The sequence below is a fragment of the Heloderma suspectum genome, chromosome 2, assembly GCF_057233095.1.
Source record: "Heloderma suspectum isolate Gila_16-S chromosome 2, 16-S_ref, whole genome shotgun sequence".
Classification (NCBI taxonomy): Eukaryota; Metazoa; Chordata; class Lepidosauria; order Squamata; family Helodermatidae; genus Heloderma; species Heloderma suspectum.
This window is the reverse complement of record NC_139459.1, coordinates 137,794,831-137,866,012: the sequence shown is the minus strand read 5'-3', so window position 1 is coordinate 137,866,012 and position 71,182 is coordinate 137,794,831. Positions and strand designations below refer to the sequence as shown.

The following is a 71,182-nucleotide window of genomic DNA, read 5'->3' as shown; positions in this document are numbered from 1 at the left end:
GAACCTTGGATAGCTCCTTTAGAGTTCTGGCTGGTTCTGACTGAAACCCGGAGCGGAATTACTGCCCACTGACATTGCAGCCACCAGCCTCCACTGGTATTCATTCTATTTCTATTTTGTAACTTTCTTCCTTAGATTTACATTCAAACATTGCTATTGGTTACCAAGGAAGCTGACAACAAAAGAATAAACAGATAAAACATAAGCCCCCAACAATAAAGCAATTCCTCCCTGAGACCATTTTACAAACCAGCGTGAGAAGTGAGGAAGGCCATATCAATATTGCCCACTAGATGGCGCGCAGTACCCAGGCAAGTGGATGTAGGTTTGGGTCTGGTCATTCACTCTACAGTGAGCGACCTCTTGTATGCCCTTACTTACTCTGGGGTCAAGGGAGGGCAACGCACTTTTCAGAAGTGCACAATACTGTCTGTCCACATCTTCATCCAAGGCAGTCAGTGTAGCGAGTATAGCATAAACAGAGCTCCAAAACACACTACAGCAACTGCCTCAATGGAAATCGCCAAATACGGAGTGGAGGAATGCAACAGCCAATTACTCTGCTATGGTTGATGTTCAGCATCATCGTCTACAAAGAAATACACACAGAGGACCAAGGAAGACGGCGACAACTTTAAAAAGTAACTTTTTTTTTCTATGCAAACCATGAAAAGGCAAAAACAATGTGATTTTCGATCATAGTGTTCCATCCCTCTTGGGTCGGTCTACCTTCCCCTGGACTGTTTTGCTCGTACATGTGGGGGAGGCCGAGGCATAGTCTGAAAGTGAAAGGGAAGGGAAGTGAATATAGTCTCCTCAGGGAACCTGCAACCTTTTCTCCTGGGAGTAAGTCCCCACCCCCCGTCTCTGAAGTGTTTTAGGTTATACTTAATTATTTCATGTTGTCATGTGCGCCCCACATCCCTGAGCAGTGAGGAATTCCAGGGTCATGGTGCTTACCTAGGCTTGGTTTCCTTTGGAAGGAGGTCACCAGGGTCTTAAAGCATTTTGTGGTCACATTTCAGTTTATTTACAAATATACAGGTTTGAAGAGAGGTGGAGGTCCAGCTTAAACTAAGGGTGCAGAACCTCTTTCAGCTGAAGGCCAAATTCCATTTCAGAGAAGGTCTCGGGGGCTGCATTCCAGGGTGGGCGGGGCTAAAGGCAAAAGGGGCAGAGCCAAAAATACCAGCATATTTTAGCTTGAAGTTTTTCCTGCCAGTAACAAAGCCCTAGGAGAGGCATTTCACCCTTTTAGAATGGGGAAAAAACAGCACAAAGGCCAAGAAACCACCAAATGACTGGTGGTTGGGGGAAAGAGGTTGGGGCCAAGGGAAGGGGCGTGGCCATCTAGGGAACCCCAGGTGGGCCAGATTTGGCCCCCGGGGCAAGAGGTTCTACACCCCTGGTTTAAATACTCCAACACAGCAAGTTCACTTGATCCCCCATCAGCTCTCCGGAGAGAGGCATCCCTTCCTCCCCAGATATGGATTGCTTAAAACAGTCTTCCCCAACCAGGTGCCCTCCAAATGTCTTGGATTTCAACTCCCATGAGCCCCAGCCAGCATAGCCAATGTCAGGAATCCTAGGCATTGTAGTCCAAAACATCTGGAGGACCCCAGTTTGGGGAAGGCTGGCTGCCAGAGACCCAGCATTCAGCTAAGCCTTCTCTCTGTGTCTCTCCCAGTCTGTCTCAGGCCCCCAGCTCAAAACTGCTGCTGCTGCTATTTCTTTTCACACTGAAATCTAAATTCCATCATCCTTCACTGGGGCAGGGGTGGGGGGAGATGGAGACCTGTTTTCCTGTTCAGAACATTCCAAAGTGGTCCTTGTATCAAGAAGCCACCCTAAAAACTTAAAGAACAATCACTCCCATTGAGCTAATTTTCATGACACGGAAACTGTCTCAAGCTATTAACATTCCTTTTTTAAATGCCCAAGTGTTGTCTTGAGGCAAACCCACAGTGACCGGCCTGATCACAATAGCCAGATGGCACAGCCATAGCAATATTTTACCTTTGTATTCGCTTTTTACTGTTTTATGTAAGCTGCCTCGGATCTCATTCGACAGAAAGATGGGATAGAAATCTGTCAGATAATTGATAAATGAATAATAGGAGAGGTTTCCCCTGCTTTTGCCTTTTTGACAGCAGCAGCTTTATTATGGCAGTCTCCATCCTTAGAGCTCAAACCCAAGGTGCTGTGGCAAACAGATCTGTGTTAAAGGTGGGGACTGATGAAATAGCAGATGATGTCACAAAGGCCCTGATGATGTCAAAAAGGCTCTACATTTTTCCTAGACAGCAAAAGCCATTGCACCAATCCCTGCCTTTAACTCATTCCATGCCTAGCAAGCAGCTCAGGGAAAGGGCTGATATGGATGGAGATTGGTGGAACAGCTGCTGATGTCACAAAGGCACTGCTTCCCCCCACACACATGAACATGGGGAAACAGCTGGCTGGGCTGCAGCTGACCAGGACTGGAGAGAAAGGGGCAAAAAAGAAGCAGAGGTGGTGCAGATGAGGCAGGAAATGGAGTCGTGGGTTCCAAGCGCGGCACAGAGAGGGACGATGCAGGCTTCAAGCAAGAGAGACTGGGCAAAGCCAGCTGGAAAGGGAAGATGGGGCCAAGCATAGGAGCCAAAGTCCAGCGTCCTGGCCCAGTGACCACTCAGAGAGCGGCGACTGACGGGGGCAGTGGCAAACCAGTTCTAGCAGTTTTCATCACCACCAGGAGCTGAACTTGACATGGGAAAATATGAAGTGGGGATGCCATTTTCAGCAGAAGCCCGGGATTTTTGATGTGTAGTTCCATCCTATCATACTATTCTCAACTATCTGCGTGGGGGTGCTATTGTCTGTCTCCAGGCGTACAGCACAACCTCATACTCCTCCTACATGAACCTGCCCACCACCTGCTGTATTCGTCATCAGAAGCCTTGCTTTGCATCCTGTAGATTTCAGGGATAAAAACTGGACAGGACACTAGACAGGGCCTTTTCTGCTGTTGCTCCAGAGTTGTGGAATTCCCTCCCTAGAGAGGCCTTGCTGGCTTCTTCCCTTGTGGCTGTTAGGTGAGTTGTTAAAACATGCCTATTCTGCCAGGCATTTGCTTTAAACTGAGTTCTCTTCTTCTGTTTGATTATGCTTTTGTGGCTCTGTTTTAAGGCCCTCTGTTTTTATGTTTGTATTTGTTATATGTATGATTGTAAACCACGGGGTCAGGGGTGGGGTTAAATGCCAAAGGGCAGAGGGTCAGTAATCCTAAGCATGTTTACTCAGAAGTGAGTCCCATCGTTCAGTGAGGCTTACTCCCAAGTAAATGTATATAGGATTGCAGCCCCAATCATGAACCTGAAACCTGGAAGAGAAAGTAGGCTTGACTATACTTAAGGTGGCCAGATGCAAAAGAGGACAGGAGGGCTCATGCACCTTTAATAGCTGTGTAGAAGAGGTAATGACAAGATACAGCTGCTGAAATTCCCTAATTTGCACATTTACTAAAGGTGCACAAGCCCCCCTGTTCTCTTTCGCATCTGGCCAGCCCAACTGTACAGCTTTCAACAAAGAGAAAGTGCTGTTAGGTGAAGATTGGGAAAGGAAGAATCACAGGCTGAGTTTCCATGTTTATTGCAGAGGAAGCCAGTCAACATGTGCCAACACACTGAATATTTTACCATTTAAACTCTGTTACATTTTCGGAGCACAGCTTCATGTAAGTGCTTGGGAAGTTAATCCAGTGCAAGTGGCAGTTTGTATGAACGATGCCTAATATTTTAAGAGGGCATCAAAGGGTTTAGGTTGAACTACTCTGGCATGCCTCCCGTACAACATGCTCGCCTAAGAGCCGAACTACATATTATGCTGCTCATGTAGCGTGTAGCTAAAGCTTGCCTTTTTATTTACTCTAGCATAAGCATGCATGGACCCAATTTGGGTTGGGACCAGGGTATTCCAGGGTATTAAACCTTCCTCCCCACACACACTCCTGAAATCCCCCCCCCCTGCTCCATGGTGGTGGTGGGCAGGTGAAAATAAAGGGAAAAGGCCTCCATTCACACCTGCCATGCTCTGCCCACAACTCTCCAGGTGCCCCTGCCCCGGCTACCCGGTTGTTCCCTGGCTCCATTCCTAATCTTTAAGAATTATTGTTATTATTATTATTACATTTATGTCCCACCTTTTTACCTCCTTAAGGAACCCAAGGCAGCTTACATTCTCCTCCTCCATTTTATCCTCACAACAACAACCCTGTGAGGTGGGTTGGGCTGAGAGTCTGTGACTGGCCCAAAATCACCCAGTGAGCGTCCATGGCTGAGTGGGGATCTCAGATCCGGATCTCCCGGCTCCCAGTCCAACACTCTCGCCAATATACCACACTGGCTCTCTGTCAAATCTCCCAGGTGCAACAGCCAACCTGTTTGTGTAGCAGGATGCCCTGGAACCACTGCCTCCACTGCCTTTCTTCCAGCTCTCGGGTGCTTCACCCCACACTCAGGGAAACCGGGAAACCTTCTCTCCATGGCCTCATGGTGGCGCACCTGCATCGCTGCCCTGCCCACAATCCTTCTTCACTACTTGGGGCCATGGCCTGAGAGAAGGCAAGGGAGGGCTGAATGACCTGAAAGAAGGCAAGGGAGGGCTGAGAGAAGGCAAGGGAGGGCTGAATGACCCTTTCCCCCGATTTCAGCAGGGCAGCGTGCAGGGGGGAGTTGGGATGGAGCCAGCACATCTGCAGGGTTGCACCGCTGATCAAAAAGTTTTTGACTGACTTATCACCACCGCCACCTTTTTCTCCTCTCTGTTTTTGGGCCATTCCTGTGTGGTCGCCATATTAGGGCCAAAGCCATCAAGCACTCAACAAAAGCCTGCACTGCATGAGCTGGCTGTCTATAGAGAGGCCTCCACAGAGGCACTGCTCTGCTACAGGAAAATGTCAGCTAGTTGGAGCTCACATTATGTGGGGGCAGCCCCCCACCTTTTGTGACACCTCCCGCCAGCTACAGCATTAGAAGAATATAAGGGGCATGGTTTGACCTCTAATTCAAGGGCCCCTGCCAAGATCTCTCCTCCAGGGATCTTTGGGGCTATGTGCCAGGCTGAGGACAACAATCTGGCATCCGGCTCGGCCAGGACCAATGTCAAAAGTAGGCATGGTAAGGCATCTGCTGAGGGCCACTTCCCAGCAGGGGCCCACTGGAAAGGCCTCGCTGGAGTTGCTCCTCCTCCCCTTCACCATGGCAACCTCTTTGTTCACCTGCCCCTTGTTCTGGCCCAGATAACAGGGGCGGTGAGAAGGAGGAGCAGAAAATACCTACTTGCTCCCTGGCTCTCCGCCTGTCAAGCAAGCAAGCGGTAGAAAGCAGAAAGGGAGCAAGGGCAACTGGTGACAGTGGTGGTGAGAAGGAGGGCTCACAGAGAGAGAGGGCCCACTGAGGGCCACTAGCCCTAGGTCTAGGTTTAGAAAACTGGACTGACACTGAGCTCCACATTACGTCATTTAGTGTGCAAACCTCTGCAGGTTTAGACAGAGAAAAGGCCTACAACTCCCAGCATGCCCCAGCCAGCCTAGTCTGGCTTGGGCATGCTGGGAGTTGTAGGCCATTTCTCTGTCTAAAGCTGCAGAGGATTGCACCCTTAGTCACACTGTCTATCCAGATCTATTTGCTTGCATTACCTGGGGTGGGGGTGTCAGAAGGATCCTGGCCCCTTTACCTTTTGTGACAGCTCCCTTCGCCACTGTTTTTAGACGGTGATGAGGGGTGCATGGTTTGGCTAAAATTGGGGGCATCAGGATGGGTCTTGTGGGGCTTCAGGACACCCCCACCCCTAATTCAAGCACTGCTGCTGGTGCTAACCGCAGACTCATCCCTCCTTCTGTGGCCTGCATCCTGGCCACCCCACCAAAGCTCTCTTCTGCTTGGGTTCCCCCTTCTGATCCTGGTCCCAGAGCTGATGGTGTTGCAATCCAAAGTTGGCCTCTCCGCTCCTTGCTGCTCACCTTCCTTGGCTTCTAGGATGATTGTAGGCTTTATCATCTTAACAGCCATCAAATCCCCTGATGGAGCGATGCTTTGACTGGGGAGAAAAGTCGGCTTGGCCAAGTGCTGGGATGGCATGCAACATCCCCATTGTATTGAAAGCACTCGGTTGCAGATGCTAATCCCAGCCCAGCAATAACTGGTGTGGGAATCTGCTCTGCTATTATGTTCAGCACAATGCAGCTCTGGAAGCTGCCTCTATAAACAATCCCGTTGCGACTGTGCAGGGATTAAGCAAAGGCGCTCAGTAAATGAATGAATGGCGCAGATGGGCCAAGGACTCACCTTGCAAGAGGATGGCAAGGACTGGCATGCAGCTAAGTGGGAGCCTTAGAGCAAAGAATAATGCATATTTTAGTCCTAAATAGAGCAGGACTGCTAGATATCCTAATCCAGTCATTCAGAGCATCTTCAGCTCACATATTAGGCTGATCTGAAATGGTAATTTCACACACTTTTACGCTTGCTGCTTTCTCTAACTAGTGTGACACCATTTGTTCACTCATTTACTTCTGTGAGTCCAAATGATCTCAGATGGTCCCAGGGCTTAGTCTGAAGGCACATGAGGCAGCCACCTTGCTGAAGCTAAGCAGGCCTGGGTCTGTTCAGTGCTTGGAGGGGAGACCACCTGGGAACCACATGTAGCCACCTTGAGTTCCACAGTGGAAGAAAGGTGGGGTATAACTGTAATGAATAAATAGATAAATGACAATTGCCCCAAACTGTTTCATTCCTGTGTCGTTTTCATCCTCCCCGCTCCCTGAAAGGGGCTGATTTCTCATTTTTTTTTAAAACTTCCACTGCAGTTACAGCTACATCCTTTCAGATGTGAATTGATCGTTGTTATGGTCTCACTTGGGGCAGAGAAATGGTCAGTGACGCGGGAGACTTGTTATTATCCCTTTTCTCCATCCCCATCTGTACCCACCCATCCCTACTGTGTTGCTAAAAGCAGCAGTGAAAATGACAAAGTTTTATTTTCTACCTACTTCAGCTGCTGCAAGTTGGAGCTTGACTGTTCCATGGATTTCTGGGAGCTCACTGCACAGATGGGGAGAAAGTCTTGCCAATTTCACCACCTATGCACATACTCTCATGCACACTCCAGTGCTGATGCACATGCCTGGCCTTTGGAGCAGCAGCAGCAACGGTAGCAGTAGGACAACCTTCCCCAGCCTGGTGCCCTCCAAATGTTTTGGGCTACAACTTCCATCATCCCTGACTACTGGCCATGCTGGCAGGACCTAATGGGAGGTGGAGTCCAGAACAGCTGACGGGCACCCGGTTGGGAAGGCTGCAGCAAGCAGAGAGGAATGGGGTGGGTGCTGCTGGAGCTGTCTTCCCTTCCAAAGGTTCCCTTTGCACCGGACTGGATAATACTCAGTTCAGTAAAGGCTGGTGGCTCCGGTTTCAGTGGGACTGCAAATCCACTCTGGGTTTCAGTCAGAACCAGCCAGAACCCTAGAGGAGCTATCCAAAGTGCTGAGCCTATTTGGGGGCTAGGCTTCAGCACTTTGGATAGCTTCTTTAGAGTTCTGGCTGGTTCTGACTGAAACATGAATGGATCAACAGCCCCATCGAAATCACAGCCACCAGCCTCCACTGACTCAATTGTGTGGGGAACCAGATAATGTACATCCGCCTTCCCCAATCTGGTGCCTTCCAGATGTGTTGGACTACAACTCCCATAATGGCCATGCTGGCTGGGAATTATGGGAGCTGTAGCCCAACACATCTGGAGGGATCCAGATGGGGAACACTGCCTGCTCAGAATGCTCATAAGGTACAGCTGGATTAGGACTGTACCACTGCAGGCTGCAGGTGGATCAATATGGCTATTAGCTGGGATTGGAACCTCTCTGTTCAGAGGCAGACAGTATATATATATATATATATATATATATATACACACACACACACACACACACATATATACACACACACACACACACGAATGATTATTGGAGGCACAGTTATGCCTCCAATAGATAAGGCAATCAGTCAAAAAAGGATTCCGCCAATCAGGGAGGTGGGTTATTCTAACCTTAATAAAATCGAAAGTGTTTCACCAGTCTTCCTGAAAATTGCACGTGCCAGACAAAAATGTCTCTTTTACATAACCTGAAAATTTCAGGAAGATTGGTTAAAGACTGAGGGAGAAAGGGAAGTTAACAGAAAAAAAAAATACTTGATCACACAGTTTTGGCAATGAAAACATGTGTTGGCAACTGTTTGTGTCCATCATTTGCCAAAAAGCTGGAAGCTATATATGAAAACCATATGTTTTCCTATTCCTTTTCTGCTGTAGTTGGTGGAATGGAATTTCTTTTTTTTAAATTCAGTTTACTTATTTTTAAAACAATTTTTATTGGTATAATGAATCCCTATGAGTTTTCATAAGCCGGCACTCAGAATGTTGGGGGAGGGAATAACTACTGTGTAGAGAAGAAGTAGCAGCTGCTAACTGAATTTCTGGGTCACGTGTGTGTGTGTGTGTGTGTGTGTGTGTGTGTACACAGACAAGCAATCCCCTCAGGTGACTGGACCCCACTGCTTCTGTTTACTGGACTGCACTCCGAGCCGTTCCCTTCTTCCTCTGCTCCTCCCTTTCCCCTTAAGCATTTGTGTTACTAAGGTCCCTTTCTGGATTCAAGTGCTGGAAAGAGAGGCCTGAGAAGGAAGCCATGGCATGGAATGGGAGTGAAACTTTGCTTCATAAGCAGGCCTGTCTTTCATTGAGGGCAGAACGTTTGGCTGCCTGGAGTCTGAGAAGCAGGCAGTGATGCTGACAAAGCTGTGGTCAAGCCATGGAACAATGGAGCAGTATGGGAAAAGGTTACAGTTGTTACTCCCTGCAGCTAGCAGCTCCATGAGTCTGGAGTGTTGCCATCTACCCTGATAAGGCCCAGAGTAACATCAGCTGCCTAAAACAATGAGAAACTGTCCCTGCAGGTTTCTCTCCCCCGCCCCCCACTCCCCATATGTCCATCAGAACCACATTTTCCAGTTAGTGAATACAGAAAAGAGCTAATCAAAAAACAGAAAATTGAGGGCTGCAGGGGATTAAAGAAAGCAATAGCACCCTGTGAAAAAGACAAGAACCATGTTTGTTCCAACCTGGCTTGCTTTTTACTTTTTGCTTAACTCTGAACTTTATTAGCAGATTCTGATTTGTTCTGAGAGCTTTTTTTGGTTCTTGCCTCCCTTTTGGGAGAAGAGCCCCTTTTCTCTTTTTGAACATGTTTTCTCTTGGCTTTGAGACTATTTGGGGCTATCTTGCCCCAAGCCAGTTTCTCTGCCTGGTGCCTGAGCAGCTTGGTGTAGTTTTTGCAGGCTATTTTATTTCGCTCACCGGTGAAGCATGGGCTTCACAACCCTTTTCAATTTAAAATATTGTCTTCACTCTCTACCTGGTTAATTTCCCCTACCTGGACTTTGCTGAGTTCTACACTCTAGATTCTAGGCGATGTCTCTTTCAAGCTTCCCTTGGGTCCACAAAAGCCTGGTCTTCAGATCTCTGCTTGGGATCTGCAGAGGTACCTATACATTCTTTTTAATCCTGCCCTCTGCCCTGCCCCTCACACTCTTCCTTTTCTCTAAATGTTTGGACCATACTGCTATATAGCAGAAAGCTTCAAACACTGCATTTAACTAGTTTGGACTGGTGGAAGTTTAAGTACAGGTAAGTACAATTGAAATCGCTGCTGGGCTGACTTGGGCCTACTATGATTGCTTTGGGGCTACTAACATTGGGCCTACCAACATTGTTGTTGTTTTTAATATGCCTTAGTTAAACTGTAGTGTATTTTGCATAGGATACACATGTATTTTCTTTGTAATCACTGCATGTTTCACATTTTACTTCTGTATGATGTTCTTCTGCATTGAATTTTCTTTATAAACCATATCTTAAGCCTTGTTTGGCATGATTTCATTTGTTTAACAACTTAAATGGGTATTCACTGTTTTCCTGCTTAAGTTTTAAAATATATTTTCAAACATATTCAACTTCTAGATAGCTTTTTAGATAGCAGGGATCTGTATTGGGACCAGCGCTTTTCAACTTGTTCATAAAGACAGTGTGGTGTAATGTTTAGAGTGTTGGACTGGAACCTGGGAGATCTGGGTTCTAGTCCCCACTCGTCCATGAAGTTTGCTGGGTGGCTTTGGGCCACTCACTGACTCTGAGCCTAACCTACCTCACACGGTTGTTGTGAGGATGAAACGGAGGAGGACAATGCCCATGGAAGCTGTCTTGGGTTACTTGCAAGAGAAAGGACAGGATATAAATGTAATAATAATAGTAATGATAATAAATGAACTGGAACTAGGACTAAGCAGCGTGGCCAAGTTTGCTGATGACACCAAATTATTTAGGGCAGTTAAAACAAAGAGGGATTGCGAAGGGCTCCAAAACGATCACTCCATGGTGGAAAAATGGACATCAAAATGGCAAATGCAGTTCTATGTAAGCAAGTGTAAAGTGATGCACGTTGGGGGTGGGTGGGGGGGAATCCCAACTTCACTTGCATGCTCGTGACTGACCAAGACAAAGATCCTGGGTTTATGGTTGACAGTTTGATGACAATGTCAACCCAGTTTGCAGCTGCTATGAAAAAAGGCTCATTCCATGTATTCCAAGGCATAATTAGGAAAGGTTGAGGAGATGGGAAAATGCTGCAAGGCACTGATGTTTCAACACACTCTTAAAAGTCTCACACACCCCACCCACCCCGATCCATGACTTTCTGGTTCAAGTCAGGCAAATACTGTATAAGGACAGTAATTTCACATCTTCTCAGGGCAAGTTCTGCAAACAAAAAGAAAAGTGCAAACTTCCCAGTTACACAGGATTCTCTGTACAACAGAATCAGAAGCACGCTGTATCATGAATGGAAAACAGAATATTGGTGGACAGCAAAAGAGATTTAAAGATGTTCTCAAAGCTAATCTAAAAAAATGTAACATAAGCATTGAGAACTGGGAAGCTCTAACCCATGAGCATTCCAACTGGAGGTGAACCTATATTAAAGCCGCGATGGACTTTGAAGAAGCACGAGTACGGGGCGAAAGGGACAAACGAGCTCAGCGGAAGGCAGGTCAAGCAAACCCTCACCGTGACCGCCTCCACCTGGACACCTATGTCCTCACTGCAGGAGGCTGTGTGGATCCAGAATTGGCCTTCACAGCCACCTGCAGACCCACTGCTAAGACTACATCCCTGAAAGACAATCTTACTTGGTCACGAGTGATTGCCATGAATGAATGAATGCACTCAGAAATTTTCATTAATTTTTATCACAGAAGCTTCCACACTGCCAGTCACTTTTTCAAAACCACTGTTGAGTAAGATATAGACTGAAATTGTATGCAAGCCTTTTTATTTATTTATTGTGTTTTATTCTGCTTCTTAGGTCAAAAGTCTCCCAAGGTGACTTACAAAGATGGGAAATAAGACAGCCCCTGTCCACAGGCTTACATTCCAAGAGACATAACACAAAAGGAGAGGGGATTGGGAGGGAGGAGGAAATGCAGAGCCAAGGTGGGGAAGCCATGTGGCGTAGCTGTTTCTCATTACACATTGCATTGCAAGAACACAAGCAAAAGGAGGATCATAAAATCAAACATGCTATAAAGGCTTTGGACAAGTCATGCTTACAACCCAACAAACCACACGCACGTTGAACTCAAATAAACAGTAAGTGAAGACAATTCCTGCCTGCAGGCTTACAATCTAAAAAGACATGACATGCAAGGAAAAAAGAATAGGGAGGGATGAGGGGGGGGAAATAGGATGCAATCCTAGGCACATTTAGGCAGAAATTAGTTCTACAACTCCCAGCGTTCCCCAGCCAGCCTTTCAGGAGGAATGGAGCTGCTTCTCATGCTCATCTCCCTCAGCCCAGCCTGCTGGAATGGAATTTTTAGGCCACCTTTAAGGGTAGAACTTACAGGATGAAAAAATACAGAACTATACAAATGGACTTTAAAAAAAAAATAAACATTTTATTTTTGAAATCGTCTTTTTCTACAAGAAAATGGTGCTGATCCTGAAGTAAATGTGTTCAGCATCAGGACAGCAGAAGCAAGGTCCATTCTATTTCTGCAGTCATAGTTGTGATCCAGTTTAAAACTACACATGGTCAGAGTACTATTATTTTTTAATCAGGGTTGGCAAACAACTGTACACCATGGATTGGTGAGGCAGGGGTGTGCACTTGTTCCTGTATTCCAAAGGCTGCTTTTCTGTGCGATTTTGAGGATATCACGTGAAGGGGGAGGGGTTGCAAAGGGTCCTGCTGGCTTCCAAGGGATATAAACATCATCATCATTACATACAAAGGGTATGCCTGTGCTTTCTCCTGAGCAGTCCAGTCCTTACTTCTTACAAGTAAGATATGCATAATCTGGAGAGCTTCGGCGATTGGGAGGTACAGAAATGAAATGAATAAATAAAATAAAGTTGTACTGTGCTGCTTCTGAATAGGCCTGCTCTGGAAGATGCTTTGTGATGGATTTTTGGATGCTTTCAGAACAAAAGCATGGGAGTTGGGAGGCTTTCAGAACTTGTTCCTATGTTCCAAAGGCTGCTTTTCTATGTGGCTCTGAGAGTATCACGTCTTATTTTAATATCATTGTTATTATGGCTGTGTGGACTCTCTGCTCCCATTCATCATCTTAAAGTCACCTGACTCTCTGTGAAATGGGAGTTATTGCTAGAACAGGAGAATGTGGATGCAAAGGAGTACTTTTGTCTGGTTGTGTGATTCCCCCCTCCCCTTTGCAGGGTTTGTGCCTCAGTTTTCTCCTTCTGTGGTATAGGTCAGGGATTCAAAGACTGCCCCTCATCCGTTGATCCCCCTTGGCTCCTCTTCTCATGACACCTTGGCTATGCCTCTGCTGACTTGCCCTCCATCCCACCATTCAGACTGGCCACTGACCTCCACTGTATGATAGTGGTGTTTAAAATTATGCATGGTTAGAGAAGGTGGATAGGGAGACATTTTTCTCCCTTTCTCATAATACTAGAACCCAGGGTCATCCCATGAAGCTGATTGGTGGGAGATTCAGGACAGGTAAAAGGAAGTACTTCTTCACACAGTGCGTAGTTAAACTATGTAATTCGCTGCCACAAGATGTAGTGATGGCCACTCATTTGGATGGCTTTAAAGGGGCATTGGACAAATTCATGGAGGAGAAGGGTATCAAGGGCTACTAGTCATGATGGCTATAGCTATCTCCAGTAACAGAGTCAGTATGCCTATTTACACCAGTTGCTGGGGAACATGGGCAGGAGGGTGCTGTGGTACTGTCCTGCTTGTGAGTTCCTTGTGGGCAGCTGGTTCACCACCATGCTAGACCCTTGGTCTTATGCAGCATGGCTCTTATGTTCATATTAGAGATAGGACCTCAGTGTTCAGAAGCACTGTACCTCTGATTGCAAAGGCAGAGAGAAAGAAAGACAGAACTGTGTGTGTGTGTGTGTGTGTGTGCGCGCGCGCGCATACATGTACACACATACACCCCTTGGGGAGACATTTGCTTTTCAAAAACAAAGGAAATTCAATCATCAAAAAACCTGCCCGTTTAAAAGACCAGACGATAATGCTATCTCATGTTGGTCCAAGCTCCCCAAAGCCAGGAAATTGGAAGCTAAGGCTGATGCTTTATGTGATGTGCCCCATGATCAGCCATGATGTTGTGTAATGTCACAAATTGTGCTTGCTTACAGCTTACCCTCCATGCACCCACACTTTTCCTGGGTCTTTCAGTCCCAAATCCAGATTGGGAGGATGGAGTGCCTGGGACCAGCAAAGATGCTTCACGTTGTCCTGGTCCTGTATTGCCTTATGAAGCATCTCAGCCTTGCTGTATTGCTAGAGGAATCCTACTGTGAGGTGATTCACACCTTTATTCTGTGAGCTGACCTAGGTCTTTACTGGGAGAGTTTATAGTGAGAGATGGGTGTCTCCTTTGATATAGCTGGGCTGAGAGCAGTACTACTGCTAATAATGGGGTGCAGTACATGTAGCTGTATTTCTTAGCAATAGTATGACTGATGATGTTAGTAGTGAAGGTGAGAAATGTCAAAGCAGGTTGTGGTAGGTGGTGGGGGAAATTGTTTCAAAGATTATTAGGAGGCGCCAAGAAAAAGTGGAACTTGGTAATGTGGGGGTGGGGAACATAATGTTTTTTTGCAGAAATTGGTTGCCACATTTATTAAATGTAAGTATGTTTGTAGAGCAGTGCCTTCTCCCTACTAAAAAGTACTTAGAGAGACTTACATAGAATATGACGATAGACAATTGAACTCACATACCTGAAGCCATACATCTTTTCTGGGGTGAAGTGATATTGGGTAGATGCCGTCTGAAACAAATAAGTAGCGTGCTGGAAGAGGGTGTTTAAGCCTTCCACTAATCACTTGTTTTAATTTCCAACACCATACCACCACATTGTTTTATCTGCACCAAGCAACTCAAGATCCAAAGCAACTATGGGTAGGTCCTGCAGTATGCGTACTAGTGGAACTCTCAGTCTGGTACAGAATGAATATTTTCCTTTCAGACTCCAAAACTATTCTGTCGCAACCAAACATCTTGTATTAGAATGCAACCCCAAAAATCTTGCAACGGTCCTGCTTCTGAAAATCTCGGTGTGGTGTAGAATTATTTTTTTTGTCTCATTCCTGTTGGTGCAATAGAAAAACCAGAATAAAAAAAACATGACTTACAATGTAATTCAGGCTTACCTTGTTGGGACACAAAAAATAATATAAGGATGGTGACAGGTGCAAGAAGAGGGCTCCCTCTCACTGTTCAACCCATCCTGCAAGCTACTGATATACGCACCAAACAGGCATGGGTCACCTCACAGTAGGATTCCTCAAGCAATACAGTAAAGCTCAGATGCTTCATAAGGCAATACAGGACCAGGACAATGTGGAGTATCTTTGCTGGTCCCTGGCACTCCATCCTCCCAATCTGGATTTGGGACTGAAAGACCCAGGAAAAGTGTGGGTGCATGGAAAGTAAGCCGTAAGCAAGCACAATTTGTGACATTGCACAACATCATGGCTGATCACGGGGCACGTCAGATAAGGCATCAGCCTTAGCTTCGAATTGCCTGGCTTTATAGAGTTTGGACCAATGTGAGATAGCCTTATCGTCTGGTCTTTTAAACTGGCAGGTTTTTTGATGATTGAATACACACACACCCCAGATACTGTGTAACCATGTAACCAAGCCCCTGTGCTTTTGAAAAGGCCAAACCAGAGGTGATGTGGGAGGTTCCTGATCTTCCTTTAAGTAAGAAAGGAAGAAAGAACTATGAAACGGGCACAGGGGGCTCCCAATGTGGAGCAGCACCACTGGAAGAAGGAGCATTTAACTCTCCTGCCCACACCGTTTCCTGCATCTGTCTCCACCCTGCTCTCGGCACCTTAGCCCTGTGAGGAAGTGAGGATTCAGGTACAGATGGAAAGCCACGCGGAAGAGATTTGGCTCTGTTGAAACGGTGGGTGGAGAAAGGGTTGCACACGGATACCGAACACGCCGCGCTTCTCTCTCGCGCTTAACTCCCTGTCAAGAACAGCTTTTCTCTTTCTCAAAAAGCCCCTGTACATGGGTGGGTGGGTTGCTCTCCTGCGCCGTTACTCGTGGGAAGGCGCCCTGAACCTCTAAAGGGCAGGCGAACCTGATCCTACATCCGGGGAGGGGCAACCTGTTGGGCTCCAACTCCCGTCATCCCCTGACCAGTGGCCCTGCTGGCTGGGGCTGATGGGAGCTGGAGTCCCACAACACCCGGTGGGCCGCACTTACCCGCCCGGCGCTCCCCCGCTAGAGGCACAGCCCCGCCGGCTCGGGAGGAGGTGCCCCGAAGTTCAAGAGCGGCGCCAGTCGGGGGCGGGGCGGGCTGAGCCGCCCGGGCGCGGAGGCGTGGTCGTCTGGGGGCGTCGCTCGCGCTCTCCCCGGCCTCCCTCCAGCGACTGCGCTGCCGCCCCTTCAGACGGCTGCTGCCGCCGCCGCTCCACGCGCTGCGCGTCCCGAGCGGCATGCCCGGCCCACGGCCTTGGGCGCCGCGGCGGCGGGCGCTCCTGGCGCTCGGGCTGTGGCTGGCGGCGGGGGGCGCCGGCTTGGCCGCGGCGGGGGCCTGCGCGCCCTGCCAGCCCGAGCGGTGCGCGGCGGCGCGCTGCGCGGCGCCCGAGCTGGCGGCGCGGGACGAGTGCGGCTGCTGCGAGCGCTGCCTGGGCGCCGAGGGCGAGCGCTGCGGCGGGGCGCGGGGCGCTCGCTGCGGCCCGGGGCTGGTGTGCGTCAGCCAGCGCCCGGCCGAGCCCGAGGCCGGCGGGGAAGACGAGGGCACCGGGCGCTGCGTCTGCAAGGAGGACGGCGCCGTCTGCGGCTCCGACGGGCGCTCCTACAGCAGCGTGTGCGCCCTGCACCTGCGCAGCTGGCGCGCCCTGCACGGCGGCCGGGGGCGCGTCCGCAAGGCGCACGACGGCGAGTGCAAGCTGGGTGAGCCGGGGCCGGCCGGGGGCGGGGCGGCGGAGACGGTGGTCCCACCCGGCGGGGCAGGCCCCATTCCTCTCCTCAGCCGAAGTGTTACTTGGCCAACTGGGAAATGTTGTCTTTCTATACTTTTGCCTCTCCCCCCAGATTTGTTTCTCCGAACAGTCGCAGTTATCATGAATTATGGCTAGTATCCAGTGTCAGTCCTACTTGGAGCAGACCCATTTGTTAGTCATGACTAACGTATGTCTCATTCATTTCAGTAGGTCTACTCTAAGTAGGACTATCATGGGATACTGACCTATGATTCTACACGCCCAAACACACACACCTTTGTTAATCCTTTTAATTTAAGCCTGGGATTGCTAAGCCTCGGTTCCGAAACTTCCCCTTGAAATCCTAAGAGAAAGTAGAGTAGTAATACGTGTCCGAGCATGGGCAAAGGTTCCCCACCGCAGTAGGGCTGTAGACATCTGGCCTCAAGTGCTGGCGTAGTTCTTTCTCCAAGGCTTAATTTCTTTCAAGGGGGCTTTAAAAACCGCTTCCTCCCAATAAAAAACGTAGCTTCGAAGCTGTTCGTGGAAGAAAGTTCCCACTGAATGCAAGGCAACTTCCAGGTCTGTTAGTTTAAAATTTAGGGTGGTGAATACTAAGGATACATGCATTTCTGAAGGTACATACCATTTCTCCCCCTAACACACACACTGCAATCCTATAACATTTACCTGAGAGTAAGTCTCAGTGAATTCAGTGGGGCTTACTTTGAGTAGACCTGCCTAAGATTGCTGTTGGTCATGCAGTCTGTATTCTGAAGCCCTTTTGCCAGGATTGGGAAAAGTGGGGGAATCGGCAGTTAAGTTTAGCTGAAGGTGCGGCATGAGGCTTTGGGTATATTGGTCTACTGCTACTTGGCATTTATCACAGAAAGGCCCCCACCGCTGCCTTTCTGTGATAAATCCTACTTGTGTAGTGGGGCGGGTGATGTGGGGAGTGGTAGGCAAATGAAAAGGGATAACACAGCTTAGGGCAGGGCTGGCCCAAACACACAAGCAAAGTAGAGGTGCTAAAGTTCCAAGAGCGCCTGTGGTCATTAGGGAAATGTCTGGGAAAGAATGTGCCACTGCCTGCACGCTTGGAGGAAAAAGCAGAGAGGTGGCTTAGCAGCTCATGGGCTGGTTGAGAATGCTCCCTGGAATTCTGGGGTACATCATCTCTACTGGCTGTGGTCCAGGGCATAAACCCAGTTGAAATTTGCAAAGGAGGGGAAGCAAAGAAGTGACGGGTGTTAAAATGAAAATCAGAAGAGAGTGTTCCAATCAACTCTTGTCTTGCAGTCCTATGCATGTTTCCTCAGAAGTAAATCCCGCTGGAGCTTACTCCAGAAAAATATGCAGAGGATTGCAGCTTTAATATGCTATTCTTAGGCTATTCATCATCATAAGATAAGATTGGGAGGGGGATTAGGACAGTGAAAAAGGAAAACAAAAACCTCTGGCACTGGGCACAAGGAGATGTGTGGTACATAAGGTGTTGTGATGTGATCTTATGCTTTTCACTGTTGTAGCTGCACTGGAGTGTTTTTGGAGAGGGGGGACAAATTGACTCCTCACAGAAGATGTAGGGGTGATTTTCTGGCTGATTAGCATAGGTTACATGCAGGGGCAGAATAGAGGTACGGAGGGCTGGGAAGGTGGAAGGGGCATGTAGAAAAGTTGGGGATTTGGATGTGAGACTGGGAGTTGTGTGCTTGCTCTGCTTGGTTAAAGTCTCATTTCCCGATAGCTCTGATTTCAGGAGTATTTTAAGGCTCAGTAACGTCAGGTTCATGGTAAACCATGGTTCAGGAAACATAACCATAGTTCAACGTAACATCAGAATTTACTCACATGCGGTAGTGAGTATGAGGTTAGAGGACTGACAGTGAGGAGCAGAGAATAGTAGATGCATATGCGGAGATAAGGTGCTGCTTTGGAGGGGTTAGAAAGGCCTCCTGCAGCCTGATTCTCTATATTGTTAGTTAGAATTGAGTGTAATTTACTCTCAGAAGTATGTAGGATGACAGCCTTAATCAGCCCCTGGTGCTGTTATTGGAAAGCACGAGTTCCAAAATTGCCCTTTTGCCTCTGCTGCTGAATTCTGTGTCAGTTGTCATTTTATTCTTTCTAGAGCGTTCCACATGTACGAAACACTTTGCAGTAGATACAAATCCACACTTCCTCCTCTGCAGGCTGGCTGGGGGATGCTGGGAGTTGTGCACCAACACACCTGGAGGCCACCAGGTAGGGAAGGCGAATGTCAGCAATGCCTCCTAAGGCCCTCTTCCCCATGGTTCTAATTTTAGGAATGGGTTGTGTGGTTCCAGAATATCTCTGACCCTGGCTATCCAAGGCACGCATTGTACTCCAGTCTGTACCTGCTGCTCCACACGGCCGACAGACGGGCACAGACAGGGGACTGGCAAGGCTGGCTTCTGTGGTGAGCACAGGGCTGTCCTGGGGAGAGGATCCCTGCCTTTCTGGTGGGGTCGGGTGCTTCCTGTGGTTGTGCACTGCAGCACCCAGCAGCGACCATGGTTGCCACCATCTGGGCATGCTGTAATTTGAGGCAGCTGCCCAGTGCTGAATAGTGGTTGTCCCAGGAAATGAGAGCTCTCTGCGACACACTGAGATTGGGAGCTGTGTGCTTATGTCAGTTGCTTACAGCACTAATTCCTGACCACTCTGATTTCAAGTGTACATTAAGATTCATTCATTCATTTATTCATTACATTTCGATATCACCCAATAGCAAAGCTCTCTGGGCAGTTCACAGCATGATAAAACATCATATAAAATTGTTAACATTCAAAAAATGTAAACATTTTAAGACAAGTTTTAAACAATTGGCAATAATACTACCATAATAATGCTGTCTGATAAAAAACCAAAAACGGACCATCATATGCTGTCAAATGCCTGGGAGTAGAGGAAAGCCTTAACCTGGTGCTGAAAAGTTGACAGTGTTGGCAGCAGATGGACCTCACTGAGGAGAGCATTCCAGAGTCAGGGGGCCACTACTGAGAAGGCCCTTTCCCTTGTTGCCATCAGAGAATGCACTTGGAGGAGGTCCTCAGATGCTGAACACAGTGTACGGGTAGGTTCATACTGGGAGAGGCGCTCCATCAGATATTGTGGAGAGCACCTGTGCTGCTGCTTAATTAATTTAAAGCGAACATACGCTTTAAACAGTATTTGCCACCATCACGGCAAAGTGGTGGCAGCCAGGCGCTCTGTGAGGCCACCTTGCCCACAATGCCTCGTTATGAGGAAGGACCCTTTCTGCCGACCATGGCATTGAGGTTCAAAATGACTGCAGAATTCCTTGGATCTCCTATGCTGCCCCTGCTAATGCAGCAGCAAAAAAGGGTTTTTTTAAAGGGGGAGGGGGGAGGAGATGCGCCTCAGGCAGGCAGTACCCTGTGCCAGCCTTGCTTGCAGGATCAGGACCTTGAATGCATCCCAGCATCGGAACAAATCTTAATGCCAGCAGGCCTGGCCCAAATGCAAGTATACCTGAGGATGAGTTTAGTCTGCAGATATAGTTGTGAATCTACTGAAGGAACCATATTACTTAGCATTTATATAGTGCTTTTAGAGTGTTGAAAGCATATTTATAGGGATGTACAGACTGTGTAAAATCTGCTTCATCTGTGTTTCGTGGATTGTCAGGCGCCTTTTGTTCCATCGTCTGCTCACAGATGGATGCAGGGTTGTTGTTTTTTTCATCATGAGGGTTTTACATAATTTACCTTAGTACGTAGCATTTAGTGTATCTTCCCCCATTCCAGTCAACGTTTCCTCAGCGGAAACTTGTGTATTTTCCTACAAATAAATATGCATAAATTTCATGAAAGTAAAAAAAATCCAAGAGACCTTGGACTCCACGCGGCCTGAGGGGATCGCTCCATAGCAGGTTCTGCAGGTTGGTTTCTTAGAAATCCGAGCTCATTTTCCTCTGTCTTGAATCTCTCCAGCATCCCTACATATATAACATCTTCCCAAAAACCCTGCAAGGCAAGTCAGTATTATTATTCCTATATTGCAGATGTGGAGAGGCTGAGCCAATAGTGGCTTGCTTAAGGCCACTGAAGATAACAACAGGTGACATTTTGAAGAGTTGAAAGGGGTATGATAGAGCCATCGTTGCCCACAATCTACATCAGTGGTGGGGAACCTCTTTCAGCACAAGGGCCAAATTAATTTTCAAAAATGCTCTCGGGGGCCATATTCCAGTGGTGGGCGGAGCCAAAGGCAAAAAGGGTGGGGCAAAAATGCAAACTATACCAGCATGTTTTAGCTTATTGCCAATATGTAAGTCTTAGGAGAGGCATTTCAACCTTTTAGAATGGGGAAAAACTGCACAAAAGCTGGGAAACCATCAAATGGTTGGTGGTTGGAGTACAGGGAATGGGGCCAAGGGAAGGGGATGTGACCATCTGAAGAACCTTGCTACTGGTGCTGGTTAAATAGGTCTTGCAGGTATTTGAAGCATTAAGATGATAATGGCATGCGTGCACACCATGGGCGAGCTCTATCATACTATCTTCAATACACATTGGGTGTTGGGACATATTTCTAACAAGATGGTGGGAGCTTTAACCATGTACTTTATGACAACCCATTGATACCTCTGGAGTACTTTATAGTGCCCTATTGGTAATTGTTTCTTTTACAAAAACCCATCTGTTGCGATATTTGGAAATCTTAATTGGACAAAAGCATCATGGGCTCTTTGGGCAAACATCAGCCCTAGTGAATTTATGACTCAGCCAAGAGTTGAGCCTGTAGCATCCTAGCTCAAAGGTTACCACCTTCAGTCATTACTATGGCTAAGCCCTTCTTGACGACATTCTGCATTTGCGAGAGCAAGCTTGGAAGCTTTTCTCTTTCCCGTAAATGCAACCTCATATATTTTTCAGATAGATCGTTTATTTGGGCTCTATTCAACACAAATAAACCAACCACGTGTGTTGGTTAGAAGGTTGGACAGGTTCTGATCCCCCATCAGCCCTTAAGCCCACTGGGTGACCCTCTGCCTAACCCATCACAGAGTTTTTGTAAAGATTAAATAGGGGGAACTGTGTATGCTACCCTGAGGAAGTGTGGGATAAATACATAATAAATAAACAAAACAACCAAACAATTGTCTAAATGGAGCTTAGTGTTGCATTTCTGCCCGCATCTTCAGCAGTCCATTCTGATGATAATGAAAGCTCAGCCAAAGAGGGGGCATTTATGTGTCAGTGAGTACCTCATTATATCTTAACCCAAGGGCACTAATTTATTCATGTATAATCAGCGGGGTAATATTTAACAGTCCCCTTTGGGAAATGGGTTGTGTGTAACAGCTGCTTCTCTTTCTATTTGTAATCAAGCCCATTCCTTTTAGTTTGTTATATCTGTGTTTTAATGAGCAGGAATCTGAGGGGATTCCGTAATGATTTTTTCCCCTTAGGTTTTGATTCCCACTGTCTAGCAGGACACATCCTCCAAGGTAAAATGGCATACTCCAAAAATTGGTGGGTCAGCTAGAAATGTCTGCCTCCTTCTGGGCGCGTCCTAATTTATTTAATGGAATGCTGTCCAACCCTAGGCGTGAAGTTTTGTGTGTACATGAAAGGTTCTATTCCACTGCTTCCCCCACTCTCATTTTAATCGGATCTATTCATTAATGGCTTTGTAGTACTTTCTCTAAACCAAGCCAGACCCTCTTCTGTCTCCCCCACCCCCCAACCTCAGTCAGTCTTGCTAGAGGCAGAACTTGGTGAAATGGGAACCTTGCGCAAGACGGGGCTCTTTCAAAAGAACCTGTGATTCCTTTGAGCTGTTCCAACCCGGTGCTGCCTTTACAATACTCTGAATTTATCAAGAAAGAAATGACAGATCTCCTTTCATCCCTGCCAGCGCTTTTCACACTCGCTAATCCTCTTGCTGACTCGACCAATAAGAGATTAGTCTGGAGTTCTGCTCGTTTCACTGCCAGTGTGGTTATGGCTACATTTTCATAAATTATATATATACACACACACTGCATGCATGTAGCCTATAGGCGTTTATCTATGCAGTGGTCTTTCCTCAGTACTGGTTTTTGGTTACGGCAATAGTGACCACACCATTGTCTTTTAGGGCAGGGATGGGCATACCTCAGGCTTGTGGAATCTACTCTTTTTTTTACTAGAACCCTGAGATCCACCAGCCAGAGGCTGGTGCAAAAGACATACACTAAGAATTGAAGAATTCTGAGCTGAGGGATTTGTTTCGACCACCAGAGTTGAATGGAGCTCACAGTCCTTCCACATGAAAATCTGCTCCTGGTTACCCCAAGCATTCACCATTTTAGTAGTATAATAATAGGGTGAGGAGGAAGAGTCATTTTACAGCTGCTATTGTTAAACTGTTGGGAGTCAGAAATCCATGTCGATCTACTGCAAATCACCCAAAGATCTACTGGTGGGATGTGCTTTCTGCCCACCCCTGACTTAGAGTTTTCTTTAACAAAATCCAAAGTCCACAGTTAGGCAGTACTTTTATCAGGACCAACCCAAATGCCATAGGAGATAGTGCAAGCTTTCGAGTTCTCCAGAATTCTGTATCAGGGTAGAATAAGAGACAGGGGATGGGGGACGAAACAGAAAGGTTCAAAAATTAGGCCACATCTTCTAGCCATGAGGTCTGCAAGGCTATAGATGTCGTTCCCAAATAATGATAAAATGCTGATAGCAGACTGAAGGACCTGGTGTGTCTGACACAACAGCCCACCATGGCTTAATTTACCCATGGGAACTGTTTGTGTCGCGCCAAGTGCCTGTGAGTGCCATTTTTGCATGGCACTCATGGGTGCCCATCCTACCATGGCTTGTGTCATGCAAATCCAGGCAGCAAGGGTTGTTTGAGGGTTAGACAACTCTCAAATAACCCATGACTTGTTTTAGGGTTATCTGAGGGTTGTCTAACCCTCAAACAACCCCTCCTACCTGGGTTTACATGACACGACAAGCCATTGCAAGCTGCGTTCCTGTGGGCACCATGAAAAAATGACATCCATGGGTGCCCAGCATGATTCAACAGGCCTTGCAGGTAAATTAAGCCACCGTGGGCTGTCCTGACACATGAACAGGCTCAGTAAGTCACTGGTAGGTGTTGCAGGTATCAGATTACACCTAGTGATGCATTCTAGGACAAAGAAGCAATGGCTGACCCCCAGTTCAGAAAACATAAGGGCCGGCTTGAATTCAGATCCACCTTCTGCCATGACTGAGGCACACAGGCCCCTGAGTGAAATCTTTTCAAGACCAGGGTAAGAAGCAGATCTGGCAGGCCTTTATGTGAGTTCATGAGCACAGCTATCTCTGTTTTTCCAGTTAACAAAAGGAGCAAAGGGTTTGCCTGGCTGGGCCTCTCCTGTATCATATGAACCCGCTGGGTTTCACCTACATGTGTTTGGAAGGGGAAACATTGCATGTCTCCAGTTGCAGGGGTGAGGAATGCGGACAGACCAATGCGCACACATTCCCGTTGTCATGACTTGTGTAGTCTTCTGCAGTGATGCAGAAATGAAGCTGAAGTTTGATCAGCCAAAGCGGTCATATCTATCTGTCAGCGATGGCTGACCAGCTGATATAAACAGAAGTAGCTTTGGCTATGTTTTGTATCTTGTTGATTGAGGCCTTGTGCAGGGTGGGGGAGCTGAAGGCCTGGAAGGCCAAAATTTCTACGCAGAGGCTGTTGTCAAGGGCTCCTTGGAGGCCTCTCTCAGTCTAATCCAGTAGCCAAGTCCAGACACAGACAAAGGGATTCCTTTCAAAGCTTTATTCTTCTTTTACAACTTAACAACTTTACAGGTAGTAACTAGATCTGAGCAGCAGAGTACCTATGCCCTACGTTGAAACAGTTGGTCCCCATTTGAAAGGGAATTACTGGCAGACCCCTGAACTTAAGGACTAGGGAGAGTCCCTCCCCTTTTCCCTTGGAGCCTCTGGGCGCAGCCCTTGTTTGCGCGCCAACCTGGCACTTGGCCTCCTTTCTGTGCCCTCCATCTGGCGCCGCTCTCTGCGTCTGCGTCGCGCATCTACTAAGTCTGCTATCTCTGCTCGGTCACTCCCTGGACTGCTTTCAAGTCTAGGAATGCTGGTGGGAGGAATCTCCGCCAGCTGTGGGCCCTGGGAAAGTGGAGTGCGCTCCTCTCCCAGGAGCGACTGCTCTTCCTCAGAATCAGAACTACTCTGGGATTCTATGGGCTCAGTGTCCACCCTGACAGCTGTACCTACAGGTTTTCACCAAAAAAGGGGACGGTTGCACTGGTTGTACTGCAGATGCCCGCAGTCTTGGGGAAGGAAGAGGGAAAGAAGCATGGCTGTCTGTCCTATTTTACAAAGAGTAGTCCTGTTTCAAAAGCTGCCAGGGGGCTGTCCTCTATTTCATGGAATCATAGAATAGTAGGATTGGGAGGGGCCTACAAGGCCATTGAGTCCGGCCCCCCGCTCAAAGCAGGAATCCAAGTCAAAGCATCCCTGACAGATGGCTGTCCAGCCTCGTCTTGAACGCCTCCAGTGTGGGAGAGCCCACCACCTCCCCAGGTAATTGGTTCCATTGTCACGTTGCTATCTGGCTTCCTGTAACTTGAGCGCATTATTCTGTGTCCTGCACTCTGGGATGATCGAGAAGAGATGCTGGCCTTCCTCTCTGTGACAGCCTTTCAAGTACTTGAAGAGCGTGATCATATCTCCCCTCAGCCTTCTCTTCTCAAGGCTAAACATGCCCAGTTCTTTCAGCCTCTCTTCATAGGGCTTTGTTTCCAGTCCCCTGATCATCCTTGTTGATTTGAAGGCATCTGCTATTTGAAGAACTGTCCAGTCCAAGTCTGTTAGAAATATAATAAGACATAAGAACTGTTGCCCATCACCAGTGAGCACCTGGACAGCAGGCTGAACAGGCAGCACACAGGTCACCTGGTCACAGTCTTCCACACTATGGTGAGATGTAGTGTATAACTATTTAAATGTTAATAATCATGTCTAAATTTGCAACTATACATGCAGATTAGCATGTGTAAATTTCACCCTTTTCCCCTAAGCCATTTTCCTAATCTGAATCACCCCCAAGCTGCTGGTCAAGACACAGTCGGGGCCGGGGGGGATACAATGCGGGGGGAGCATCGGAGGGCATCTTGCTGAGACCCACCTGAAACCTGGAGCTGATGCCGGGTGTTTCTGTCTGGCATCTGCACTAGATGAGCAGGGCAGGGAACTCTCAGGATAAGAAGCATCAGTTTGGGACAACATCCCCTTGTCTGCAGATGGACCAAGTCTGCTCCCAGCTATCTCAGTATCTGCAGGGTCAGCTTGAAAGGCTGGAGACGCTCACCTTTTTGCCACTGTTTTAACTGTGTTATATTCACACAGATTGTGAATATAAAATGACAGTGGGTGGATGAGCATGTTAACTGAGTCTGAGGGGCCAACTACGCTTTGTACTTCAGCCGCATGCAAAGAAGCCAGGACAGTCCCTTCTCCCTAGCAAAGTGCCCTTGGGAGGGGCCAGTTGGAAATAGAGAAGGGTTAGAGGGAACTCATGAGTGGGGAAGGGCTGATGGGTGAGGAAGGGCTGGTGCATTGAGCCTTCTGACCTGGCCCTGCCTCGCTCCCTCCTTGGCCCTGCCTCCCCTCTGCAATTGCCTGAGGGGAATCTCAGCCGGGTGGGAAGGGCTAACCCTATCCTGTCCTTGCATTGCAATCTTGAGAATGATTTCCCCCTCCCAGCCTGCAATTAGACTTTGAAAAAGGCCTAATCGCGGTATTTGGGGGGGGGGGGGAATCTTCACATGGTGTGTGTGTGCAAGAGAGAGAGCGTAGAGTGTGTTGCAGAATTTTACCCTTCTGCCGGTCTCAGTCAGAGAGCAGTCACCAACTTTTGTTTGAGCAGGTGTTTATTACGAGAACACTAATGTGACCCCTCGGGACTGATGAGAACACTTATGTGACCCCTCGGGACTGAACCCAGAACAATAGGCGACTTTGGTGTCTATACAAACAAGTAAACAAGGTTCATGAAGTGAGCCTTGGTCAGTATTTGGTGCAACGCTGAGTCAAGGGGATACAACCTTCCTTGAAAGGAAGTTTTCCGGTTTCCAGAAACAAGGGCCCTGCTCGGCATTGTGACTCATGCGCAGTAAGTTAATCAGCCCCTGTCCTCTAGCACTGATTCAGTCACTGCGTCCTTTTGCCTACGTGACTCTCGGCACCTCTGCAACACATTCCCATGCTAACAATGCAAGTGGCATTGTTCCACTTCAGGGGGTGCCGCTCACTTTTCACTTTGCCCCTTCCCACCACTGGCATGCGGCCCCCCTGGCAGGTTAGCCACAAGGGAATGCAGCCCCAGACTGAAAAAGGGTTGCCAACCATGGCGTAGCCCTTCCCCACCAGTCATTTCCCCTTGAAACTTCCCCCACCAGCTGCTTTCCCTCCTTGCAAGCACAACTAGAGTGTCTGACAAGAATAAACGCATTGCTTCGACAGCCTTGCGGATAATTTTACCCCTACGTAGTAAAATCCTCTACAGGGGATGTTTGGGGGGGGAAGTAGCTGGCAGTGGAAGGGTTAAGCCCTCTGTCCCATCTGCAAGGCAGTCTCCCTCTCCTGAAGGGACTTTCCAAAGCAGAAGGGGCTGTCAGGGCTTCCTTAGCTGTGACTGCTTGGTAAGGTGAATCTCCCCCAGGCAAGAACCCTGGGTAAGGCCAGCCCTGCCATTTTGTGCTCCAACGTGCGGAAAGCTTCAGCGGCGGTTTTAGGGCTGGAGACAGGGCTTGCCCTACCTTGTTTCTTTGGTGAGCCCAGGCAGTAGGACTTTGGGCGGCTCTGCGGCTCCTACGCGGGACTTTAAAAAGCGGTCATTGGAAATGAGGTTTTGTACTAATCACTTTAAGTCTGCATCTCGCTTTAAGTCTGCATGGTTAAGCAGTTAATCCCAGGGAATGGTGAGCTCAGAACACAAATGGGCACAGAGAAATATTTACTTACCCCTTAGCATAGTCTGGAAGGTAGCTGGAACAGAAATACGTTAGGAGTTGGTGCCCCTTTATTTTTCTTTATTTTTAACAGGCACCTCATTTAAAAAAAAAAAAATCTAGAGTGGTTGATGCATAGCTTTCAACAGCCTTGCAAATAATTTTGCAAAAGCCCACTGAGATTTTTACTCCTCCGCCCACACATACCTGTGTTAATCATCTTTTGGCATACCGATAGCCCAACAGAAAAAGGAACTAATTGTCTTCCTGGTGGAGAAGGAGAAAGCTTTCCTTCCCAAGGCAATTCTGACTTGCTGCAGGCTGTCATGTAAGTGGCTGTTTACAAGCCTGGCTTAAAATAATCATAAATACCTTAAAGTGCAATTCACAACAACTCAAAAAGTAAAATAAGATGATAGCAAATACAGAAATCACTATGCTGCTGCAGCGTTGGCGGAATGTAGTCAGTATTCTGTGTACTCCCAGCACCAACGTTGAGGGCAGGAAAACATGGTCCCAAAAGCATGGAATGGAGCCACAGCACCACCCGTGCACCCACCCTCTGTGGCAGTGTTGCTGACTGACCAATCAGAAGCCAGCATGGCAGCCACACCCCAGTCTCAGGGATGCGGAAGACAGGATCTGAGGGAATATAGGATGTGGCGTACTTCTGCTCTTTCCCCATCATGCTCCTGTCTTCACGCCATTTGGCCCTTTTCCTGCAGAGTTGTGCTGGCAGTGCAGATTTGCCAGCATGGAGTCCCACCAGCATATCTGCGCCATTTTGCCAGCAGATCTCCTCTGGGGGAGGAGAATCTTGAGATACGCTGGCACAGCAGAGCTTCTGTCATATCCTAAAGCTCCGCAGACAGTGTATCTGGAATATAGGATTACGCCCTTACGAGTGCTCAAAGTGCTTTGCCTTCATTGTTGTATTTGCAGTCCTTACAAGAACCCTGTAAGGCAGGGCAGTGTAATTCCATAGTGCAGATGGGGCACCAAGGCCGAAAGAGAGCAGCTTGGCTAAGGTGACCTTGTGAGTTCATAGCAGAAGTGACATTTGATCCAGGACCTTCCTGATTTGTAGCTCAGTCTCTTAGGCACTAGGCCAACATTCCCCAACCTGGTGCCCTCCAAATACGTTGGACGACAACTTCCATCATTCCCAGGCAGCATGGCCATGCTGAGAGTTGCAGTCCAACACATCTGGAGGGCACCAAGTTACGGAAGGCTGCACTGGGCTATACCAGCTGTCATGGCTGCCTGTGCTGCATCAGAGGCTGAAATTGGGAGCAGAAGAATGGCGGAGGGGAGGGGAGCTTAACCCCTTCCCACCCTCCAATTTGCCTTCTCAAAAATGTTTTCCTCTGCCAGAATGTCCAAGAAACACATGGCATTCTTCTAGGGTGGGGGAGCCCCTGGCCTTCCAGATGTTGTTGGACTCCAGCTTGCATCAGTCCCAGTCAGCATGGCCAATGGCCAGGGGTGATGGGATTTGTAGTCCAGCATCAGGAGGGCCGCACTGCTGCTCTGTCTTTTCCCCCATGAGGAGAAAAGCAGCTGGGGAAGGAGATTTTGTGGGGACAAAGGCAGAAGAGTAAAGAATTGAGCAACCCCTTCTCCCTACAGAATCTGGCTGTCTCCTGTGGCGCTGCATTTCATTTGGGCAGGGTAGAGTTGGGACTCTGTTCTCCCACATATCACCCAGTTTGACCCTTTACTCTCCCATTTGAATCATATGTTGTGTAAATTCTTAACTTCTGCTGGACGGTGTGCGTGTGTGTTTTAAGTTACAAACACCAAAGCCTTTAGGAGCCCCATAACACCAGGATGCTTGAAAAATTATGTCCTTGAAGTCTCTCATGCTTGTTTCCCCAAAGATTAGGATTGGATTTTCTGCTCATAGCTTGGAATGCTGTCGTTGTCAAACAGCATCACTGTTCGTAAAGCATTTTACATAAGGCTTCCAGGATTTACAGTTTCTCGGCTGCTTTGCATGCAGTTCTTCAGTTTGAACTAGATCAGCTTGAAGATATTCAGTCCAAGAGTGGGTGTGGGGGAGTTGTACTCCCAGAGCTCCATGCCTGTGAAAATCTGCAAGGTATTAATGAATGTAGCACAAACAGCAATGAAGCTTCTCACATTTGTTGTAAAAGGCAGATATAAAATGGAAATCAAGGTGGGGGAGGCTGCTCTCATGACAGTGCGGTACTATACAAAACCAGGAAGATGTGAATGGGTTTATCTTTTGAAACAAGCAGAAAAAAAAGTACCAGCAGCGCCCAAAATAGCTGATATTTTGATCTTTTGTAGAATATAGCACTATTTTTTTTTCTTTTTTGCAAGAACCATAAAATATGTCACACCCTGGGAACTTCCTGGTAAGACAGAGCACCAGAAATATGCTCACTGAGCCGCTTAGGTATTTTAGTATATTAAGGGCACAATCCTATGCATGTTTAGGCAGAAAAAAGTCCTACAACTCCCAGCAGTCCCCAGCCAGCCATGCTGGGAGTTATAGGACTTTTTTCTATCTAAACATGCATAGGATTATGGCCTAAGCAACATAAAAGTAATAATAATAATAATAATAACGATAACGATTATGATACAAACAGGAGAAACAAGATGCTCTAACTAACTTGAACTAGCGCTATAGTTCATGCATGTGCAACAACCCTAACTAACAGTGTAGTGCCTCCAGATAGTAATGGTCTTTTTTTCTTTTTTGCAATCCTTGTTATAGTTTTTTTGTTCATATGAATATGTTCAAAGTTTCCCCTGAAGGAGATAAATGTATTGCTTTAAACAATAAATCCTACTCTTTGTTCAAGAAGCTCTGGCTGACATATCTGGTCCCCCTCCCATTTTATCCTTGCAACAATCCTGCGAGGTAGGCAAGACTGAGAGATGGCACCCCACCCAAGATCACCCAATGACCTTTATAGCTGAGTGGGGATTTGAACTCGGGTCTCTCCAGTCAGAGTCCAATACTACATCCACCACACCACTCTGGCTCTCAAAATTCTTGAAACGTTGGCAACAGTATTTAGAGTTGTGGTGCCCTGTGCCACAGGGCTGACCTCAAAGCACCAATTCGTTACCCCCTTACCAGTGGGTTCTCTGCTGGGAACATGCTGGGCTTTCAGCAGCAGTTCTGGGTTTTTTTTGTTTAATGAAACTATTTAATGATGCTGAAACATTTTTAAAAAGAATATGCTGAGCAACATCAGAGCTGGAATGGAGTCCATCCAAAAAGTGCTCAGCACCTTTTGAAGTAGCCAAACTGGCAGAGAAGCTAAAAAAGTGGTCTGCCGATGCAGACATTTCTTTAGCTAAGTCAAACAAATGTGGCCTTATTTTTACCTTGTACTTATCTTCCCTTGTTTGTGTCCTAAAATTTTACAAACAGACTAGCTCTCATGCTAGGAGCATATCTGTGCAGAGACTTCAAAAGCAGTCCAAGCTTTTTTTTTATGTTTAGTTCCTCTTAGAGGTTGACATGATCTGAAACAAATGGGTGACTTCAACTCCCAGATGTTGTGCAGGTCCTGGCAGGACACAGTAAGGAAGCAGAAGAATCATACCCTGCTGGTTTTCAGCTTCGTGACCCCTCCTTGGGGATGGATGGGATCTCAAGTCAATGATGAAATGTGCAGTTTTTGTTACACTACCCTAACATCAAAGCATGGAGCTTTCACCTCTATCTCTTCTACCATTCTTAAATGTCTCCTGGTACAGATGAGTAACATGGTTTTATATTTATATCTAATAATGGAATCCTACCACATTTATATCCTGATAGTGTCCATTGGCAGTAATGTGATGCCCAAGGTACTAAAATAGACAAGCGGAAGATTATATAGGGAAATGTCAAAGTCGGTGTACAGCTAAACATGAAAGATGGAATAACCACTCAGTTCCGCATTACCCATTAAAATAACTGTCAATCTTGACAGAGATCCAAAGACAGTATATTTTAGTTCGACCAAAGATGCTATTTAAACTGATATCATGTTACCCAAGGAAGAAGTATGATGAAAATAACTCACAGTTATAATATGATTGGAAATATTCACCTAGGACCAGAACTAGATCTTGTGGGAAATGCATGACTACCACTGAAAACATCTAATAAAAACAAAATATATAGCATGACACCGTTGTGCTCCATGCTCTCTCCCTGCCCACTTGGGGAGCAGAGTGTGATGATGCTACATCATGCATTTCATTTTACTAGACATATCCAGGGGAGAGTATAGAAGGAGGTATGGGGATGCTGTCTTTGCCATATTTCCTATCTAGTTTTGTGCTCCTGTGTAAAGACATTCTTGCTAAGTCTTTGGTTTCCGAACCTGTAAATAATGTAGATTAAAAAAGGAGGTTAAAATGGCAGGTGGACAAGTATTGACATTTTTCTGTAAGCATACTTTTAGAATTGTAAAATGGATATGACCCCTTGGGCAAGAATGGGAACTTCTCATTTGTATCTGCTAAAGGTGCAAGCCATATCTATTTAGCCTGGCTCATAAATAGACCATTCAGCTAGTAGCCTGTATTGGAAAAACTGCAGGCACAGGAAAGATTTTATCAGTTTTAGAGAACGATTTGTTCTTCTTTTCTAGGTCGGTGTGTTGGTGGGGAGGAAGGTAATTTTTGCTTGTTGATTTCGGGCTACCAGTGCAGCAAAAATGACATAAATAGATATGCTCGGTCAGACAGGTCAGTAAAACATTTGTGGTCTAGTAACTTTTGTAGATCTACTTGGAAAGCTGCACTGTGTCGTCTTAGCTGTGCTTGCAGACCTTTGTTTCCTTCCTTCCCTCTGAACGGTTGTGTGATCTACTTTTATCCTCGCCCTTCTTTTCAAGGTTTTGCTTGTGCAGGTCTGTCTTTTGGGCTCTCTTTGTGTGGGAAGGCAGGGAATTGCTTTTTGTCATTGCGGTAGGAAAATGCTTTTATTGTGGGAGGGGAAATGTTTGGCGATATTTCCGTCCATCAAGGCTCCAGTTTTCCCCCTAAGCCAATCTGTTTTTTAATAATGAAAAAAATTCAGAAGCCCCTCCTGGAGGACAAACTTCAGATACAGAAGAAGTTCAATGCAACGTACAGCAAGAGCTGGAATTTACACTTAATACACTTGTGTTTTACAATCTCGGAGGCTTTACCAGACTAAGAGAAATAACTGAATGACTTTGAATCTCTGCCAATAAAACTTGATGCGGCAACAATAACCTCTGCAAATAATGAAGACTTTTCAGCTCATGTTTGTCACAGTGAAAGTTTAACATAAATTAAAAATTGAGAGTGCTTAAACAACTGATTCTTGTTTGGGGCATGTTGCCAAGCAACTACGAAGTGGCTTGGATAGCTGTTCTGCAAAAGGGACAAAAGAAAAAGGCTTCCTGCGTGAGAGTGATTCAGATGGAGCAGTGCAACTATTTCTTGCCACCAATTCGCATGATCTTACCCATTCAGTTTGTCGAAATGAGATATAAATCTGGTTATAGTCGTTGCATCCACTGTATTCAGAGTTTTTGTGTATTCCCTCATAAGCATAGAAAAGCCACCTGAAGAAAGAAAGAAAGAAAGAAAGAGAGAGAGAGAGAGAGAGAGATTTTAAGTGATTGGATGGATTTTACAAAACTGTTCCTATCTGTTAGCATGACCAATCGTAACAACTTGCTGGGGGTTAAAAGTAGGCTTTGAATCATGCAATTCTTGAGAATTCTAGTGGCCAGGAATCATTAATCCCAGCTGCCTAGGGGAGAAGACTGTGTCCTCTTGAGACACACTAACATGCTGTGGTACCCAGGGCCGGTGCTCGGAAACACCCTCCCAGGGCAGGAGGTCTCTTCCCCTGTGGCCGCCACAGGATTGGCAAGGCAACTAAAGGGTTGGGGAGAGGGCTTTTATGTCATTGTTCCCCTGCTGCCTCCAGTAGCCATCCAGAGTTCTGAAAGCCAGGAGTTGCCAAGGAGGCCCACAAGACTTGGAAAACCTAGGAAGCTGCCCAGTACCTTGGCTGCTTAGCCCAACAGTGGTCTGCGAACCAAGTCAGTGTCTTCCTCCGTTTTCACATTGTGCCTCTGTTTTGCACTGCTTCCAGCTTAGGTGGTGGCTTTTATTTTTACTGCAGCCTTTGGTGTTCGTTTTGTGCTTCTCTCTGTGCTGTATTCCCTTGTCCCTTGTTCTTCCTAACCCTTTTCTTTCTCAGGCAGCTGGTGTTTCTGAAGGTTCACCTTCCATTCCTGGGATTCCCCGAACTGCCCTGTGACTTTGGCGTGAGTGGCACAGTGCCAAGTCCAGGGTGAACATTGCTGCCCCTGCCCCGATACCCCCTCTGTCCCCAAATTCACCTAAATTTATAATTGGCTGGCTACCCCTGTCAGTCTCCCTCGCTTACGTCTGCTTCTCTGCTCCACTTCTCCTGTGCCCGCCAACCACCATCTGTCCCCTCTCTCTTTCCCTCCCCTAATCTGGCTCCTGTGGAGCAGACTCTGAAAGTTGAAGCCCCCCCCCCCTGGATTTGGGGTGTCCTACCAGGGCCTGCTATCCTTCTGCCCACCTGCTGTCTGTCCCTTTGTGTCTCAAACGGTGTCTAGTTCTGGCAGATTCCATTCCCTCTGGAATGCTGCCAGCATTCCTGTGGCTGCCCTCATTGTCTCGACCCTTTTGGGTGCCGTTCCGTCCTGGAGTCCTCGCTGGAAGCAGAAGCCCTGTAATGGCTGAGTGGCCTGGCTGCCAACTCTCTGTCGCTCTTTGCTTGCTGCTTCTGTGGCCACAGGCTGCTGCCCATTTCAGTGAGAGTTACTGGTGGCCACTGTCCGCACACAACCCTGCGGCTCATCTCAGTGAAAAAGAGACTTGGGCTCACACACTTGCTTCCGTGCCTGCGTGCTGCTGCCCCTTCAATGAGAGACTGTCCATTGTGGCCACCTGCTAATGCTGCCTGGCTGAAGGAGAGAGACTGGCTAGTGTGACCTCCTGCTGATGCTGCCAGTCTTTCTCTGTGCTATGTCTGCCCTGCCAGTCATTTCTCTAACAAATGGGAGCTACTGTTTGGGGTTGAGAAAGCATCAGAGTGCTAATTTGGGAAGGAGTGTAGGTATCCCCATAGAGAACAATGGAAAACTAAAACTAAATCACAAGTAAGAAGTAAATGTATAAAACTAAACTAAAAATGAAAAATACACTACAGTTGACAAATTATCACCTTTAGAGCCCTAGTTTGGGCTGTGCCACCAGATTGCAGGTGTGGGCTCACATGATTGAATGCTCCTCCATACGAAGAAGAATGCCCTGCTTATGGAAAGCTAGATATTGGGGAGAAGGTTTCTAACCTAGAATTCTCCCTGACGTACTCATTTTCTGTGTGTGGAGAACTTCTTTGTTTTTGTGCATGGAGGAGCATTCCATGCTGCAGTCAGAAGTAGTGCAGCCTAGACACAGATTTATTACTTCCTCAGCTGTGTGTAAGAACTCGGCCTTGGTCTCACTGGTATGATGCTCAATTGGTAGCAAAAGGACATTTCTGCAGTGCACCAGCTCTCTCCTTGGGACATACGGATCAGATTGATCTATAAATAGGAGAGAGTAGCAGTGGCAATACATACAGCTGGTCCAACCTACCAGCAGGGCCCCGTCTACGTGGCACCGCTTTCACCCTTCACTCCATTGCAACTTCTCAGCATTTCAGCTTCAAATTAGCTTCTGCTGGGATACACTCACGATGTACTGCAGGGTTCCCTAACTGACTCCACCATGGCCTCTTTTTTCCCCATTATACTTTAATGCGCAGCTGTGCAGTCCCGTGAGCGTGGAGGTGTGACACTTCAGGGGCTGTTTTGTATTTTAGGGCTTCTGTTGTGTCTTTCCGTCCCTCGTTAAGTAAAAAGTGGGTGTTCTGTGCTCCTTCATTTCCATGCCATGTTTGTCAGTTCCCCAGCCCGAGACTCTTGCGATGGTTCGCACTCACAAGCATGAGTGGTACATGCCTACCCATCACTCCGAAATGGTGGCCGGAGTGAAGTTGGTCCTCCCACAAGACCCCCCCGGCCCTTGGGCACTGAGTCCAAAAGCAACCATTGCGAAGATACGAAGGTGCAAAAATGTGCGACAGTGTGATTAAATAGATGAAAATGCCCCTCTGTGCCTCTGTAACTGCGCAGCTGCGAAGGGACAGGGGGAGTAAAGGGGTGTCACAGAGTGACGCAAGCACAATGCATGCCTACAACATGCCCACTGGAAAATGTGAAGTCAGTTTGGGGAAGGGACAGATTTTCGCAACCGTGGGGAAACCCACAGCAAACTAAAAACATCGCAGCAAAACGTCTCCTCGGAAATCTGCATTTTCCGGGCGAAAACCATGGATGGCTGTGAAGTGGTGATTGTGTCGTCTGTCCCGAGGGACCTCAATTCGCAGCCGCCCCGGAGTAAAAGGCTTGTGTAGATGAGACCCAGGATACAGGACTAGGGACATAGAAAGCTGCCTCATACCCCGTCCAACCGTTTGTCAGTCTTGCCCAGTCTTGCGTGTTCCGAATGTTCTCCAGAGTGTCAGGCAGAGGTCTTTCCCATGACCTGCTGCCTGAGAAAAAAATCATCTAAATGGGACTGAATGGCTCTCCCACCGCCCCCCACTATGAAGTAAAGTTGTTGGCCACATTTGGTCCCTGGGCTGCCCAGTGAACAACGGTGAAGTAGTGGAATACCTGTTTCTATTGGAAGGGGGCATTCAGGGGTATTCCAAGACGGGCCTGGCAACGTATGGCAGGGTTGTGTGGCAAGATCATGTTGGGGAGGGGGTGGGTAGATGGATCCGGTACAGCGGGGAGTATGCCAGGTTATTTCAATGTGGAACTTTCAAGATATTTGAGGGGACATGGCTGGGTATGGTGGAGGGCACGTAGAGTGTCCATTCTCTGTTTGAAGGTGTCCTCTATTTGAAGGGTTGTCCTGTTCAATTCCGGTTTAAAGATAACAAACCGCAAGAACTGTCACCCATCAAAAGCGAGCACCTGAACAGCAGACTGAATAGGCAGGCAGGTCACCTAGTCACAGTCTCCCACCAGATGGTAAGATATACTGTATCTCTATTTAAATTATAACAATTATTTCTAAACTTGCATCTATGCATATAAATTAGCAGATGCAAATTTTAGGCAAACTTGTCTCCTGTTTTTTTTTTTTTATGGTGCATTTCCTCTCTCTCGGTGATGCATAAGTGAGGGGCCTGGCCAAGATGGCTTCAAGTAGCACCATACGCCATGGGGGAAGTAGCAAGATGATTCTGGGGGATGTAACAACCTATATCAAAGTGGGGGGTGGGGGGTGCGGCAAGGTATTGGTTTCATTGAAGACCCACTCTGACACAGGAGTTGGGAGGGGGGCGGTGGCAGGCCTAGGCCCAACTCCGAATGGTCTGCTGCCAAGTCTTCTTGTACGTATTTCTCATCCACACCCCTCTCTTGCCCCTTGGGTTGGGTAAATCCTGACTCTGTCTTTCATTTTCCGAAGGGGGAGCAAGGCTTTTGGGGGAAGGGAAGCAAGCTAACATTGGTGAAGCACTCTGTCATTAGAGAGTGGTACTGGTAAGGTGAGCCTCACTGTGAAAGGCCTCGGGCCTGGGTGAGAAGATGTTGTGAATATTTATCCCTAGGGTGGGTCTGACACAGTCCTACTAGTCACAGTTAAAACTACAGTTTTCATGTAACACCATACAATTCCTAAACCCCCAAATTCTCCAAACTTCTGCATAATTTTTAAATTTTGTTTTTGCCCTCTGAAACACCCTCATGTTTCCTTGTATATCCCCCTCCCCCCAAAAAAATCTTTACAGTATTTTCTGTGTTTAGATAGTGTAGGTTTTTAATAATAATAATAAAGCAACAACATGAAACATGAGAATCTTTTACACTCTAAGCCTGAGGCCGGGATGCTGCTTTTGTCATACATTTAGCACAACACACACAGAGACTGCAGCCACGTAATAATAGAGATTTTTTTCTCTTATTAAAGGTGCTGGATTGTCTCTCAGAAAGAGAGCCAGAGGGGTAGGCACGGTGAACCTGCGAGATGTCACTCAGAATATGGGGGAGGGGTAGACAACAGTGCTGGGTACAAGGAATAATTCGTTTGTTCTCATTTTTGAGTGGCAGCTTTGTTCGCAGCCTCGCTAATGATCACCTTTCACTTTCCCTGTATGGTGAATGACAGTTAGCGAGGAAACCACAATGCTGAGATATGAGACGCCAACAAGAGTCCCAGAATTTCTGCTTGTGGCCCCAATGATGAAAATGGCGGTGTGGGGGAGGGGGATGTTGGTTCCCTGAATCATAGCACTGAGGTTGAAGAAACTAGCACCTTGCCATTCTGCGAAACACCTTGCATGACAAACATATACAGTTCAAGTCGTGGAAAATGCAGGCCAAATCCAACTGAACACCGGTGAGACTGAATTCACCTTTACAGCCTGTTATGTGGCAGTGGTGGGGGTAAATATTTTTTTACACCATTGCATCCATGCAGTGTCATCCAGCAGAGCTGCTCCAGGTGGTGGGAGGCCTTTTATAAGGCTGACAGGAGGAGTTGATGGCCCACTATGGCCAGTTTGAAAGACTCTTGGCGGGTAAAGCCACGTGGATCTGCTCTGTCCTGGACACCATGTAGGTAACAGAGCCTCTTGTGATTGCTTCTGGGGTTCCTTCTTATGAGTGTCACATAGGTCGCTTTCCCTTTGTGCAACCTGAGAAAGTTGACAAGATTTTTGAAAAACTTAAGCCTTCCACGTAAGCCCTAGACCCTTGCCTGTCTACTCAGGTGATCCATCTCTAGCCATGGGCATTAGACTTCTACAGAGTAGGAAAGGCACTTCCCCTTAAGGCTACTGAGGGGTCGAACGCAGAACCCTGGCTAGAAGAAAAACACATTGAGAACGCCTTTGGAGACGTCAGCCTCAGGTCGAAGTTCGTGTGTGTTGATCAAGGAATCGTGCAGTCTCCAGTTGTTCCATGGTCACAGTTATACAGCTGATTTCTTGGGAGGCACTTTATTGAAGAGCACCGCAGTACGCAGTGGGATTTGTAGCAGTGGGCTTGAATAACGGAAGAGTAGGAATGAAATGAATTGTTGCTCAGCTTGGCCATGGGCCTGTTTGCAAAGAAGAAGAGGAACCACCTGCAGTGGGAGTTGGAGTTGGCAAGCCTTCGCCTCTGATGGCTCTGCTCAATTACGAGCAGATTGTAAACCAGCTGCACGGAGGAATTATAGCAAGACAAATTGTAGTGAGCATCTTGCAGGGGTAAGCTTACTCTCATTTAAGGGTGACTCCTCTTTAGTCTTTATTGTTTTTTAACCAACTGCACATTTTTAGAATGCAAGTCCTTTCTGTGCTGTAGAACAAGGGTTGCCAAAATCTGTACTATCAGGGGGCCACGCAGTCCTTGGGCTCTATCTGGGAGGCTGGAATTACCCAAAACTAGGGATATGCGCTGGATTCAGATGAAGCCCAAAGCCCTAGCAGAAATGGACACCTTTGGACTCTTTCTCATTCTTCCTGGGGTGAAGTAGGCTTCCTCCCAAAGCCACCAGAACCAAAGCTGGGCCTTAAAATTACTGGGCCATTCATTACTGATTCATGTTCAGAGATGCAAACATTCTATCTCCTCTCCAAATAATGACTTTTGCTTTCACTTCCCTAAATACTGATGAAGGGGGAAGGGAGTGGGGTTGAGTGATTGACAGGTTCATCTTCTAATCACAGGGCACATTTTACCAGGGGTTGTTTAGTCAACGTGCTTCGGAGAAGGCAAGGATGGGACCGTGAGGTGGCCATTCTTCCATCGGCACCAGGCTTCGCTATAAAAAAAGCCTTAAACAGGTTTTCAGGCATCGTAATTCCTTAGCCCCTGTACCTAAGCTTCTGAAATGTCATAGCTTCCTTGCTTGCAGATGTCTCTGTGCAGTGTGTCATTTTCATACAAATTGCTCCAAAAACCTGGGGGTTGGGGGAAGGGGAAGCAAATTATTTTCTTCCCTCAAACAAATTTGAGGACTCTTTTTCCACATGAACCACTGCACTTATCCTTCTGAAACCTTGCAGATTTTGTACTTGGATACCTTTAGGGTGTTTGTCATTTTCAGAACAATGTTCCCTAACGAACATAGGAGGATATGTTTGGGATACCCTCAAATCTTTAGACTGTTCTTGCACAAAAAGTCCTATGCTTATTTATCTGGAACTAGGCATGCTCCATTCCCTCAGAAGGGGCAACTATCCCTGAAAATTTCATCCAATTCTGCCAAGAAATAAAACCATTATCAGCATTTCCCTTAAAAAAAAAAATCAAAATATAAAGGTGTGCAGCACAAAAAAAACCCTGCGCCTATTTTTCTGACATTTTGGAGGCATAATTAGTTCCTAAGGGGCTACCATGCCTGCAATTATCCAATTCTGGCAAAGGAGGTAAATGTTATAGCCATTTTTTAATTTCCCATGATAGTCACTGGGAAGCATAAAGCCTTGGATTTCTGAATCTTGGCTCAGATTTGGTACCCGAGTCAAAATGGACAGCCTCCAAATCAATCTAAGCAGAATCAGGTCACTTTCCAAGGCAGGATCCAAGTTGGATCTAGGGGTTGGTGCACACCTCTACCCAAAACCCCCTGGATGATCAGGTTCTAGCATAAAGTCAGGCATCACCTAACATCAGCTTCACAGAAATGGAACTTGCGAGCGCTGAGGCTAAGAAATGAATGTTTCCTGAAGGGGCAGATTGGCAGTTGTCCTTCCCCTTTCAAGAACACACGTCAGGTCTCTGTATATGACATACACACAGAGGCTCATCACTTATTTTTTCCTTACTAGTGAAACTGTGAGCAAATTGTTTGCCACATAACCTGCTTTATGGAGCGGCTACACAAATGTAATAAATAAAATTAATTGAACGAATAGGGTGCTTCCAGATGATGAAAGGGAAAGAAAATTGCTAGGAGGGTGGATAATGCTATTTTGATGAGTTGCGGGGGGGTGGTCTGTACAATAGAGGGTCCCTGGGTCTACAATGATGGCAAATACTAGTCCGTGGCAAAGCTGCCAGGCACATCTTTTGTTAAGGACACTACAGGTAAATGGTCCAAGGAGTCTAGGAGATCGTTGAAGAGGATTCATCCTGCCTCTCTCCAGCAAGAGGGAGGGGCAAGCTAAGTGTGAATTGTAGACTTTTGCTACGCAGACTGTGGTGTTTGAGAGAGAGGGAGCAAGCTCTGGAAAGTGCCGCCTTGGGGGCTTTCCTCTGTCTAGATACCTGATGTGCGGCAATGGATTTGGCTGTCAGTTGGAGTGTTATGCGGTGCCTTCACCTACATACAGGTGTATAAATATGTAAATAAACTTAAATATTACGAAATGCCATCCACCTCCAGTGACCTCCTTCCCACAGAAATCAAACCTGGATAAGCGCTGTGCCCCTGAATCTTCTCAGCGCTTCTGAGAACGGGGCAAACATAACATTGTACTAATGCCAGTCCTGTTGAGTACTGTTTACTTCTCACATAAGCTTTCATTATCTAGTACCCAGGAGAGAAGAAGGCAAAAATTTGCAAGGGAAGACATATCTCTCCAGCTCCAGCAGTGTCTACCCTCACCCTGCAAGATGAGGGAGTAGGAGTAGTGAATGGTGAGGCACAGTTGCCCTTGCCTCAGCACCTAGTCAATTAAGTCTGTCAGTTACACTCATGTCAGTTTCACTGTGCTTCTCTAGTGTGCCCGAAAGACTTCGCAGTTTCACCAGAGCTTTCTTTAAAAAACAGCCTTCCACTGCAGTTGCAGGACAATGCTTTCAGATATGAACTGACTTGGGGAAGAAGATGGTTTGTGATATTATTCTTAAACATAATGAACACTGTAAAACAGTGGGGAAAACAGGAATGCGGTGGACATTGTCTGGGTTCTTGGCAATAAATTAGTGAGCTCATGATGTTGGTATAAGAGAAAATGGCTATTATGGAAGCGTGGCTTGATTAAAAATTTGGTTGGGCCACCAGGGGCCAGATAATATTCCTTTTAGAGTTGGATCTGTTTCACCAACAGCTAATTGGACAATTCTGCTGTAGAAAGACAAGGCTGACATGCAGAAAAGCATGTTCAGGTCCAAGAGATGTTGAATAAAACCTAAATGGGAAGGTAAGAGGAATCCTTATTTGTACTGAATTTAGACAGTAAGGCACACATTATATGGCAGCATACTTGGAGACACTCAGGCGGAGACTTCAGCCAATCCCTGACAAGTGTATTTCTGTGGGACACATGGTGGCAAATACGTGTTCACTGAATTCACACTACGCATTTATAGGTGTATGCTTAAAAAAGCCACACTTGAAACAGCCAGGGTGTGTACCTCAAATGTATTGTGTGACAAGACCCCAAAAGACTTGGAATCAGGCTGGATTACCTATTAACTATCAAGAATTGTTTTTTTCAGCTCCCTTCTATAGTTAGAGGATGTAATAGCTTGAAGGAAAGGTATATGTGCATCTGCTTGATGCCACTGTGAGCAAAAGATGAGATCAGAAAACACGTTAACAGAGTTTCTCTTATAATGCTACTTTGGGGTATGACACTATTTCTCTTGGTAACTAGGGCTGCTGCTTCTCAGCTCAGTTCAACTCATTCCCCCATGTAACTTTACCTATTTGGAGCACTGATTTTATGGTTATATGGCTTCTAATATCTGGCATTCATTATAGTTGATACTTTTTATATTGACCTTTTGTTGTTTAAACCCCAAGAGCCCAATCTGAGTGTGATGCATAGAGCAGCTAATTAGTTGGTGGAATACCAGCTGAGTATTGTTGAATTTGCATATATGGGTTAGTAAATGTCCAGTTCGGGAACTGTTTGGAAGTGTGGAGTAGGGTAGTGGAGAATTAAGGTTCAAGAGACTTGGGGGACTGGAATATTCTAGATGCAGTGAGATTGACACTATAATGAACTGAAAAATGGCTTTAAGATGACAGAAAAACATGGTGAGACATGCTGCGTCGCTGCCTCATGTGGTTTCAAAAGAACTACAAACTGATCCTTTGCTAAGCTTTGCAGCCTGGAAGTGTCAGATTGCTGATGTCGCCCCAGGAGTTTGCATTATTATAGAGAGGGTTTTATTTTTTCAAAATATAAAATTGTCATGAATCCTGTTTGAGAGGGATTTTTTAAAAAAATCTTTATGGTATCTCAAATACTATTACACATCGCAGCTGCTAGCATTAGCCACTGGATATTTTCCCTTGGTTATAAACAGTCTTCTGGCACCCAACCCACTAAAATTTATGCCATAATAAATTGTTGGGCTTCAATCCTGGATATGTGTTGGGCAGGGTGGGAGCTGGGGCAGGGAGAGAATGTAGTCCAAGGAAGGCAATTTTTATTGGGGGAAATTGGCCTGCACAGAAAACATTCATTGTGTTTGTGTGTGTACATGTACACACAGTGTGTCCGCCCACCTAAGAGAGCTTCATCCCCCCTCCCCCCCAGCTTCCCACTTGCATCCAGCCACTGGTCCTAGAAAATTCAGTGTCAATTGAATATCTTGTCCCCTGCAAAAGCTACAAAGAGCAAACAAACAAAAAAAAACCCTGCCAAATTATCCCGCCTCCATTGCAGCCAGTCCAGAGAAGTCCCTTTGCTATAGGAGTTGAAATAGACAAAAAATGTGAAAATCTGTCAGTTTCATTTCTACTTTGAAAGGCATTCTCTGGTCTCCATCCTTGTCGGTTTTACTTATGCTCTAAACCAGAGCTTTCCAAACAGTGTGCCGCGACACATTAGTGTGTCGGTGGCAGTGTGTAGGTGTGTCGCGCGAAATGCAGAAAATTGTGCGGAAGAGCACCGCGGAGCTCCCTTACTCGCGTTTGCTTCCCTTGGCCCCTCCCCCGGAACTTCCTAAAGCAGCTAATGTTAAAGCAGCTTAGCTGCTAAGGCTTAGCAGCTAAGGCTTAGGTGCTTTAACATTAGCTGCTTTAGGAACATGTGGCGTCTTGACGTAGGACGCACGTGATTGGCGGTGTTGGAGCGGTACGGTGAGGAGTGTGGTAATGCTGGCTGCACGAGGAGTGTGGAGAATTCGAAGTTAGCGGAGCAATTAGTCAAGCAATTTGCAATCAGCTCGGGCGAGAGGCTTCCCCACATCCTCGGTGCAGCTGCAGGGCAGCGAGGGAGAACAACGGCCTGCTGGACGCCCCCAGAGCAGGGAGGGCTGAGCCGGGCAGGCGAGGAGCTTTGAGCCTGCACTCCCCGGAAAGGTAGAGGCGTGGAGCAAAGAGAGGGGAAGGGAGGCACTGCCCTGGGAGCAGAGCTCGGCCAGCGCGGAGAAGTAGCAGCGGCCACCAGCCCTGCGTGGTTTCGGGCATGCCCTTCGCGGACTTCTGCACCGCGCTACCGCGCGGCCAGACCAGAGTAACACGCAGGTGGAAACGCTGCCTGGGACTGCACCGAGCGGGCCGTCCGCCCTCTTGGCCAGTCGGAACGGAGCTCAGTGGAGGCCAGAAGCCTCAGAATCAGCATGCTCCCAATCACCCAGGCGAGCGCAGCTGCAGGCTGCCACCCAGTCAACCCACCTGCTGCTGGCTGAAGGGAGGCCACCCTCCCAAACCCAATGTGGCAAACAGCAAGCCACCCACCACATGGCACTTATGATTTGATTTCTGTCATTTATTTTTATTTTTACTCTGCTGTAATTGTGGATTAACCACCCACTGGCAGTGTACCACCGGAGAGTGCTGGAACTGGACTCTGGACATAGGCATTGCTAATATTTACAGCAATATAGGCTTGTAGTGAGACATATATATTTGCACCATTTTTGTTGGACTTTTGCTTCTCTACTTCATGTGTTTTTGCAGCTGAGCTCCTACCTGGACCTATGTCTCCTAATATGTATGGTAAATACTTTAGTTAATTTTGTTTATTTTTCACATTTTCTCCTGGTCCTGATTCCTATCTTTATCTCACTTTATCACTGTGGGAGTGGAGCGCAGGTGCTGTTATTTTCATAAGAAAAAACAGAGAAAGATAAGCGCTAAAAACAGTCCTGTTATTTTCATATTTTAAAAGGTAAAGGTAAAGGTGTCCCCAACCAGTCGTGTCCAACTCTAGGGTGCGGTGCTCATCCCCGTTTCTAAGCCGAAGAGCCAGCGCTGTCCGAAGACGCTTCTGTGGTCATGTGGCTGGCATGACTGAACACGGAGGTGCATGGAATGCTGTTACCTTTCCCGCTGAGGCGGTACCTATTTATCTACTTGCAATTTCTTGCTTTCGAACTGCTAGGTTGGCAGAAGCTGGGACTGGAGACGGGAGCTCACTCCGTCACGCAGCACTTGGGTATCGAACTGCTGTCCTGCCGACTTTCCAGTCTGCAGTTCAGCATCTTAACCACTAAGCCACCGCGGCCCTATTTTCATATTTAGTTAATGCTAAAACCTAGAAATAAATTCGCATAGATTTATTCATTAAATTGCAGTTGAATTACCCGTAAAATGGATACGTTTCTAATTAAGAAAAGGAAAGCTGGTGAAGATGACATTTGCAATGAACAAAATGTAGCCACTATAGAGGAAACTACGCAAGAATCAACTGTTGAACGGTCTGTATTAGTACGTAAGAAGTGTAAAGGAACAATTTCCAAGCCTCGTTTATACAGCAAAGATTATATGAAACTGGGGTTCACATTTTCTGGTAATGAAAACAATCCTTGTCCCCAGTGTTTAGTTTGTGGGGATATACTTGCAAATGAAACTATGGTACCAAATAAATTAAAGCATCATTTTACGTCAAAACACTGTCATTTGTCAGAAAAACCAGTAGAATACGTTATTGAGCTTTCAAAATCTATAAAGAAGCAGTCTGCATCATTCACAAAGAGAATGAAGACATCAGAGAAAGCTCAAAAGGCAAGTTACTTGGTTGCTCAAATAATTGCCAAAAACAAGGACCCACATGCTATTGCCGAAAACACCATAAAGGAATCTTGCTGTGCTATTGTTCGAACAACGTTTGGGCCCGAATTTGAGATAGAAGTTAATAAAATCCCTTTGGCAGATTACACAATTGGAAGACATATTCAAGACATGTCTGATGACATTAAGCAGCAAATGAAGGATATTTTTTAAGATGATAATATGATCTTTACATTGCAATTAGATGAAGCAACAGATGTCAGTGGGTAAGCACAATTATTGGTTTTTATACGTTTTGTTCATACTGACAGAATTATTGAGCAATTCTTGTGTTGTCTAGAACTTCCAATGAGAACTAGAGGTGAAGATATATTTAAAACTTTTGATTGCTTCATGAAGGAAAATAATTTGCCATGGTTAAATTGTGTAGGAATATGCACAGATGGTGCACTCTCAATGGTTGGTTCAACACAAGGTTTTATAGCTATAGCAAAGAAAGAGAATGAAAATATTATAATTACTCATTGCTTTTTACATCGCGAAGCACTAGTCGCTCAAACCATTGGAAGTGAATTAAGAAAAGTTTTGGACAAAGTGGTTCAAATGGACAATTACATTAAAAGTAGACCTCTTTAATCAAGTTTATTTGCTTATATTTGTGAAGACATGGGGGCAAGGTTTAAAAAGCTTCTACTACACACAGAAGTTTGTTGGCTGTCAAGAGGTCGAGTGCTTTGTCATGTATATGAATTGAGGGAAATGATGCTTAAACTTTTTGAGGAAAATCAGCAAAATGAATTCTGCGATCTAATTCAAAGCAAACTTTGGTGCACAAAATTGGCATATCTTGCTGACATATTTGAATAAAATAAACAGCAGTATGCAAGGAAAAGGAGAAAATACCTTAACAGCGGTAGATAAAATTTGTGCTATGAGGGACAAAATAGCAATTTGGAAAAGGAAAGTGAAAGAAGGAAATTTTGAAATGTTTTCCAAAACTGCTGAGTGCCAGCTAAAATGTGGTATCAGCTCGCTAATTGTTGACCATTTAACATTGCTTGGAGAGAAAGTTCATCATTACTTCCCAAATGTTGAAATCCAAGACTATGATTGGATCAGAAATCCATTTCTTTCAACTGCAATGAGGAACTTTTCACTTATTGAAGAAGAAGAATTAGCTGACATAAAAATGATCAAAATCTGTTAATGATGCATGAACAGGGTGACTTAGACAGCTTTTGGATTCGCATTTCAAAAATGCATCCAAACATAGCTAAAAAAGCGTTAAAAATTCTTCTGCAGTTTTCTACTACATACATTTGTGAAGTATCCTTTTCAACAATGGCAAACTTAAAGACACTGAAACATGGAAGCTTAAAAATGCTTGATGACGAAATGCGAGTGGCTTTATCTAGTATTCCATCAAATATTGAAAAGCTGTGTTCATCCCATCAACCTCATACATCCCATTAAAATGGTAAGTAGTTATTGGTGTTATTCAACTTTTAAAAATTCTTGCACATATTTACATTTGTTGTTGTTGTTGTTCAGTCGTTCAGTCATGTCCGACTCTTCGTGACCCCATGGACCATAGCACGCCAGGCCTTCCTGTCCTGCGCTCTCTCCCGGAGCGTGCTCAAGTTCATATTCATTGCATCCGTGATGCTATCTAGCCATCTCATCCTCTGCCGTCCCCTTCTCCTTTTGCCTTCAGTCTTTCCCAGCATCAGGGTCTTTTCCAGGGAGTTTTCTCTTCGCATTAGGTGGCCAAAATATTGGAGCTTCAGCTTCATTATCTGTCCTTCCAATGAGCACTCAGGGTTGATTTCCTTTAGGATGGACTGATTGGACCTCCTTGCAGTCCAGGGGACTCGTAAGAGTCTTCTCCAGCACCACAGTTCGAAAGCATCAATTCTTCGGCGCTCAGCCTTCCTTATAGTCCAGCTCTCACAGCCATACATTACTACTGGGAAAACCATAGCTTTGATTAGACGGACCTTTGTCGGCAAGGTGATGTCTCTGCTTCTTACTATGCTGTCTAGGTTGGCCATAGCTTTCCTCCCAAGGAGCAAGCGTCTTTTAATTTCATGGCTACAGTCACCGTCTGCGGTGATCTTGGAGCCCAAGAAAATAAAATCTGTCACTGCTTCCATTTCTTCCCCTTCTATATGCCAGGAAGTGATGGGGCCAGATGCCATGATCTTAGTTTTTTTAATGTTGGGTTTCAAACCAGCTTTTGCACTCTCCTCTTTCACCCTCAACAAGAGGCTCTTGAGATCCTCTTCGCTTTCTGCCATTAGGGTGGTATCGTCTGCATATCGGAGGTTGTTGATAATTCTCCCAGCAATCTTAATTCCGACCTGTGATTCATCCAACCCGGCATTTCTCATGATGTACTCTGCATATAAGTTAAATAAGCAGGGTGACAATATGCAGCCTTGTCGTACTCCTTTCCCAATTTGGAACCAATCGGTTGTTCCATGTCTGGTTCTTACTGTTGCTTCTTGACCCTCGTACAGGTTTCTCAGGAGACAGGAAAGGTGGTTTGGTACTCCCATCACTTTAAGAATTTGCCACAATTTGTTGTGATCCACACAATCAAAGGCTTTAGCGTAGTCAATGAAGCAGAAATAGACGTTTTTCTGGAATTCTCTTGCTTTCTCCATGATGCAGCGAATGTTGGCGATTTGATCTCTAGTTCCTCTGCCTCTTCTAAACCCAGCTTGTACTTCCGGTAGGTCTCGGTTCGCATACTGCTGAAGCCTAGCTTGTAGGATTTTGAGCATCACCTTGCTGGCATGTGAAATGAGCGCAATGGTGCGGTAGTTTGAACACTCTTTGGCGTTGCCCTTCTTTGGAATTGGAATGTAAACTGACCTTTTCCAGTCTTGTGGCCACTGTTGAGTGTTCCAGATTTGTTGGCATATTGAATGCAGCACTTTAACAGCATCATCTTTTAGGATTTTAAATAGCTCGGCTGGAATACTGTCATCTCCGCTAGCTTTGTTGTTACTAATGCTTCCTAAGGCCCACTTGACTTCACTCTCGAGGATGTCCGGCTCAAGTTCAGTGACCGCACTATCATGGCTATCAGGGACATTCAGATCTTTCCTGTATAGTTCTTCTGTGTATTCTTGCCACCTCTTCTTAATCTCATCTGCTTCTGTTAGGTCCCTGCCTTCTTTGTCCTTTATCATGCCCGTCTTTGCACAAAACGTTCCCTTGAGATCTCCAATTTTCTTGAAGAGATCTCTAGTCTTTCCCATTCTGTTGTTTTCCTCGATTTCTTTGCATTGTTCATTTAAGAAGGCCTTCTTGTCTCTCCTTGCTATTCTCTGGAACTCTGCATTCAGTTGGGTATATCTTCCCCTTTCTCCCTTGCTTTTCGCTTCCCTTCTTTCGTGAGCTACTTGTAAAGCCTCATCAGACAGCCACTTTGCTTTCTTGCATTTCTTTTTCTTTGGGATGGATTTCGTTGCTGCCTCCTGAACAATGTTACGGACCTTCGTCCATAGTTCCTCAGGCACTCTGTCTATCAGGTCTAATCCCTGAAATCTTTTCCTCACCTCCACTGTATATTCATCAGGGATATAATTTAGGTCATACCTGAACGGTTTAGTGGTTTTCCCGACGTTCTTCAATTTAAGCCGAAATTTTGCGGTAAGAAGCTCATGATCTGAGCCACAGTCAGCTCCAGGTCTTGTTTTTACTGACTGTATGGAGCTTCTCCATCTTTGGCTGCAAAGGACATAATCAATCTGATTTCGATATTGACCATCTGGTGACGTCCATGTGTAGAGTCGCCTCTTGTGCTGTTGGAAAAGAGTGTTTGCTATGATCAGCATGTTCTCTTGGCAAAACTCTATTAGCTTTTGACCTGCTTCATTTTGTACACCAAGGCCATGCCTGCCTGTTATCCCGGTGATTTCTTGACTTCCTACTTTAGCATTCCAATCCCCTATGATGAAGAGGACATCTTTTTTTGGTGTTAGTTCTAGAAGGTGTTGTAGGTCTTCATAGAACCGATCAACCTCAGCTTCTTCGGCCTCAGTGGTTGGGGCATAGACTTGAATTACTGTGATGTTGAATGGTTTGCCTTGGATTCGTACTGAGATCATTCTATCATTTTTAAGATTGTACCCCAGTACTGCTTTTCCCACCCTTTTGTTGACTATGAGTGCTACTCCATTTCTTCTAAGGGATTCTTGCCCACAATAGTAGATATGATGGTCACCTGAATTAAATTCACCCATGCCTGTCCATTTGAGTTCGCTGATTCCCAAGATGTCGATGTTCAATCTTGCCATCTCATGTTTGACCACCTCCAGCTTACCTTGATTCATTGATCTGACATTCCAGGTTCCTAAACAATATTGTTCTTTACAGCATCGGATTTTCTTTTCACCACCAGACACATCCACAGCTGAGTGTCCTTTCGGGTTTGGCCCAGCCGCTTCACTCTTTCTGGCGCTACTTGGAAATACCCTCTGCTCTTCCCCAGTAGCATATTGGACACCTTCCGACCTGAGGGGCTCGTCTTCCGGCGTCATGTCTTTTAGCCTTGTGATACGTTCCATGGGGTTTTCTTGGCAAGAATCCTGGAGTGGGTTGCCATTTCCTTCTCCAGTGGACCACATTTTGTCAGAACTCTCTGCCATGACCTGTCCGTCTTGGGTGGCCCTGCACGGCATAGCTTATGGCTTCACTGAGTTACGCAAGCCCCTTCGCCACAACAAGGCAGTGATCCATGAAGGGGACATATTTACATACTGTTACTTATAAATGACAACAGTGTATCTTACAATGTATGATTTATCTTACAAATCATATATTTTTAAAAATATAAATGAAAGGTTTTCATGAGATCTGTTGTATCCCCATACATTTCGTTATTACAATTTATGTATGTGTCCGTATCTCTTACAACGTGTTAGTTTAACCTCCGGTTTGCTAGTAAAACTGAATTACCATGTCACGAAATGATGCATGTCTAAAAAGTGTGTCACCAACATGAAAAGTTTGGAAAGCTCCGCTCTAAACAATTGCTTCAGCTTAGAATGGTATGCAAAATGCAGTGGGGAAATTGACAGGGTCTCCCCACTTCTGCAGTAGAAAGGGGAATCTTACCCATTCCTCCACTCCTCTTTGCAACCTTTATACACAAATCTCCAAGCTTATGCAAGAGGTCATGCATCCAGCGGCATCTTCTTTCCTCTCTGAGCAATGTCTGCAAGTGTTTGCTTATTTACGTAGCCTTTTTTTACAAAATTGGACATAGGACTTCAGATACTTGTCTGCACCACTAGAACGACAATGAAACCTGGCAGACTTGCTTTGCCACCGCTAACTGTAGCTACTGAAAAGAGAAAAGAAATAAAATACTGAAGAAAAAGGGTGACAAAATGTGTGTGTAATCACACAACACCAGAAAGGTTTTGATTAAAAAGTTACAGCCACCTCTAATGACCAACTAGTATTTATTCCCCTCCTACCTCCAGCTCCCCATCAAATATTACCCACCCACTCTCACTTCTCTTTATTAAGCCCTTTTGTGACCTTAAATATATTAAAGATTAAGTACAGAGTGAAAACTGCTGGTACTATACACAAAGGAGCTTTTTAAACAGCTGGGCTTTGCCATCTGGGACTGACTTATCACTCGCGCGCGCACACACGCGCACACAAACACCTGATCAGTCAGAGGATTTGGAGAATTTCCAGTCTCCTTCTTGCTTCCATCTCTCCTCCTACCGGAGAGGAAAGATGCCAGCCAGCTGGGAGAAAAGATCACAGAAGAGATTTTTTTATAATACACAGGATGGTTACAAAGGACCCACACATGCCTGCAACAACCTTGATTGATGCTGGCTATGGCTTTGTAGGAGTGCCCAAAGACATTTAATGTTCAGAATTGTCCTGCCTCTTCCTTCCCTATACAGTCCCCCCACCCACAATGAACACAGATTCTGGGGATACTGAATGGAAGCATTGCCTTCATTTGTTTTGTTTGGTCTTTGTTTAGTTTTGAAACTGGATTCCCCTCACCCTCCAAAACAAAAATGGAGGCCCATTTTCACAGAGTACGCATATTTCGGATAAGCAGTTTGGCAGTCCAAGGGCTCAGTCTGGCCCCTGTAGGAGCCACGTGGGCTCCATCCCAACTCCCAAACTTTATTCACCGCAGCCACTTCCTCTGCCAGTTCCCCAATATAGACAGTAGTGCTGACTTTGGTAGAGCCCTTGACTTATTATGCACCTCAGATGCTCCCTGTGAGTGAGGCATGTTCAGGGCTCTGCCCGGTTGGAGAAAACTGGTCTAGAAAGAAAAAGAGGTGTGTGTTTATTATTTATATGACAGCTCCTTATATTCTGCAAGGAGTTCCAGGAAATGATGCAGTCTGTGCTAATTTACACCCTTTCCTTAGTTGCTTGGAATTTCTCAAGTAAGTTGCAAGAAAAAAGGAACAGCCAGGGTTGAGGAGAGGATTCTGCCTGCTTCCAACTCAGTTTAGGTCTTCGCACAAAGCTTGCTTTATTCTGTCTTTGTAATGGGTCTGGGGTGAAATTCTGCCTGGAAAGAATTGTGTTGACGTCCGTGATGCAAAATGTGCCGATAAGAAGCTGATGTCAGGGAGAAACTCCATGGAATTTTGGATCTTCTAGAAATGCAGCCTGTGGCCTGGGGATGGAGGAGGTGAGGAATTGAGCAAACACATAGAGCTGCCTTTGTAGTTGTCATCAGGGTTGGGGATGGATAAAAGGGTCAGTCAGAGGTTGGTTTCAAAATACAAGGCACATACATTTTATTAATATATAGGGGAATGAAATCCAGTCTGTTATTTATTACATCTGTTTACAGGGTTGTTGTTTTAATCACACACACAAGCTTAAATGTACATCTGAGGGACAACCGTATCTTAAAGCAGATGTCAACAATTATGCCATTAGATCACCTTACCCCTGGAACAGAAGGGGACTCAACAGGTATTAATCGTGAGATCCGAAGGGAATTACTCTGGATCCTGCATGGGATGGTTCATCTCCTTGCAGACTCAGTTAAGTCGCATTAATACAAAGATTCATTTGTCAATGGTAGTTTTACAGATGGGAGATCTCCTAACAGATGGCCTTTCTCCCTCCCCTCTTCCTTCCATTTTTCAAAGAGCATCGTGACCAGGGACAGGTGCCAACATTGAAGAGAGTCCATGTTCTTCGTAGTGTCTAAACAGGGCATCCTCTACAGTCTTCTGTATTCTCCCAGCATCTGTGGTGTGCCAGGTGCGATGGTACCAGCTCAGTGGAATACATACTGTGATGTAGATTCTGAAGAGCTGGGCTTAATATAGATAAGGAACTGGGCGGGGGGCGGGGGTATTGTGTTTCCAGAGAGTAATTCAAAGGTATCCTCTTGTGATAAATGCCATCTGAAAGGAAAATAGTGCTAATAGTGAGGGAATCTAAGAGCGTCTGCCTCTTCCTCAGGGTTCATAAAAGCTAAAAGAAAATTGGCTTAATTTTGCAAAGGTGCCCCTCCAAAGAGACTCGCCATCATTCTGAAATGTTGCCATAGATACAGCTAGCAAAGCACGCTGCGTGAAATAAAAAGGGGAAATAAAGAGAAATTAAGACTCCTGAACTTCTGTGTTCCCTTTGTGTGCTTCAAGCTGGAGACAGGCACTATTTTTCTTTCAAAGAGGTGAAGCTGGTTTGAAAGGAATTGCTGTGCGTGCTCATCCCATTTTCTTTCTGTTAAATAAGGTTTTGCAGGTCTGGGTATTGTTCCAGACCTTGTGAAAACGTCCTTGATCAGAAGCAACAGTGAGAGAAAAGAAATAAGTGCATCCTTTACAGATGGTGATTCCCCCTCTCAAACCACTTTTAACTCTCTGAAAAACTCTTTTCTTCCAATGATGAAAACTCCACTGTGTTCAGCGACCAGACCATCTTATATCCAAGAGCATCACATGCTTGTGACATCTTGGCCCACTTTGTATGTACATCTAAGTCATAGTTTAGCTTTATGGGAATGCGCCTGCCCAAGTCTCGAGTGCTTCCTCTCCTCCAGCACGGCTGCAAGGAGGAGATTGGAAGCATCCAGTTCTTAGGGCTTCACCACATGAGGCTTTTTATCCTGCAACTTACCGGGGCTTCTGGAGTCTTTGAGGAATTGAAATGGGTTCTTTGCACAGCCAGTTTTTCTTTTACTTCATAACACTACCTGCCATTTACACTGGTGGGTGGAGCCTGGTGGGATGTTATTGGATCTGTCCACCTCCTCTGGGGTAGCCCCCCCCCCCCAGCATGAACTTTTCCATTTCAATTTCCTTGCCTCCCCTTTTCACTTCCACTGCCTCTGATCCCTACGTTGACAACTCCTATATACAATCCACACTACATTCGCAACTTCAGAAGTCTCTTTCCCCCCCAATCCCATGTGCACAGGTCCATCTCTGCCATGCTGTGCTAGTGAAATGCACTTCCAAAGTCCCGCTCCCCACCAGTATTGTCCTTGTAAAAGCAAACAGTAACACTTTTCTAGTTTGAGTATACATTGGGAGAGGGGATTGAGTTGAAAGGGGCTGCAGTGTTGCAGGCTTTCAGAGCAGCAGCAGTCTCTGCCATGCTGTACTAGGGAAATGCTGGTGTACTGCACTTCTGAAGTGCCCAGTGTTGTTCCCAGGAGCGAATGGCAAAGGGGGTGGAGGTCAAGGGAGGCACGGGAGGGCGATGTTCCCACGCGATCAACATCACTAAGCGCCGTCAACACCGCACTGCCCAACACCTGCCTACACAGAGCATGCCATAGCACGGTGTCAGCAGTACACAGGCGGGTGATGGAGGATCCATTGCGTGGCTGCAAATAATACCACACTTTCTCCATACAGAAACATCACAGGGAAAACAGGGAAGGTGTAGGACAGATGCTGCAGGACAACGATGTCATGTATTGTACTCAGGAAATGCCGTGAATGAAGAACGACAATCGCACCACACACAAAAAATGTGAAGGAGCCCTTAGCTTGAACTATCACAATTTGTTGTTAAGTCCAGACCAGGAACTGCAGGTAGTTTAAACTGTGGTTTATTGAAAAAAGCTTAGGCAACATCCGAAACCATGGTTTGATCTTTGCTTGTTTCCATGAATCATAGGGACAAAACAGGCATTAGTTTAGCGGCTACATATTTTTTCATTTTTACTCTAGAGTAGATGCATGGGGGGGGAAGCCAAATTGTAAAATCCCATACCCTAGGGATTCAATCTAAATTGGGGGCCTTGCACTTACTCTAGAGTAAAAATGGGGGAAAGATGCAGCTGCTATATGCAGATTTAAAGTAATGTCTGTTTGGGCCCATTGTTTAATCTAACCACAGTTTGGCTGTGTTTGCCATAAAGAGGAATCATAAATAAAATTGCCAAGATCATACTCCCCTTCTAACAAATCTGTGGTGCAACCACACTTGGGATATTGTGTATAGTTGTAGTCACCGTACATAAAAAATGATATTATAGACTTGGAAAAAGTGCAGAAAAGAGCAACTAAAATGATCAATGGGCTGGAGCAACTCCCCTATACGGAAAGGTTACAACATCTGAGACTATTTAGCTTAGGAAAAGGAGAGTGAGGGGAGAAATGACAGCGGTATAGAAAATTATGCATGGTGTGGAGAATGTGGATAGGGAGACATTTTTCTCCCTCATAATACTAGAACCCAGTGGGGTCATCCCTTGAAGCTGATTGGTGGGAGATTCAGGACAGATCAAAGGAAGTACATCACACAGCGCATAGTTCAACTGTGGAATTCGCTGCCACAAGATGTGACGGCCACCAATTTGGATGGCTTTAAAGGGGGATTGGGCAAATTCATGGAGGATGATAGCTACTATATAGTCCTGATAACTATATGCACCCTCCAGTATCAAAGGCAGCATGCCTATGTACACCATTTTCTGGGGAACATGGGCAGGAGGGTGCTATTGCACTCAGGTCCTGCTTGTGGGCTTCCCATAGGTATCTGGTTCACCATTGTGTGAACAGAATTCTGGGCTAGATGGACCTTTGGTCTGATCCAACATGGCTCTTCTTACATTCTTACGTTAAGAGAAACTCTGGTGAATGTAAACCACGAAGGGGATGCCTCCAATCTCCTCCTTGGGCTGCGCCAGGGGAGGAGAGGGGAAGGGGGAGCGCTCGCACCCAAGGCTCAAGCGGTCTCTTTCCCCTAATGCTACACCAGGGGCACACAAGCTTTTCTGCCCTGAGGGCCACGTATGATGCTGGCTCAGGAGTTGGGGGCTGCATGCAGACACATCCATAAACACGCACATAATGCGCACCCCAGTGATCCCTGTACAGATGGCTCATTATTCGCTGCTGGCAGTGGCAAGGAAAGAGACACCTGTATGAGGATCTCTTGGGGCGGGAATAAGGGGCCTTCACTGCCACTCCCACAGCAGTCCTGATCTGGATCCTCGTTGCTGTGTTTAGTCCGTAGCAGCAAAAACAACAGCAAGTCTTGAGGCACTTTAAAGGCTTACAAGTTGATTATGGCATAATAAGCTCTTGTGTAGTTCATCAACGCTTGTGCCATTACAAACACGTTAGTCTTTAAGGAGCCACAAGATTCTTTGTTGCGTCAACATTGTAGATGGTTTCCTTATAAAGTGGTTGGATATATGATGAAGTATTTCTTCTCATTGAGCTTCCAACGGGAAGAGCTAACAGTTGAACTCGGAGCCAATGAAATACTCGGGGACACCCAAAGGCAGTGACATCTTTCCCCCCACTCAGTTTGAACAGCAGAGTGCTATGCAATATTCCAAGCTGCCTTTGGAACTCCCTTCAGTTTCAAAAATGGTGTGCAGGGAACAGCTGATTGAGAAATTCAAACACAAAGTCTCCCTTAGGTGCATGGAACTCTTTTTTTATTTTATTTATCTAAAACTTTTATAAGCCACTTCAGTACTAAAATAATATACACAGCGGTGCATAAAAATATGAATGACATCAACTATAAAAGCAGCAGAAGCAATAATTACTATTAAAATGTCATAAAACATAGCAGAAGCAAACAGCAAGTTAAAACAACACAGTTAAAATTTAAACAGCAGTATAATAATAACATTATCAAACTATTAAGAGCCATGCAAAAGCCTTGATGACCAAATTGATCATTTCTTTGGGTCTTGGTTTATATTAGAAGTTAAATGGAGTGTAGCTATTGTCTTGGAAAAACTGAAGGGTTAAAGTGCATAGATTGTTCCACATCAGGGTTCATTTCTCACCTGAATGAAGTCAAATTTGTGCAGAACTTGATTCCAGAAAATTCAAATACTGCAAAGTTATGTGGATCAGCAGCCTCCATAATATTCTGCACAGCCGTTATCATTTTTCATGCTTTATAAACTTCTTTTTAAGCTGAGTTTTTGCAGAGTCTAGAATTCCCTTGCATAGAGTTGAATGGTGGCAGGAAGAATCACAGTGCTAGAAGAGACCTCAGAGATAATCTAGTCCAACCCCCTGCCAGTATAGGAAATCCAGTACTACAGCAAGAGAACTGTATATAGATGAGAGCAATTGCGGTCCAGTAGGGGAGAAACATGGCTGGAATCTATGAGAGAGGGACAACTCCCCCCCCCCCCCCCCGGAATATCTGTGGCTGTTTTCTGATACTGGCTGTTTGCAATCGTATCTCCACAATCATGAGGACTGGATGCTTAAAAAGAACATAATTCCTGGCTCTCGAAGAATCCAAATTCTGCACCAGGCTCCAAATTAAATGTTGTGCGTCATTAATTGTTGAATATAACTTTTCCAGGACAGCAAATTAAATACAGACTTAAGGCAAATGAATAAATTGTATTTGCACTGATACTGCCTAATGTTGAGAATTAAGGTGATTTAACAACAAAAGAAATTTAACAGATTATTTTCGATAGCTAATTACACTCTACAGAACACTCACTATGCCAAAGGGTGCAGTCTTCAAACCCATTGACGTCTAGGAGAGCTGTAATTCCAACACACAGGAATTTTTGTTGTTTTTTTCCTCTTCCAGCTCCTGCTATTGTTGTGCCACCAAAAAGGATCCACAACGTAACTGGAGCCCAAGTCTACCTGTCCTGTGAAGTGAAAGCAGTCCCAACCCCCATCATCACCTGGAAAAAGGTATGTTAAAAGATGGTCCTTCTGAATGCCCCGTGTTTCATGGGGGTAGGTGCCTCGAGCCACAGCAGCCTTGCTTCTGACATGGAGGCTGATATGAACAATTGTAGCCCTGCTGAACCTGGATCATCTGCAGTGCTCTTCACCAACCTGGCACCCTCCAGATGTGTTGGGCTACAACTCCAACCATCCCAAGACAGCATGGCCCTTGTCCTACAGCCTTTGCTGTGTAGGTGATCGGATGCAGGGCCTAGAGCAGCAGTGTCGAACCTCAGACATCACCCTTTCCCCGGACTGCTGATCGTGTGGTGGTTTCCCAGCTTTTGCAGGGTTTTTTCCCCATTCTAAAGGGTTGAAATGCCTCTCCTAAGGCTTAGTTACTGGCAGTAAGCGCTTTAAGGTGCAATCCTATGCATATTTAGAGAGAGAGGAGAAAGTCCTACCACTCCCATCATTCCCCAGCCAGTATGGCTGGCTAGGGAATGCTGGGAGTGGTAGGACCTTTCTCTCTCTCTCAACTTGCATAGGATTGCGCCCTTAAGCTAAAATATGCTGGTATTTCTGGCCCACCCCTTTGCCTTTCGCCCTGCCAACTGCCGGAACGCGGCCAACGAGAGCTTCTCTGAAATGGAATTCGACCCCTGGGCTGAAAGAGGTTTGACGCTATGACTATGGTTCATAGAACTGATCCTGAGTAGTCCTACTAGGGCCTGGCGGCAAGGGGGAGGCTGCCGGCACGTCCAAAGCGTATGCATTGTGCCATAGGACTTGGCAAGAGACATCGCGCTTCACCGCTGGGAGAGGCTGCCAAGTGATGGAGGTGGATCCTCTGTCACTTGTTGTTCGATGGTCAGGGCTACGAGCGTCCTGAAGGATAAGTCTTGACCAAGCACTGGTTAGTGGGACAGTCACGACAATTGGAGGAAGTTCAGTGTGTTTACAGGTCCACACGGAGGGTGAGGTTAATGATTGCGTTTGAGCTAAACCTGTGAATCTGTCTCTAAAGTGCACTCGCATTATCAAACGCTGCAGGTCATGGAGTCCCCGAAGGGAGTGAAGCTCCTTGAAGAATTGCCTGGAGACAGAGTCAACGTGGCTGTCCAGGTGCGAGGCGGCCCTTCGAAACACGAGAGCACAGGCTGGGTTTTGGTACGTTTGTGTCGGAGGGGGGCAGGCAGTGATGGGGCAGCGCCCAGCGGGCTGAGGAACGGTTTTTCTGTTGAGGGACGCGTTGCCTTAGGGCAGGGGGGCAACACGCACCCCCCAGGTTGTGTGTGCCCCTCGGCCCTTCTTTGTGTCCCCCCACTGCTGCCAAATTTGCTGCAGAAGTGGCAACAAAGTGGTAATTTTGCTTGAAAACAAGGAAGCCTCCCGGGAGCATGATTCTGCTTCCAAACAAAGTGCGCACTCCTGTTTGAGACTTGCACGGTGATGCTGCCGGAGCTCATCACGAACCAGTTTGGAATCCAGATTTGCCCAACTCATAATGCTTGGCTAGATTACAAGCATCATCTCCCCCCACCCCACCCCCGCTCCAAGTATAATTCCCAGCAGGCAGTGCAATGAGGTGCTCACACCCGGCAACGGCAGCACACGTGTACCAACATTTTGAGCCAGGAAGGAACGGTCAGGAAACAAGGCAAGTTCTGTTTTTCTGAATGCTTGCTGAGAGAGCTTTTAATTATCAAGCCAATTCTGAACTGAGCTGAATAGCATACTGTTCACTCATCCCTTGTTGTACAGAGAGGGAGCGTGCAGCATCAAAAAGATGTGTGTTAAAATAGAAAAATACTTTATGTTCGCTAAATGATGCGGACGATGGGAAGGAAAAGGTTTTCCTGCTGATCGCCATTTGCATCACAAACAATATCCAGTACATGCTGGTGACTCTTGTGTCACCAGAGTCCTACAGCCAAAGAAATAAACAACATAGTAAAACCTATGGCTGCGAGAGCTGGACCATAAGGAAGGCTGAGCGAAGGAAGATAGATGCTTTTGAACTGTGGTGTTGGAGGAAAATTCTGAGAGTGCCTTGGACTGCAAGAAGGTCAAACCAGTCCATACTCCAGGAAATAAAGCCAGACTGCTCACTTGAGGGAAGGATATTAAAGGCAAAACTGAAGTACTTTGGCCACATAATGAGAAGACAGGAGACCCTGGGGAAGATGCTGATGCTAGGGAAAGTGGAAGGCAAAAGGAAGAGGGGCCGACCAAGGGCAAGGTGGATGGATGATGTTCTGGAGGTGACGGACTCAACCTTGGGGGAGCTGGGGGTGGCGACGGCCGACAGGAAGCTCTGGCATGGGCTGGTCCATGAAGTCACGAAGAGTCGGAAGCAACTGAGCGAATAAACAACAACAAAACATCCTGGTCCATTGGGCGGGGGGACTCCACCCCAATACAGTAAACCAGCCTTTCCCAGCCTGGTGCCTTACAGATGTGTTTGGCCTGCAACTTCCATAATCTGAGAACTACTTTGGCTGGGGATGATGGGCTTTGTAGTCTGAGGCATCTGGAAGGCGCCTGGTTGGGAAAGGCTGCAGTAAACTAGTGAGTGAGTTTGAGTTGCACAGAGCCCTTCTTTGGGCTGGCTGTTACATGAAATAAAGGCAGAAAAGGATGTTTGGACAGAGCAGAACCCGAGCACAGCATTGTTTGGCAGCTGTGGGCAGCGTCACCTTTGGTTTCTGCCACTGTTTTTCAATTACCGACAGCTGCGATTTTCTTGGATTCTGTTGCTCGGGTGGTCCAGCTACAAGCCATCCAGTGCTGTCTAGCCCAGACCAATGTCCACTATCCAAAGAAGATTCACATATAAACTGTATTTTGCAAACTGTTTGTTTGTTTGTTTGTTTATTGGATATATTTGCTTGAGGTCTTCAAGTAAAGCATGCCAGTTATCCGTATGAAATTAAAGGTAGTGGATGAGCTATTACCATGTAATAATGGATTTGTGAATTGTATAGGTGTGCCCTAACTCTTTTTGTTGCTATAGTAAATTTTTCTTCATGTATGTTTTCCCTAGATTAATCCCCTGACAAAAGAAGACGAGGGTGTTTACCAGTGTCATGCTACAAATATGGTGGGGGAAACACAGGCAGAAGGGAATATCAAAGTTCTAGAGCAAAATAAAAATAAGGCTCATTTCCCACTGTCAGAAGACATGAAGTAGCAAGGTACTGTTGATACTACTAGTCCTCTTTGATTCTAGGCATGCCATTTCAAAAGAGTGTGCATGCCCAGCTTTCATCATAATCAGCAGTTAAGTACCTGCTTGTACATGATGCTTTGCAGCAGGGATGGGGAACATATGGCCCTCCAGATGTTGTTGGATTGCAACTCCCGTTATTCCTCACCATTGGCTATGCTGGTTAGGGCTGATGGGAGTTGCTGTCCAACAACACCTGGAGTTCCAGATATTCCGTACTCCTGCTTTACAGAGTGACATAAGAGGACAGGTCTCCATTTCAGCCTAGAGGAAACAGAGGCATGGCCTACCAAGGAATGTCTAGAAGCATGCACAATGCCATGTACCGAAGCTCTCGTTAACCGGGTTTCTGGGGAAAAAGAAAAAGAATCGTACAGGAATACCTTATTGCAGATCATCCAGTTTCAAAACAGGGAAGCCCTGTAGCAGTGCAAGTTCATGGTGGGATGGTGCAGACACGTTTGCCATCGGAGCATGTCTCTCACCTTGGTTTCCAGGTAAATGTCAAAGTTTGGTGTTGACCTTTAAAACTCTAGACTGACAGGGCTGAGGAAGCTATGGCCTCTGGGCCGGATACAGCCTGCAGGACCTTGTGAAAGCACAGTTCAAGTAGGCTGTCAGCCTGCCCAGTCTTCATCTTCAAAGCTTCTTTCATGCATGTCTTGTAGCATGTCTTGTAGATGGCCTTGTAGGCCCCTTCCAACCCTACTATTCTATGATTCTATGTGGTCCCCTTTTTTTCTGTGGCTCAGCAGACCCTGACAGAAAAGAATCCCAGCAGGGTAGCCCTGTTAGTCTGTTGCAGCAAAAACAAGGATTCTCATGGCACCTTAAAGACAGACACGTTTATTCTGGCATCAGCTTTCGTGGACACTGTCCAGTTCATCAGATGCATCCCCTGGTGAAATGCACAGCACCCACAAAACCTGATGCCAGAATAAATGCGTCTGTCTTTAAGGTGCCATGAGACTCCTTGTCGTTTCTGACAGAAAAAAAAGATTCCCCAGCCCTGCTCTGCAGGGCACTTTACAGATCGTTATTTCCCATTAAGATCAGCCAGTGAAGCCCTGCTTAGAGTGCCTCTCCTCTTGGTGACAAATGGAGTGGCTACAAGGGACCAGGCTTGGTGAGCACCAGCATCCCCCCTCCCGACAGAACCTCCTCCCTGCAGAGGCCCGCTCCTTACTGAGCCACTGCGGGGGGTGGATATCGAAACAGGTTTATCCTGCCTAATGTATTTCTGATGGGTTGTATTTTTGGTTGGCTGGTTTTGTATTACTGTGATTTTGGTTTTGAATATTTGGATCAGATAACACCAGGGGAACGGAGGAGCACACACAGGTCTTCTGTGGCTCAAGAATTTAATTTGGGGGGCAGTGGCAGCATCCCTCCTCCCCAATTTCACTGCTAGCTATTTGTGTCTCTGTTTTCTTGGAAGGGATATGCTCCAACAGACCAGAACAACACAAGGACTGCAGCCCTTTCTCTATCTGTAGTGCCCTGAGGAAATTCCAAATCCGTTGTTTGTGACCCTTTCCTACTTCTCTGTGGGAACCAAGGCTTGTGGAGAGTGGGAAGTATGGGGTGGGTGAACGCCTTCGTCCATGGCTGTGCTGCTCTTCCTCTGCTTGGATTCTGAGATGTGCTGTTGAGTTGATGCCACTTTTCCCAGCCTGTTGCAAGCAGCCCACCAGTGTGAATTGCTGGGAGAGCGGAAGCTTTGTATGCAGCTGTCGCTGAACCCAGCAAAGAAGAATCGAGATGGCGGGGGAGAGTATGGGATAAAATCAGGAGCCAAGAAAAGGGGAGACGCAAGAGCGGGTGCAGAGATGCCTACGGTGATACACAGAGAATGCATTCTGGGTGCAGAGAAAAAGAGGGAGTAACAGATGGAGAGGCAGGAGAGAGAGAATGTGCACGTGCACAGTGGGCTGTAAAAAGAGAAGCAGTAACAGTTGAGAGAGAGACGTGCACACGCACACAGACCAACAGCATTATGGGGCACACAGAGAGAATTAACGGAGAATGCATTGAAAAGTTAAAATTGTAACAAATAGCTTTTCTGCAACTAATGCCGCCATGCAGCCCTCCAAGTCTGCAAAAAGGAGCTCTCCAACCGATCTGAGTTTCACACCTCTACCCTAGAACGTTGTGAACAGATGGGTAGCCATAATACATCAGCAGGTGATGTCACCAGATAATCTTTATTTTTTCCCCTCTAGGAAGAAAATCAGACCTGTGTGCAGATAGAAACCATTGAATTAGTGATTTGCTTTCTTACTGGCTGAAGACTGGAAGACGTTATCCTGATGTTCTTCTCGATTAATGGTGCAGTTTATACCTCTTTTTCTAGAGTGTCTGCGTAATATTGAACATGTAGTTAATAATGGAAGAAATGCTCAATAAAAGCATGTGTTTTTAATATTTCAATTCCCCCCCTTTTATTGGCTCAACCTTAGTGCAATGGTCCTTGTACAGAACTATTCAAGTGAGCACACACTGAAAACAGAGCACTGAGCGGCATGTCTGCCTCTCATTGCAATATACTATGGTGACAAATGGCAGTAGCAGAACTATAATTCTTGCTTCTTTCAAAGTGAACCAAAAGGGATCATTTGAGAACTTGTCATCTTGACTTCTGCCATGTTATCTGTGTTTAATCTTTAAAGAACAGGATTGCCACCTTCTTCTGCCCCTGCGGTTTTAACAGTAGCCTGTCATGCAGAAATTAAAGCCCTTTTCATATCTTAACAGGCTGCTGTTAAAGGCACAGGGGCAGAAGAAAGGTGGTAACTCCCCATAGGTTGAAATCTGATGTACACTTACCTGGGAGTAAACCCAATTGAACTCAGTGGGACTCACTTCTGAGTAGATACACATAGGACTGCCCTGTAACATTACTACAAACCTTCTGTTAGGTTCAGCCACTTGGCCAAAATAGCATCTCGTGATGCTTAACCAGAAGCCTTTTTTCACTCTGCATCAGCCTGCACAGGAAAGGTGGATAGAGCTGTTCTTCATCATTCTGCTGTATAACATAACTGTCTTAACAATCTGTAGTTTTTCTCTTCACAAAGCCTCTAAGGATGCATTCCTGATCAACAAAATCTACACAAAATCAGTATGACCAACAGCTGAAATACCTATTCAAATATGCTCCTACCAAGGGTTTTTCTGAAGAGAAAATAGCTGGCTTCTGCCACCTTGTGGCTACTTTCATATGCCGAGATACTTGTCTCAATTAAGAAGAGCAATCAGTGCTGCAACTGTTACATCATCGATTTTGACTGTCACCAATAAGTAAATAGTGCATCGCTGAGTAATGAGAATGAGGCAAGGAAATGTAAATGACTGAGACATTGTACACAGAGGACTCACTAATAAGACTGCCAGCATTTTAACAGCATAAGCATTGCCTCGCTTCATCAGGCCAAGGCCCCAGTCTTAGCACCATCACTCTGTCCGCAAGAGCTGCCAGCCAGATGCCTCTGGAAGCTGACAAGGGCGCAAAGGAGCCCCCCTTCCCACACTGGTCGACAGCATCTAGTATTTAAAATTATACTGCCTCTGCATGTGGATGCTCTATTTAGGTTATTAAAGTTCTCGATTGACATATCCTTGAATTTCTTATTCATCGCGGGCCCCAACTAAATGTCGCAAGCAAACAGCCTGGGAGCCACCATGACATGGCTGCTGCCCATGGGAAGTAATGTTGCCCAGCCTGCCCGTGCTCTCAGCTCACTCCACACGACACTGACACGGGAGCAGCCATGTCACTATGGCTCCCCCGCTTCTGCTTGTAATGCACAGATCATACCCAAACTAGCTCCCATCACGTGTTTGAGGCACGGAAAGAGCAATCCTATGGGGATCAATGGTTGCCTCCAAGCCCGGGGCTGACCACCAATCCACCACAGGGTGGGAGGAGTGGTAAGGAGCACATCTCCGCGCTCCCGCCACCCTGCTTTCACAGCTGGACAGCCAATTTCGGCCGTCTAGCTGCAGGACCTGAGAGCGCAGGGTGGGGAGGCCAGGCAACACATAGGAACTGTCGTACCGGCACTTCCAACCACCCTGCCCCTAGGAACACCCCGTTTCCCCCGCTCCACGCTGCCCTTCTGAGCACAGAGCGGATCCGCGCTGCCTACAAGGTGGCGTGAGGGGATGCAGGCCAGTTCTCCGGGAACAGACCAATCCTATGGCTGTCTAGCCGCTGACTAGCAGCCATAGGATTGCGCTCTAAATTGCATAGGTCATGCATCTGTTTGAAGTACTTCCTTTCTTCTAAACATAAGCAGAGCCATGCTGGATCAGATCAAAGTCCTATCTAGTACAGCATTTTTCCCTCCACAGTGGCCAACCAGATGCCCATGGGAAGTCCACAAGCAGGACACGAGTACAATGACACCCCCCCCTGCTCATGTTCCTCAGATGCTGAGGTGCACTACCCCTGACATTGGAGGGAATATATGGCTATTATGCCTAGTAGCCGCTGATAGCCTTCTCCTCCATGAATTTGTCTAATCCCCTTTTAAAGCGGTCCAAGTTGTTGGCCACTAGATCTTGTTCTCGTGAATGCCATAGCTTGACTATATGCTGTTTGAAGGACTTCCTTTTATCTGTCATGAATATCCTACCATTCTGCTTCAAGGTTCTAGTATTATGAGAGAGGGAGAAAAACAGCTCTCTATCCACTTTCTCCACGCTATGCATAATTTTATACACCGTTATCAATTCCCCTTAACTCACTCTTTTCTATGCTTAAAAGGCTCCAAATGTAACCTTTCCTCATAGGCAGCTGCTCCAACCTTTGATCATTTTGGTTACCCTTTTCTGCACCTTTTCCAGCTCTAAAATACCATTTCTGAGATATGGTAACCAGAACTGTACACAGTATTACAAGTGTGGTCACACCATAGATTTGTATAGAGGCATGCTAACTGGCAGTTTTATTTTCCTTTCCTAATGATCCCTAACATGGAATTTGCCTTTTTCACAGCAAATAAACATAATATTGGGTCAATATTTTCGTCAATTTATCCACCGCATCCCCCAAATCTCTTTCCTGGTCAGTCATCAGTCATCACCAACTCAGATCCCATCGGGGGGGATCTTTTGGTGTCCCTTTTTGTTCTAACCACCCTAAATAACTTGGTGCCTGCCCTGAGCCAATTACCATTCAACTTCATTGGATGACCCCAAATTCTAATGATGGAGAAGAATTTCTCTCTATACCTTTTCCCTGCTGTTGTCTCTGCCTTACAAGCAATGACACCCTGTTTTGTTAAGCAATCAGGAAGACTAGTTAGTTTCAACACTGGCATAATTTAGTTGGTTTTGAACTCCTTGCATTCTGGAAAGCTGCTAGAGCACTAGACTCACTGTTCTTCATTCCTATCTAGTCATACTAAGCTGCTACTGTCTGTATCTGCACTTGCGTTATATGTGCACAATTGCTTGGAATGGGGGATGGGGGGTAGGATTCTATCCAAGAATCAGTGTGACCGGTTGAACTGTGAGTACTAGCAAAATATTATGACTAGAACGTACGCTCCATTTTATTTTAACCACTGAGGCTTCAAATGGCAGTCTTCAAATTGAGACAATATCACAGATAGTAATACTTCAGATAGCTCAATTCCAAAGCACTCTGTTTACAGTTGCTAGTTTTCCCAAACCAAGGTTGATTATAATTTTTGAACAAGGATAAACGTGTACCAACATAAAGAAACAGCATTTTGACACATGGAAAGAATAGGGACAAGAAGTTGTCTGTTTTCTCTCTTCAGCTCTTCTGTGGCTTCCCATGTATTTCTATGGGATCTGTTTGTCACGATGCTAAGTCTCCTCTCTGCAGCCTTTCAACAGAAAACCAACCACAGTCCAGCCTGTTCTTCCACACAGGCCATCCTTGAAGCTCTTCTGTTCTCATATGCTGTCCAGCTTCTTTAAGATGTATGGAGCTGAATGAAAAAACACACACACCCCATGGTCAAGCTAGCTGTTATCACCACATCTTGCAACAGTGAATTCCATAAATTTGGGTGCAATCCTGTTGGTTGCGCCCTCGATGATCATAAGCCCCAAACCTTGGAGGCTTACGATCATCCTATGCAGGGCAGGAGGAGTGGCAGAGGCAATCTTTGCTGCCTCTGCATTTTTCACTAGCTGGGTGTTTTTTGCCCATCTAGATGGGGCACTTCAGATGGGGAGAGGAGGAGGCTGGGGAGGCCTCAGGATAGCTCACAGCCCTGCCCACCCACCAAAATGCCCCCTTTCCCCCACTTCAAGGCCGTTTTCCAACACTGGAGAGCAGCTGGCAAGGTTCGTTCCATGCTCGCTGCAAGGGGGCAGGAGAGGGGGGTCAGATCTCCCACTCCTCCTTCCGAGTTCAGAGTCCTCCCTCCAACCTTAGAGGGGGGACTCTGAACAACTGGATGGCCCCTCAGATGCTGTCTAGGAGCAACAGGATCGGTCCCTTAACCGCGCATTGACGCAAAACATGGGGAACCAAATGAAGCACGCACCACTGTACTTGAAACTGAGACATCCCTCACACCACCACCCCGCTCCACCTAATACATACAGTTAATCCTTCGAACACGCCTATCGATCTGCTAAATCATCACTACTTTCTTACCTCACCTGAAATGCCCTTTATGTGGCTGATCCTAATACGTCAATAGATCTATCCAGTTACTTCACCATCACGGGGTGGGGGATCCATTGTTCTATCATTCTCAGTCTCCCAGTAAACCGGGGTTATAACGCACAGCGATTATTCAGCCGGCATTTAATACACTCCGAGTAATAGCAGCAACGCGGGCCCTCCGCGTCGCCCACCCCTGCGCGGAGGGCGCGAGCCGCGCGCGGCCCCGGGGCGCCCCGCGCGCTCCCCGGACACTCACTGGCGCGCAGCACCGCCACGTAGAGGAGGAAGGTGCGGACCGAGGAGAGGACGTCCTCGCGCATCTTCCGCTTCAGCTCCTCCGGGTCCAGCTTGGGCCCCAGCCCCTCGATGCGGAACATGGCCTGGCCTGGCCTGGCCTGGCCTGGCCTCGCTTCGCCCTTTGCCGACCAACGAGCGCGCGCTACGCTTCTCGGGAAAGATCCCCGGCCCCGCCCTCTATACGGATGTCGTCTGGGGACAACCCTCTTCCTTCCGCCGTCATCCGCGTCCCCGCCCCCCTTCCTAGGGAAAGAGCTCAGTTAAGCACCGTGGCACTCCGCACCAGCACTTCCGGTGTAAAAATGAGCCGGGTTTCCACTCTTACGTTCCCACGCGAAGGGTAGGCGTCTCACCACAGTTCTGCCAAGGGGTGGCGCGACGCCCCGCAGTCTCCGTGGAGAATAACGGCGACGTCTAATTTTTATCGGACGTTTCGGCTGTGTGCCGCTTTACACTTTTTCTGTAGCCCTATGCGGCGTTCACCCGCTCGCGCGGAGGGGAACGAGCCCCGCCCCCAGCGTCCTCGGGCGCCCGGTTCGCCTGCAGACGCGGGGGCGGGGCTTGCGTGCGCGCCCGCGGCCCCTTCACCCTGCAGCGGGCGGAGGAGGCGCTGCTTAGGGCTAATGTTGGCGGCCCTTTTCAGCGGGAGCAGGGGCGTCGTCACGGCCAGGCCGACGTAGGCACGGGCCCCGGATCTTTCTGAGCTGTCCTAATTGCCATTTTTTTGACATTTTCCCATTGACTTGCACTGGGAAACAAAAGCGGCCATAATTTTTTTAGTTTGTATGACAACTTCATGGAACTTGAAGACCTGGTAGCCCCCATGGATGTGATTAAACCTGCCCAATTTCAGACAGTTAGGTCCAGTGGCTTTTGTGCTAGTCACAGGTGAAATTTGTGATTTTCAAGAAACTGTCAAAGCAAAGAGCCATAAAAAAAAATTATGCTTCCACATAAGTTCATGGAATCTGGGGACCAGGCAGCCCCTATGGAGCTGACTGAAACTGCCAGGTTTCAGACAGTTAGGTCCAGTGGCTTTTGTGCCAGCCATGCATAAAGTTTCCTTTTCTCAAAGACTAAAACAAAAACTGTGTCAAGCCACACAGGGGATTAGGAATCCTAATCAGAAGATGTTTAAGGTGACCATTAGGAGGTCACTATCCCTACCTCTGCTGCAGGTATTTTTGAGGTGCAAAAACTCCCCCCCCCCACTTTTCTGCTCTTACATATGCACTGTTGGGAGCTTGCTTGCAATGAAATTTTGAAGAGGGAGAAGGAAGGGAAGAAAGAGCTCCATGTGAAATACTGGTATTTCACACAGCATCTGATTTTACTGCCCCAAACTGGAACCTTTGGCTTCTCCAGAAGTTTAGTAGCTTCAGTACAGCAAAGGATCCAGTCAGCTTCCACAAACTTCTTTCCCCCTCTCCACTTTAATTGCTCCTAAATATCTGCAGGACTCAAATTATTCCAAAAGGAGGGTTAGGACTATGTGGCGTCATGATCGAGAAACTGCTGGAGCTTTTAAATAGGTTCTACACTTTTAAAAAAGCCTTCAGCCACATCACCTCATAAAGTTAATTTAAGTACATGCAGTACAAACCCTCCACAGCCTCCTAAATTCCTCTGAGGTGCTACATCTCTGAAAGGAGCCACTCAGCTTAGGGAATTCTCTCCTCCCCCCCCCCCATGCATTCCCAATCACCATTCTTCATTTCTTCTTCCCTCCCCTATCCTGCTCTTTCTTTTTCTTGTTTATTCCACCCAGAGCATATCTTAGGGAATTCTTAAAGAGAATTCACTTCGGTGGGCAAGAGAAGTTCTGAACTGTATTTGACTTTCTACAAACAGACAAGCGGGTTGGTTTTTCTCCTTCTCACTCAAGTCTTTGAGAAAAGTGGGTTCACATGGTTGCAGAGAAACAAATCTGGGGCTGTTTTGTTTGTCAGTTGCCATTATCCAGCAACAGGAAGGGCTGCAGCTCAGTGGTGGAGCACCTGCTTGGCATGCAGAAGGTCCCAGGTTAGATCTCCAGCATCTCCAGGGAGGGCTAGGAGAGAATCCGGCCTGAAAGCCGCTGCTGCCAGTTAGTGTCAACAATACTGGGCTAGATGGACCCAGGGTCTGACTCAGTATAAGGCAGCCTCCTATGTTCCTATGAACAGAAAGCTTTAATAAAAATAGGAGTTTAGGGTTTGTTTTTTAAGTGGAGGGGAGATAGATATTGCTACTTTATGCAGTCCTGTGTATGCCTACTCAGAAGCCCCATTATGTTTAATGAGGCTCACCCTCAGGAAAGTGTGCATAGGATTCCAGCACAGGTTACTTTTGCAGGGAGGTTTGCACCTTGATGTTCTGCATGTTTACTCAGAAATAAGTCCTGAGTTGTGAGCATGGTACTGCAGGCTTAATACAGTGCCTACCAAATTCCGTCTAATGAATTGACTACCCTTTCAGCCCAGTCCTATGCATGTTTTGTGATTTGTGTGTGTGTGTTTTATTTTGCATGAGCTCTAGCTTCAGTGGTGAGGGAAAGGCACTTAGTACATGCTCAGAGCTTCTCCATAACTTATCCCTAGTTTTGAGAAGAGACTCATTGGCTGAATCCTGGTGAAGTCTTGGCACAAATGAAGTTATGGGGAGGAAAATACAATGAGAGCTTGTGCAAGGAGGAGGTAGAGGAGAGCTGCACAAAACAAGACATCTGTTTTTATGAAGAGTTGCTGGAAAATGGTCGGATGAGGAGGGATGGTTGCATGGAGAGGAATAGGGGGAGAGTGTAAGTGCTCAGTAGTGAAAGAAAAGCATTCTGCATATGCTCTCTATTTAAAAACATAAGAAAAGCCGTGCTCCATCAGACCAAGGTCCATCTAGTCCAGCATTCTGTTCTTCACACACTGACCAACCAGATGCCCACAGGAAACCCACAAGCAGGACATGAGTGCAATAGCACATTCCCACCTATGTTCCCCTGCTGCTAACATTGGTGAAATGTACATAAATTCTAGGAATTCTAAATTTGCATGCATGTATATCCTTCAGGAACTTTGCAGGTTTTTTGCCCAGGGGACACCTCTAATGACCTGTGTATTTTCATACGAACTTACCCAGAAATTATTGGGGAAGGAGGGAAGGGAAAGCAAATCACTCCCTCCTCCAAACTGGAGAACTCCTACATGAACCGCTGCACCTATCCTTCTGAAACTTTGCTGTTTCTTACTTAGGGACAACTGTAGGCTGTCTGTAATTTTCAGAACAATGGTCCACAAGGAACATAAAGAGATAAATATGTCCTCTTTTGGAGACCTCAAAAAGTC

The 71,182-nt window shown here is 46.5% G+C and overlaps 2 protein-coding genes across 4 annotated transcripts; one reads left to right on the top strand and one right to left on the bottom strand.

Moving 5' to 3' along the window:
• Positions 1-15,977: 15,977 nt before the first annotated feature.
• On the top strand, positions 15,978-63,345 carry IGFBPL1 (insulin like growth factor binding protein like 1). The gene is made up of 5 exons (XM_084834931.1): positions 15,978-16,555; positions 57,602-57,711; positions 58,741-58,857; positions 60,734-60,884; positions 63,139-63,345. The coding sequence occupies exons 1-4, from the start codon at positions 16,096-16,098 to the stop codon at positions 60,878-60,880; spliced, it is 834 nt and encodes a 277-aa protein (XP_084691057.1). The 5' UTR covers positions 15,978-16,095; the 3' UTR covers positions 60,881-60,884; positions 63,139-63,345.
• A 3,102-nt stretch (positions 63,346-66,447) lies between these two features.
• Positions 66,448-68,018, bottom strand: TOMM5 (translocase of outer mitochondrial membrane 5). 3 transcript variants are annotated; one of them, XR_014787862.1, is made up of 2 exons: positions 67,557-68,018; positions 66,448-66,879 (listed from the first exon to the last, which is right to left on the bottom strand). XR_014787862.1 is itself a non-coding variant. In XM_084834932.1 (2 exons), exons 1-2 carry the CDS (start codon positions 67,943-67,945, stop codon positions 66,845-66,847), a joined length of 156 nt encoding a protein of 51 aa, XP_084691058.1. In that variant the 5' UTR covers positions 67,946-68,018; the 3' UTR covers positions 66,448-66,844. The 3 variants fall into 3 exon arrangements, 1 of the variants encoding a protein (XP_084691058.1); XR_014787861.1 differs by having other exon boundaries at positions 67,562-68,018; XM_084834932.1 differs by having other exon boundaries at positions 67,825-68,018.
• Between the last annotated feature and the right edge of the window lie 3,164 nt (positions 68,019-71,182).

Excerpts from the sequence above, each read along its gene's own strand:
- IGFBPL1 (XM_084834931.1), top strand. The coding sequence starts at position 16,096 with ATGCCCGGCCCACGGCCTTGGGCGCCGCGGCGGCGGGCGCTCCTGGCG. Across the intron at positions 16,556-57,601 it reads CGACGGCGAGTGCAAGCTGG|CTCCTGCTATTGTTGTGCCA; the intron begins GTGAGCCGGGGC and ends TTCCTCTTCCAG. Across the intron at positions 57,712-58,740 it reads CCATCATCACCTGGAAAAAG|GTCATGGAGTCCCCGAAGGG; the intron begins GTATGTTAAAAG and ends CAAACGCTGCAG.
- TOMM5 (XM_084834932.1), bottom strand. The coding sequence starts at position 67,945 with ATGTTCCGCATCGAGGGGCTGGGGCCCAAGCTGGACCCGGAGGAGCTG. Across the intron at positions 66,880-67,824 it reads CGTGGCGGTGCTGCGCGCCA|CTCCATACATCTTAAAGAAG; the intron begins GTGAGTGTCCGG and ends TTTTTCATTCAG.